Source organism: Adiantum capillus-veneris, chromosome 7, assembly GCF_014529385.1.
Source record: "Adiantum capillus-veneris isolate H3 chromosome 7, ASM1452938v2, whole genome shotgun sequence".
NCBI lineage: Eukaryota > Viridiplantae > Streptophyta > Polypodiopsida > Polypodiales > Pteridaceae > Adiantum > Adiantum capillus-veneris.
Window position 1 is genome coordinate 24,950,208 of NC_140937.1, and position 72,089 is coordinate 25,022,296.

At 43.2% G+C, this 72,089-nt stretch overlaps 2 protein-coding genes across 4 annotated transcripts; one reads left to right on the top strand and one right to left on the bottom strand.

Annotated features, from left to right (window-relative positions):
• Positions 1–16,615: 16,615 nt before the first annotated feature.
• Positions 16,616–60,011, bottom strand: LOC147453574 (plastid division protein PDV2-like). 3 transcript variants are annotated; one of them, XR_015188551.1, is made up of 3 exons: positions 59,711–60,011; positions 58,371–59,393; positions 16,616–17,192 (listed from the first exon to the last, which is right to left on the bottom strand). XR_015188551.1 is itself a non-coding variant. In XM_086515736.1 (2 exons), exons 1-2 carry the CDS (start codon positions 59,954–59,956, stop codon positions 58,638–58,640), a joined length of 1,002 nt encoding a protein of 333 aa, XP_086371862.1. In that variant the 5' UTR covers positions 59,957–60,011; the 3' UTR covers positions 58,029–58,637. The 3 variants fall into 3 exon arrangements, 1 of the variants encoding a protein (XP_086371862.1); XR_015188552.1 differs by lacking the exon at positions 16,616–17,192 and adding an exon at positions 17,312–17,833; XM_086515736.1 differs by lacking the exon at positions 16,616–17,192 and having other exon boundaries at positions 58,029–59,393.
• LOC147453575 (uncharacterized) lies at positions 20,842–21,324 on the top strand. Its single transcript, XM_086516935.1, has one exon. The coding sequence runs from the start codon at positions 20,842–20,844 to the stop codon at positions 21,322–21,324; it is 483 nt and encodes a 160-aa protein (XP_086373061.1).
• Positions 60,012–72,089: the final 12,078 nt, after the last annotated feature.

The window sequence follows — 72,089 nt, forward strand, 5'->3', positions numbered from 1 at the left end:
TCCGACTCTCAAGAATTTGAGACCAAGAGATGGTTGAAGGAAGGAACAAACCTTTCTAGAGATCACTTGTTCTTGTGGATCTTCAAGGAATAGGTTGAGGCTCCTCATTTGGTTGACATTGTTGCACATTGTCACTGTTTACACTCCTTGAGCCTTCATTGTCCTCAAGCTCCATGTACTCATCACGTGTTTCTTTTGTTTGTTTTCTTTCCAAGTAATCTTTGTACATATTTTATTCATTGAAAATTACATCCCTACTTTTGAGATTTTACCATCTTCAGGATTCCATAGGCGATACCCAAGCTTCTCCATACCCAATTAAGAAACACTTTTTGGACTTTGCATCTAGCTTTGACTTTAGGCTTCTGTCTATGTGCATGAAATCCTCGCACCCAAACACTTTGAGAAATGCATAATTCATCGGTTTACCTGTCCATGGCTCTTCTGAAACTTCCCCATCCAATGCCATTGAGGGTGATCAATTGATCAAGTACACAGATGTGCTTACTGCTTTTGCCCAAAGCTCAAGTGGTAGGCCTACATGTAGCTGCATGATTCAGGCTCGCTCCATGATTGTTATGTTCATCCTTTCAAATATGCCATTTTGCTGAGGTGTCCTTGGGGTTGTCCTTTGGCTCTGAATGCCATTGCTAGCAAAAAAGCTTTCAAAAGCCTGATTGCAATATTTGCCTCCATTGTCGGATCTGAGGCATTTAACCTTGGTACTTGCTTCATTCTCCACAAAGGCTTTCCACCTTTGAAACATGGAAAACACATTGGATTTATTTTTCATTACATAAGCCTATGTTTTCCTAGTCACATCGTCTATGAATGTTACATAGTACAATGAGCCACCAAGTGATGGTGTACTTTTAGGACCCCAAACATCAGAATGAACCAACTCAGGTGTTTTATGTTTTCTTTCATTTCTTGATTTTTGAAATTTTACCCTCTTTTGTTTACCGTAAACACAATCTTCACATCACTCTAAGTCCACTTCTGTCAAACCTGGTAGAAGCTTCTTTGATTGAAGGATTTGCATTCCTTTGGCACTCATATGCCTAAGCCGGTAGTGCCACATGTATTGTTGACTTCTGTAGTTGTTGCACAAGTTGAAGATTATGTACTGACAATACACAAGTAAAGTGTTCCAACCTTTTCTTCTTTGGCAATCACCAACTATCCCTTTGAGATCTTCCAACTTCTGTTTCCAAATGCAATGTTGTGACCTTCATCATCCAATTGTCATGTAGAGATCAATTTTTTGCAAAGAGAAGGAACATGCCTAACATCTTCAAGCTTCCATTCATTTCCATTATTAGTTTTGACACAGATTGTACCTTTGTAGAAAATTTCACAAGCTTCATCATCTCCCAAGTATACATACACAAAATTACCTTTGGTGTAATCTTGGAAATGCTACTTATGCGGTGTTGTATAGAATAATGCCCCAGAATCTACTAGCCACGAATTAGACACATTGTCTAATGAGAGAAATAGAGCGTCTTGCTCTACTTTACTTGCCACATTGGCCTCTGATGTTGGCTTGTTGTCTTGGGACTCCGACTCCTACCAGCAATCCTTCTTGACGTGGCCCTTCTTGCCGCAATTCCAACATTCAAGAACTAACTTTGTGTGTGACTTGCTCTACCTTGAGCGATCACCACCTTTTGGTTTTTGAACCTCTCCTTAGGCCTTCCTCTTGTTTCCACTGACAATGCAGCACTTGATGATTCACATGTGCTTCTCCTTTGCATTTCCTTGCTTAGGAAAACACCCACAACATCATCAAACTTAAGAGTTTTTTGTTTTAGAGACAGAGTTACTTACAGACATCACAAGACTGTCCCAACTATCCGATGAGACAATAGTATAAGGAGGGCTTGCTCTTTGTCGTCAAAATTGACATTCACCAATCAAAGTTGACTTATGTTTGTGTTAAAGTCATTTAGTATTTTGAAACTGAACCATTCTCTGCCATCTCTGGATTGAACAAGCGCTTCATGAGAAATACCTTATTGGATGCCGATGATTTCTCGTAGGCCGTGAAGTGACTTCATCAAGTCCTCCGTGGTCTTCATCTCCAAAACGTTGAACACCACCGTTGTTGACGCCAAGCTTAATCGGATTGTTCCTAATGCCTTTCTGCCAAGGACAATCCATGATTCATTTGCTATTGTTGCACGCTTCTTTGCAAGATTGCCTAGTGGCAAGAAAAGGTCCTATTGGTAGAGATAGTCTTCAATCTGCATCTTCTAGTGTTGGTAGTCCTTGCCGTTGAGCTTCTCAATCTTGAGATTCCCTTCCTCCGTCATTACTCCCACTCAATTCAAGGAATCCTTTCCTTGAGATACTTTAGCTATGAGAAAACCTTGCTATGATACCAGTTGTTAGGAAATAGGACGTAGCTAAGTAAATATTAGAGTAGTTTACTTAATAGAGAGAGATTATTTTCACACATGAGAGATTATAGAGTAGAGAGAGAGAGAGAGCATGATATACGTGGTTCACCAGTGTGGGCTCTATCCACAGAAAAGCAGCCACTCAATGGCTTTAGTACTTCAAACAAGAAGTAGGTTATAAAGGGATTAACCCTTAATAGAGCTCCCGCCTTGCTTCACTCTCACCATCTCACATCAACTTCACAATGCACCACAATGCATTTTGTGTGTAGAAGAGGCCTCCTTTTATAGGTCAAAAGGGCTACCCTCTCTCATAAGAGGCAACCGTGTGTAGCCGCCCTTGTGTAGACAAGTCCAAGTTGGACTCTCCAATGTGCCCATGTGTGGCCGCCCTTGAGAAGACAAGTCCGCCTCGGCCACCAGCCATTGAATTCGGCCATTGGTCATTGACTTTTGACCACCGACCAATAGGCCAACTGACCGACCATTTTTCGACCACTTTCCGACCACCATTCGACCATAATATTCCGACGAAAAGGAATCTCTAGCGTGAATTTTTGGTTTTTCGGTAAGTGATTTTTCTTCGTGCACGATGACTTCTCCTTAGAACAGGGGCCTTACAAATGTGTGTTTTTAATACAAAAAATTACAAGGGGCAAATCAGGCTCCATACTTAACAAGAAAAACCCTAGGTTAGCAGAACTTTTCCTCAAAAGAACAAAAACTAAATTGATTGTAACGACTGACTTGGTGCACAAAATACCAAACTTGAAGGGATCCATAGCGTAGGTATATAAAACCTTTCCACAAGCTCAAATGACCATTTCATTGGGGGCTAGGGGGCTGCATATATAATAAGCTCAAATTTGGCCCGATGTGGAAATCAGGTTCCGACTTCACAAAATGCTCTGCCATAGGTACCATAAACAATATACCTAGGTGTAATAAAGAGAAAACAAATTTTGAGGCCTATGGCACAAGAAATTTACTCAGAGGGCTACAAAGCGTCATCTTTTACCCAAGACCACAAATCTACTCTAAATGGGACAAAATTTGGCACAGGAGATCCCTACAATCTATGGAACATGTTTGTAGACCTAGAGACAAGAAAAAGACCACTACCAAGTGTCATGGGCAGCACTATCCAAGTTAGAGAACCATGTGGAGAGAACCACACCAAGGAATTAAAACAAGTTCAAAAAGGGGCTAAAAGTTACTTATTAGGCCTATACGCAAATTGTGTACTACTAGATGTCAATTTGGTCCAAAATTTGCAAGGGTATATAATAAGCGCGCTTATTATCTCCGGACCTAGATTGTACCCCATTTTGCACTCTCTCATCACAGACCCCCCCTTCCACATGTTGCATTACATCCCTAAAACCCCTTACATCACAAAATCACTTCCACATTGTTCCCACCATCAAAAACGCACTTGAGCTTCCAATTTTCAATATTTAGCCCAAGGGAACAATTGCAAACCCAAAACTTTTCAAAATCACATTCAGGGCAAGGGGACATGCTGGTCAACCACCCCATGAAGAGAAAATGCAAAAAAGTTGCAAAAATTATCTCCATAGTCAAAATGAGCCCATTCTTACAAAATCCTATCACCATCGGCTATAATATTTTATTACAAGCCCACACATCAATTTTGGGACAAATTGGACATCCTAAGAATTGGCACCAACACTTAGTTGTTTTCAGAAGCCTTCAAGCCAAAAAATGACTCTAACCTAGCATTCCATCCAAATTCTCCCAAAATCCAAAAATTACATGTCTTCGATGTATATAACCCATATGAAAAACCAAAGTTCAAAATTGAGTCCAAAATCATGTCCTAGATATTGAGTGCTTAGTATCTCAGATGCAAATTTTTAGCCAATTTGGTTTTTTAGTGATTGCATTTTGTTTTTATGCATTATAGTAGTAATTATTTGACTTCAAAGTTAAATTGATTTGCTACAGCTCATTTGGGGCTCATAAGAGATTCTCGACTCTGAAATGTACCTAATGATAGATTATGGTGTATTAACTCCAAATTCAATGCAAAACATACGAGCAACTCCAAAAAAGAAAACTCAAAAGCAAAAGCTTCTAGAACTACCCAAGTATCAACTCAAAGAGGATTCCATCCACAAAGCAAAGAAGACATATGCTAGGGAAACATTATTGGAAGACACCATGTGGGCATATTCCACGGTGCAGATTCCACATTGTCCAAAACACCCAAACAACAAGGGGAGAGCAACAATAAATTTGGTCGGAGTGGTACCTTCTTCAAGCGGATCTGAGGTAGAACCCACAATTCCTATAAATATGGTGACTCAAGCTCGAGTTCAAGAAGCTACCAAGAACAAACCTCTCAAAGACACACAAATTGCATGTTCAAACAAAATTTGAATGCATATCAGTGAGGACCGGAAGAAAATTGTGGAAAGCTAAATGAGAAAAAAATGAAAGCAAAAAGGCTAAAAGAGAAAACCACCTTAAAAGTTGAGTTGAAACAAACCAAAGAGTGGCTAAAACAAGAAAAGAAAATAGGGAACAAACAAAGAATGAAAAATCATCCAAAATTTCATCAGGCGGTTTAGTCTTGACAAAAAAAAGCAATGGAGCCTTTGGATCCTCAGTTGCAAGACAAGGAGGCAAGACTCGAGAACAATTAGACACTAGAATAGAAAGGGTTGACATATTTGTATCTTGAATTTGAAACACAAAGATAGGAAACGTGCAAACTGCTCATAGAGACTACTCAAGCTCTAATGGAGCCAAAGAAACCAAACATGCCTAAACCAAAAGTTTTAATCCACAAAAGGGACAGGGAAATTGAGCAAAAAAAACAAAAAAAAAAAAGCCAGGTCTCAAAAAAACAAGACTGAAACTACAACTTGAAAATGGATTTTTAGAGAAACTTATGGGTATTCTAGAGCAAATCATAGTATCCTCCTCTAGGATTGACTACGAGCATACCTCTGTAGTAGTGGATTTTGGAAAGAGCAACAACTTTGACGTCATTTTGGGGTGATCATTCATGTGTCAACTTAAAATGGTGCAATATTGGGGCTATGACCACCTCTACTTGCATCATAAGGGTATTACGAGGGTCAGCATCAAGGATCATAGTTATAGAGATGTTAATTGAACCCTTGTGGAAGACTTTGACTTGACTATGATCCATGGTAAGCAAATACCTACATGGTTGTAAACAAAACACATATTTAGATGTGCGGAGCATCCGAATGTGAAAGCCTGAGGAAAGAGGATTGCATCCTAGAGAGATCAGTAGGGGAAAAAGACTACATTCAAGAACCATTCCCAAAAGATTTATTTAAACCTTTTGGATGAGATCAAATATTGGATACTCTAAATGTGTGAGTAAATGAAATAATACCTACAAAGTTTTGTGATGAAGATGGTTAAATGTGTTGCAGGAAGCCAATGAAAATTGTGAGTATGAAAGAAGAAAAGGTGAGCCAAACAACCATGTCATGGATCACAATGCAAAAGCACAAACAAAGGATAAGAATTAACCATGATCCACGAGAATATGTCATCATTGACATACCTAAATAATCAACAAAAGTTGTTTCAAGGAAGCTGACTCCAGAAAATTTGTCGTTGGAAGCAGATAAAGAAGCAATGTTTCCAAGTTCCACATCAAATGTTCAACAGACTCAAGATCAAGAGAAGAACAATGATAAGATGAAAGATCAATTGTCTACTACGGTGATTAAATTTAGCTTATGTGGCATAACAGGACTCAAAATTATATGTTCAATTGTGATAAATCCTTATGCAACAAGGAATATAATGTCTTATGGCACGTGGATAATGATGGGAAAGCCGCCAATCAAAGAGCTAGAAGAAATAGTGTAGACCACTTCTAAAATTCTAATTTCTAGCTTTAAAGTGGTAGAAGCCATACTCAAGTTGAGTATTGGGGAGTTCAAGGACAACTTCTACATAATCAACTCCCATCATATCAAAGAGAGTCTAGTCCTAACCAGTAACTAGATGAACATTTTCTTTTGACAAAAACCAAAAGCTTCAACAACAACAACACCAAAAGCCCCAAAAGCACCTCAAGTACATGCAAAAGAGAAACAACAACCATAACAAAAAAAGATAAAGCTAAAGCAAACACTGAAGAAGATCAACCTCGCAAGTCAACTTTATTTTCAACAAGTCTCCATCAACCTTCCAAAACAACCTCTATATCAAAAGCCAAACCATAGACAATGCAATGGAAACCAAAGCAAAAAGTTTCCATCACAAAAAAAGGCTCCAAAGAAAGACAAAAAGAATCAACCAAGTGTTGGTATCCAAAGAGCACATGAAAGTCAAAGACCCAGTTTGCATACACCAATCACATGTTTACACTCAACAACCAATGGTAATAGGGTAATAGGGTGGGTAGCATCAAATGAGTCAACCACTGCTTAAGGCTAATTTCAAGGAAACACTAATTATGTTTAAGCCAAAAAGCCTAAAGTAAAACCATGGACCTACTCGCCCCAAGAAAGAAGTTCTATAGAGCAAAAACCGAGCTATCTACAAAGACAAACACCTCAAGCAAGAGAAAGGGCAACCAAAAAAGGCAAAATAGAAGACCTTCAAAGAAATAAGAAATGTGTCAAATATGGGTATCAAATTTATACTTCAACCGAGCTACCCAACAAAGACAAGTGGAGCACCGGATGATTCCAGTCAGGCTACTCAAAGCACAAGGATTCTATGAAGGTAGCACTCAAATATGGTTACCAAAAGTAGTAGCTCAAAATAGAACATCTAAAATCAATCAGGTAGCACAAGATTCCACCCAAAGACACGCAATCACAACCTAGATTCAACAAAATCCATTCACAATTAACGGTGATACAACCACCAGATGGATACCGTACCCCCTGCTACAAAAGCAAGGTTTTTACAATGGTAATAGTCAGATATGGATATCAAAGCCTAGTGTCCATCAAGTCATAGAGAAAAAGGGGCAGATGGAAATGACGGTCACACATGGAACAAAGACAAGGTGGCTTCCAAAAGCGCTATTGGAAACTCAAACGCAAAGCACCTACAAACAACAACAGCTGCTTCTCATGGCAGATAAAGCAAAGTTTTCATCAATCCTTACTGCAACCATAGAATCTGTTTCATAGTAGTATTGACATACGACCAATAAATCAAGAAAACCAACCTACTAGAAAAAATGGTGGCATCCAAAGATCAACACAATGAAAAGAGACCAAAATCTCAAGAACCTATGGACATGGGTTTCTGGCCTTGAAAAGGTACATCCAAGTCGCCATTAAAAATACATGGCATAAGAGTTAGAGTTGGGCAGCTAAGCCACTAAATGAGTGAGGCATTAGTCCCAAAGCTTCAAGTAATATTCTCTATGGTCTAAGAGTTTTAGCTATTCTAGGTACTGCTCAAGCTAGAAGAGTTTAGCATATTTATATTGTGTCGCTCATGCTAGTATAGGTGAGCATAAGAGTCAAAGGTCTTTGTATTTTAAGTTTGGTGAAGTGAACGAGGAATTCCAAAAGACACTCACGCATTGAGCACAGTGAGGTATGAGTGGAGAAGCTTTTACATTGAAACCCCTTCTTGGAAACATGGAAGCTATTACGGCACCCTTTGACGTCACATGTGCTACACTTGTTCCTTGAAGCACCCATCAACTCCATCTTTTTTGTTTGACAAATTTTTTATATGGATATAGAGTGTCCCATAATTGACTCTTGCACTGGACACTCTTCCTTTGTTTCTCCCAAGCACTCACCTTACATGAACATTTACTCAATGTCCAGCTGCTCAACTCCAATAAGAGCGTATACCAAAGGTACTTTTTTCCCACCGGGTTTTTTTCCTTTGGTCATCCAGGTTTTAGACCCTAATCTAAAAACATGCATCATCATCCTCTTGTATATATTTTAGCAATAAGGAAATTGCTACCCCACATCAATCAATCAAAGAATCAGAGCAACAACTGCAAGTCTTAACTTTCTTCTCAAGAAGAAACTCTTATCTTCAAGGACAACAACATAGGTCCATTAATCAATGGCAAGTCAGAGAATAGCATACAAATACAATGGACAATCAGTGACAAATTCAGCAAGAGAGGTATCAACAACAATCATAAGTAGCTCACACGGTGCTACAAAGTTGGTCAAATATTGTAGAGAACTCACATTGCAGCGGAGCCCGCATGCAAGATCCATCATAAAGTAAACACCATAAAGAGGCTCAATTTCACAAAGTAAAGCAACATCAATAGCTATTTTCATTGCCAAAAATGACAAGAAAAGGTGAATCTCCAACAAACTGCAAAATTGCCTCGACAATCAAAGTCCAACACACGCATCAACTAGAACACTTTAGATATGAATCACTCAAGGAAGGGGGAGCATCATCAACAATGACAAACCACTTTTAGAGCTAAAGGCCAACCTTAAAGACAAATCTGAAGACAACCCTAACGGCAAGATTGCACATGGTCGTGTCAATGGATGATATGAGCTAGGAAGAGGGGAATGTTAGCAAATTTACTAAACGGATGCCCACCTAGCCGGACACCACATTTTTAATGAATTTGTACTTTGTTATTTTCCAAGCTAATGTAGCTACATTGAGTGTAAATCTTGATCCTAGAGTAGCAGGTTGATTCCCTGAGTTCTAATTCTTTCATGATGATTGTAAAGGCCCATGTGAGCCATCCACTGGCCATTTAGAAAGCCCTAAACATTAGTGAGAAAAGGAGGCTTATCTTTGGAGGAGAAGAAAGAACTCTCCTGTATGTATGCTCCAGCGACTAAGCAGCTACAACTTGTAATCAACTTTTTTGATGATTGGATAATCCATTTTCAATTCCAAAACTTGCATTGTGTTCCTCTTTCCATGCTCTTTCAATTAAATATAAGCATTCTCACTTTTGTCGTGGTTCACGACTATCTGTCCTGTACAAACATTTTGACCATAGGAGAGTGTTATTATACCTTAGGGCGACCTGTTTGGATTGTTTTGTTGTAGTTTCTATGACTTAGGTCATGATGGGTTGCGATCCATGTACCTTTTCAAAATGCAACAAGACTTTGTAGACTTGTCCACCTAAGCCAATAAAAGCTTCCCTTAAAGTTTCCTGACGATTCGAGTCCATTTAGCCACTGGAATGGAGTGATGACCTAGAGCAAAGAGAAAGGACACAAGCATATTTTTTTATCATTGAGTGATGATTTTCTTGTTGAGTTGATATGTTTGCTTGTTAGGTTCACATCTTGAGGACTGAAAACCTCAAAGAGTCTTCATGCCCCATTCGAGTCACTTCCCTGAATATTGACATTATGTTATTTCCAGATAGCTATGCTACAGACATCCATCTTGCGGCGATCCACTAACACTGCACAAAGGGCAGCTCACCTCCAACAAGAAAGAAGCTTTTGAGAGAGAAAAAGGGCTCAAAGGAGACTTTGAAGAGTATTGGCAACCTAACCTCACAAGTTACGTTGTACAAAGAACCCACTATACATGTAACATTTAATGGCCTAATAACTTCTGTGTAGCGTAAATTAGCATGAACATAGTGGGCATTTCATTAGAATAGATTACTAATGAGAATTACAAGAGTACTTGGGTGGAGAGAGCAACAAAAAAACATAACACCTAGTTAGATAGCATCAACAATACTTTCAAAAGAGAGAGAAATTAAGCTATTGACAACAGTTGAGGACCGGATTTTCATGGAGCCGGTCCCCCCTCCAAAAGGCTTTGTATTATGGTTTCTCCCATCAAGAGAGACATTGTACAATACAATTCTTTGTGTTCCTTCAAGACTAGCTAGTGCAATGAAGATGGAAACTTCATGCACTAAGCAAAACACTTAACAAACACAACTTGAATTATCCCCGTTCTCAGACCCAAGACCTCACACACCTTCGAAGATGGTGAGAGCTAGCAGGGTATGAGAGTAGATTGAGAGGAAGAAGGAGTATCTTACGAGAAAGATGTACATCTCCTCACATAATCACTCATATTAGCATAGCTTAGCTTAGTAATTAGCTTGGTAGAGAAGATGAGCATGCATTGAAGCTTGGCTCTTGGTTGGATTTGCATCCACATGCCAAGAGAGTGTTGATGTAGGCTTCTATCTCACAAGCTTGGAGTAGGTGATGAGCTCTCCATTAAAGCTTGGGAGGAGATAGAGTATTCTTTCTTCACACATGAGCTTGTGTGTGATAATCCAAGAAAAAATCAGCCCCCTCTCTCTCTTGGGCGAGCCCTTCCTGCTAAATTGGTCTGGCTTTTGCCTCATTAGACCTCCCCAAGTCAAGCCAATGGGTGTTAAGCAGCATAAGTGATAGCCTTCTGACATGTGTCCCCCTTTCCTCTTTTGTGAGAGCTTTAGGTAATTAAATAATTAAACTAAACTCTCATTGGACCCCTTTGCCTCCGGGCCAATAGGAATCAGGCAAGCCATTGGGCTCATGAATGCTCATTGGACCCCTTGGGAGACTGCCCAATAGTCTTCTAGGAGACTTAATTCTCATTGGTTTCTTTTATTAAATGTTTTTAAATTAATTAAACTAGATTTACTCTAGCTTAATTCTCATTGGTCCACTTCAATGGTCTTCCAATAGGAATTGGGCACACCTTGTGGGCATCTGGCCTAGGGAGCTGACATGTGTCCCTAATTCCCTTTGTGTAAAGGGAGCCTGTGTGTGTGTGTGTGTGTGTGGCTTTCTCTCTCATCCCCTACTAAATGGGCTCGCCCCCTCCTTTGTAGGCTTTGAAGAAGACTTTTGTACACACACTAAGCATCCAATTTTCCCTAGGGTTGACCTTTGGACACAACCTTTGAATTTTGGAACCTTAGCATTTTGGAAGTCTTAATGGGCTGAACCTTAGGGTCTTTTTAGCCCATTGTTGCACATGGATCTTTTGCAGATGGCCCCCCCTTTTGATCCCTATTTTCCCTCCTTTGGATCCCTACTGTGGCCGGTCTGCTAGCTTAACCAATATTCTAGCTTTTTCTCCCCTGGTACCTCCCCACATTAAATTATCAGTTTAATATGAGAAAATCATTTAGGAGAATTAGATATTGATTATTATGAAAATACATAGAGGAAATTGTTCCTTTATCCTACTTGGAACAGATCTATGGGCTAGAAAAGCAAGAAAGGGAAAAAGAGAAGGAAACAAAAGGCACTAACAAGGATGAGGCGATGGGAACATTTGGGGAAACAAAAGCCCCTCACACCTCTCACAAATGGAGATGTAGAGCTTGTGATAGGTTTGCTAGTGTTTAATATGGTTGAATGCATAAGCTTTGTGAGGCTTGTTAGTTTGGGAAAACAAAGCAAAGACATCATTTCCTCATGATAGGCATGTAGGCAAAAATGTATTGAAGATCGTGCATTTTGATGTGTGAGGTCTCGGAAAGCTTGCATCTAGGGGTGGATGCAAGTTTTATGTTACCTTCATACAAGGAAGCTATGGCTGTACTTCATGGAGAAAAGCGATGTGTTTACACTAACTTTTAGAAAAGGTTATGCATGAAAAATAGATAGGAAAGTACATATAGTGCCTGAGGTTAGATTTATGAGAGTACTTCTCCAATGAGTTAGCAATTTTTTTAGAAAACATGAAATTGAGAGGAAAATTTCATACATGTAAACTCCATAGAAAAATGGTGTTGCTACACAAAAGAACAGGCACATTGTAAAGGTTGCAAGGGCATGTGAATGACAAGTATAAGCCTCATTGTTAATGGGCTTATGTAGTATCTATAGCTATTTACATTTTGAGTAGGACTCCCCACTACTGATGTACATAACAAGACACCCAAGGAGAAGTTTACCGGTAGTGTTCATTGGCTATTCCATTGATCAAAAGGGTTAGAAATGTTACAACCCTGTCACACGTAAAGTGAGGGTGTTGAGGGTTGTCATTTTTTATGAATCAAAGAGCCATTATGCTGATGTAAAAGATGATATTGGGGTTGATGTTAAGGAATGTGGCTACAAAAATTTTAAGGGGATGTTAAGGAATGTGGCTATAAAAATGCAAGTGCATGGTCAAAGTTTGAGTAGATCGTAAGGGTCACTAAGTTCGAGTCAAGCTAAGAATCCATGGAGCGGCACGTTACATAAGAGATTAAGACCTAAAAACTCATTAAATGTATCAAAGAAGGGGAAAGGAAAGGTAGATGATGTCCAAGGATGGAAAATTTGAGGGTAGCTCATAATGATCTGGTGATTGAAGTGGCTTGAAAAAAGTATTGATAACAGGTTTGGTATATGTGAAGACTCTAGGTTGAAACAAGGATGCAAGCAAAAAATAGAGCACCTAGAATTGGTTTTGGACTACAAAGATATAGGAGGGTTAGGAATTTTATCCAAAGATTGAGTTACAATTGTTATGGGCTCACCATTCTACATATATGCCAAATATTGTGTGGAATGTAAATTCTACATGGTCTAAATGTTTTTAGAATGTTGTTAGAGACCCCAAGTGGGATCAAGCTATGGATGAGGAGAAATATCTTTGATGTTAATGAGACATGGTCTAAATGTTTTCAGGATGTTGTTGGAGACCCCAATTGGGATCAAGTATGGATGAGGATATTGATATCTTTGATGGTAATGAGACATGGGATTTGGTTCCATTGCCAAACAAAAAGAATGTGATGGATGTAAATGGGTCTACAATGTGAAACGCGATGCAAATGGCTCATTGATCGTGTAAAAGCTACATTGGTAGCATTGGCTTATGCATAGGTGTATGTAATCAATTATGAAGAGACTTTCTACATTATGGCCAAGATGGCTACTATCTATATGATTATTATAGTGGCTATAGAAAAAGGTTGGGTATTACATCAGCCAAATGTGAAGAATGCATTCTTACATGGTGACTTGGGAGAAGAAGTGTATATGGAGTAGCCATACAGATATGAGGATGTGAGACATACCGAGTATGTATATAAAGCACTTTGGGGTTCAAGCAAACAGCTAGATCTTGGCATCAGAGAACTACAACATGATCGCTATTGGTTTTTGTGGCTAATACAGATCACTCCTTGTATGTGCTAGAGAATGGAGAAGGTATTGTGACCATATGCGTCTATGAGGATGAATTCATTTTTGGTGGAAATCATGAGGCTAAAGTTGAGCATGTAAAGAGCCTCTTAAAGCAAGAGTTTGACATGAACGATTTGGAAGCACTACATTGCTTTTTGGGCATTGAGATTATATGTACGGAAGAGGGAATATGGCTATCACAAAGGATATACGTATTGGATATGTTGGCAAAGTGTAGCATGGCTAATTGTAAGCCTATACCTATGCCCTTGGAAAAAAAATTAAAGGTGCGATCTAATGTGGGTGATGTTCTTAAAAATGCCACCAAGTATAGGAAGATTGTTAAGAACAGCTTGCGACTGAATTTGAGCTACATGGTTGTCTTGAGAGCCAATTTATTCTGCTTCCCAATATGATGAGGTGCACATTGTGCTATGTACATGCTACATTGGGTTATGGACTCTTTTATGGGGCTATCAAGGAGCTCTATGGCTAAACAGATGTAGATTGGGTTGGTAGTCAATCACATTGGTGATCTACTTGCAGGTTCATGTTTTCATTTGGGAGTGATGCTACCACATGGAGAAGAAAGAAGCATCCCGTGGCTACTTTGTCAAGTACAAAGGCTAGGTGTAGGGGTGTTGCGGTGGTGGCATGTGAGGTAGCATGGTTGGAGATGCTTCTTGGAGAGTCGGGCATGTTAAGTTATGCTTAGAGTATGAGAAATGGTGTTGAGCTTGAGGAGGCAATGTTAAGATATCAATATCAACTCATTGTACACCTGGATGACTTCTTTCCTAAACTTACCACTAGCACAAGGTAGCGGACACAAGGATTATTGCCAATGTTACTATAGTGGGAGTTCATCGACATAGTCTACTAACCAAGAGTGATAGAAATTTACTTAGCCAAATCAAACACTCTTGGTTTCACATTGATTATTTTCCATAGTCCTTATTCTATTGTATTTCCCACTCATGGTTTGTAGAACTTATCATTTTGAGAAATGAAGAAGAATTTTATCCTCCATTGCCATTGTGTGCTCTCCTGGTTGTGTGCAGAAGTGCTTGAAAAAGGTCAAGCTCTCTCTTTCTCTATTGCTTCACACCAGTATCCAAAAAAGTATGTTTAATTATAGCGACAAATATTCCCCTTGGGATAAAACCGCCCAAGATGTTAGTGCCACTCAAGTAGAAAAATATCCTATTCATAGCTAGCCAATGCTTAGACCTATGGCTATGCATATGGTTTACACCTGAGCCTACACGTTGAATATCTATCCTCATAGTGCATATATAGATAAGGCATCTAACAACTTTGTGAGAGAGAGTGACATCAAATCATTACTTAGCATCATGAACATTTTATACAAATCAAACCAATCCATTGAATATCTATCCTCATAGTGCATATATAGATAAGGCATCTATCCTCATAGTGCATATATAGATAAGGCATCTAACAACTTTGTGAGAGAGAGTGACATCAAATCATTACTTAGCATCATGAACATTTTATACAAATCAAACCAATCCATTGGATTAGCGATAAGCTAGTAGTCTTCAAGGGACAATATACGATGTCTCAATATACTTTGTCTAACACAAACCAATACTTACATCACTTTGCTTAAATTGTATTCCAAAATAGTGGTGCAAAATATCCAAGTCAAACTTCTAAAAAGAAGCATTCAAATTAGCCTTAAAATCCACAATGTGCTTCATGTACAACACTATGAGAGAATGTCATCATGAAAGCAATATAGGAAGTACACCATTCGTAGTCTTGACATCCAAAGTGCTTGTACTTGGACTATTCTAAAAATCATGTGTAGATTTAAACCATAAAGGGACACTGTCAACCTACACATTCTTTTTTCCTACCCTTTTTTAACATCCCAAGAGGCTACATTATCTACACTTTAGCATGCAAAAAAAACATTTGAATTCATATTTATGAGATGCCATGCACAAATCTATGAATGATAGACATAGGATAAATGGAGCAAAAGTATAATAACCTTTCTTTTAAGTAAGCATAACGTTTTCCCCAAGTTTTGTGATAGAGGATGCCATTCGGTATAGATTGCATCTTTTAAATCCACTTTGTACTAATGACCTTTTTTACAAGAGGAAAATCACACAAAGACCAATAATAGTATTGTATTCAATTTGTATAGTAGCCAATCATTATCAAAATTATGTGCATTAGCAAATAAAATACATTTCTTTTCATCAAGTAAACTCAAAATAACCAATGCAAAGCAATCTCAAGCATAAGAAACATGGTGAGAACCTAAACAATAGTATGACTAGAGACGAGTGCATTCAAGTCGAATACGGTTTGTACTAGCCACTCTTGACATATTTTTATCCTATTCATTTTCAATCATAACATACATTTGCATCAATAATACATTGATTTGTGAAATCATTAGAAACTTTCATAGGGCTAAATTCATGCCTCATAATGCCTTGCATGTGACTAACTACCACCTTTAAAAAGAGGCAACAATGTAACATACATGTTTTCATAGTGACCACCTATCTCTTTGAAACAAGAAAGCACGGGTCAACATCATCATCCACAAAAACTACATCTTGTCCAATCAAGGTATGGTTTGAATGTGGATGCTACAACTTGTAGTCCTGGACTTTCAATTGTAACCAGCCAAAAACACATTTCAAAGCATTAACACCCAATTTTACCCTGTTATTGCTAAGGGACTAAAGCATGAGCCAAACAATCAAAGGCACACAAATGAGCAACATAAGGTTTTGTGCCATGCCAAGATTCATACAAGGTGGTATATTGTGGAGCTTTAGTCTAGAACTTCTATTGAGTACATGTACAATGTAGGTGACTATCTCTAGCCAAAAATGTATAGGGAAAACTTGGTTTTCAATCATACATCATGCCAAATTCATAAGTGAACCATTTTTCCTCTTAGCAATACCATTTTGCTAAGGGGTATATGGCATTGTACATTTTTGTTTTATCCCATGGCTTGCCAAAAATGCATTAAAGTTTTTAGATGGGTGCCCACTATACTTTCATATACATTTTCCACCATAAACAAAATTTCTTTAAGCACATAAAGTTCCTGGAGTGGATAAACCCATGGCTTGTCAATGAGAAGCAAAAAGTACAAGTTGTTCCCAAAATGTGGAGTATTCACACAAGCGTCACTGTGGACAAGTTGCAATTTTCAAGTAGCCCACACAGGATTACCCTTTAGAAACTTAGAATGTTGCAAAACAACCATATCAAAGTTTCTACAAGTGTAGAAAATTGCAAATTTTAGATGATTAGAATGTGTGCCACAATTTTGCATTTTGAACAGCCTTTGAATCAAATGTAGATCATGAAGAATTCTTCTGCCATCCTCAAATTTCACCACAAGAATAAATGTGGTGAGCATAGATAAAGATAAAAGATTCTTTTAGATACATGGTGCATCCACAAGTGTGAAAGAGCTACCTGTTGCCAAAGTAAGCACAATTTTACCATGTTCCTTGATTGGATAGGAGGCACATTTGGCACACATGACATATCCCCATTAGAAACAGCCTCAAGAGAACATATCATGATGAGACGTAATGAACTTTATGGTTGTACTAGCAACATACCTTACACCTGAATTTATAGTCTTTGTTGTGCATGCATCATAAGTCCATAGAAGACAGATTGCATTGAACACCAATTTTATATCCTGCACAACATTAGCAAGATCTAAGTATTTGTAGTGGCCTTTCTCATGATCCTCTTAGCCTTAAGCTTCTGCAACTCTTGATGAGATGATTTCAACAACAATCAATCATGTCCATTGGCGCAAAAAACACCACCATAAATTAATTGAAAATGTGTCAAAGTTGTCGATTGAGTGCACATTACAGCTCACCACGCATAAGCCTATGTGGGATGTCCATTTTGCCAAATATGAGCCAATGGCGACCACTTCAAACTTTGCGAGGGGCGGGGACAAGTTCAAAGAGACGATGGATTCTTGATCACAAGAGAAGAACGCAACATGCATGTGAAATAGGAGATGAGTCACGAGGAGACAATGGTGTTTCCTCCATTGGTTCATGCATGCTAGCCCCACCATTCTCATGTGGAGAAGCACCATGTGATGCCATGACGTTGAGGTGGAGTAAGCCGCTTACATAAATAGGCAAAAGTAGAGCTAGAAAGAGAGATGGATTGCTTTGTAGGCCATCTCTACCTTGCCGCTTAAATAACCAGGCAAAAGTAGAGCTAGAAAGAGGGATGGATTGCTTTGTAGGCCATCTCTACCTTGCCGAGCTCGTCATGACTCGGGTCTTCCGGGCTCAAAATCAGCCAACCAAACACCTAGCATAATAATTGAACTCAATTAACGCTAATCTCTCTTTTATGTACATACTGAGAAGGCAAGTTAAATACATTCCCAATAAAATTCAAATGCACTCTCACCATCTCGCCATGTCCTCGAAGTGGCAGTCCCCAAGAAAACCATCATGCCATTCATGGTAACGGGGAGACCAAAGACACCAAGCAACCATGTGACAACTACTAGCATCAACTTCCGGTCCATACATAAAACAAAATGAAACAAAAGCTTACCATGAACTCCCACCACCGACTTGCATGTGTCCCCTTCTCTTGCTAGTAACGTACCATACCTACCGTGCAAAAAGGATATGACCTGTCGCAGGCTGTCGGACTCGACCATCGCGATCCCATGAGCTCTAGCTGTTTTTTGCACATTACCATGTCGAATGCACAAGCAAGAAGAAGCTCTGAAAGCAATCAATGTTATTCCCTAGATAGATCCTTCCTACACACATGACATGACACAAGCCATACACAAAGACAAACGTAGAGAGCGACATCCCGCTGACCTCCCAACCATAGAGCTAATACGGGCTCACCCCAGCCAGCAGGCTAGCCTCTACCACAAGGCTTGGTGTCCCATACCACCAAGCCCAAAGTGATACGGGTGTGCAAGTACAGCCGCCAAAGGCCGAGAGTCCAAGTGTGGTGTTCACACAAGGTAGCTCACTAATGAGCCTAGGGTCCTAATTACAGGATTCCTTAACCGCCTCAACTAAAGGGCCAGGTTCACACTTGGCCCAAAATAGCTGAGGCACCCATCCTGATTCAGGGGATGTAACAAACCTGGCAAGTGCTCTGGCTCAAGATTGTCTAAGCAGAGCATTGATCACTCTTCGTGTAAGGGGGCTTTTACTGGTTACTAAGCAAGATCAGTCTGCAAACCTTGGTTCAGTATTCAAAAAAGAGCTGAGTAAGCTAATACAGAGGCCAGCCTTCCCATATTCCCAGCGACCACTGTGCATGGTCCAACCAACCTCTTTAAGATGAATCCAAGACATGGATAGTCATCGATGTCAAAAGATAGCATGAAATCATACACCAATGAAAAGACCAAGCTACCAAAAAGCGCCAGCTCAGGAAGGTAAGAGCCCATAAAATGAGCCCGGCCCCCAACATCGAGAATGTGTCCTTAAGCTCTCCATGAGTTCCTGGACCCCACTTGTCTCAATGGGCTTAGCAATGCACAGGTGCTGCCGTGTCAAACTATCAAAATGCTCCATAGACGCACGGCAGAGGCTAGTCTAGAACCCCACCATGCCTAATCAGACGAGTTCACTCTCCATGCTGATGGCCCTGTTCATCTTGCACCCTGGGGGTCCATATCAAAGGCGATTGATCAATCTCGTTCCCGAGCCTGGTTGCCGGTGAGTAAATCCTTGATGTGAGGAAGACAAAACACAGTGCACACAGAAAATGAATGAAGAGACGCAGCATCCACCATGCATCTCTAAAAATTCATTTGTAGACAACTGCCAATAGCCATCATCCTGAGACATGCAATCAAGAAATGCTGAGCCCAAAAAATTTATTTCCAAGATACATTCCAGGGAAATATATCCCTGCCTAGCGACAAGAAGAACCTCTGCTCTGAACCTCCGACTCTAAGATACCCAAACCACCTTCAGAATAGGGTTAAACCAATATGTGACAAGCTATTTGCCATTGTGTTGTGCATGCCAACTAAGAAGATTTCACTGCAACTCGGAGAGAGCACCAATCTCTCTCTCTCTCTCTCTCTCTCTCTCTCTCTCTCTCTCTCTGTGTGTGGACAAGCTACTTCATGGCAAGGGTTCAGTTCAATTCAGTTCAGTTAGCTTGGGAAGTGATCTGGCACTTTTGTGAGTCTGTTCGCAGACCGTGCATGTCCAGACACTTAGAGTAGATGCATATCCTTTGGTTGCACACAGCATGACCATCAGATTTCCATCAGAACCCATCAGGAGCATTTTTACAGTGCATAGACCTATTTTCCCTATTTTTGACATTTTTCGCTTATTATTTTTAAGTGACTTTTGTTGGGAACTAGGTAGGGCAATTTAGCAAGTCCAGTACATAAGAAACCTAGCGTTAGCACTTTCTGGTAGAAGAGGCAACAGAAACACTTGTCCAACAGGCACCTTCTCAGCAAGACACCTAGCGTTTTTGCAACAGATGAACCCTAGCGTTTTCTGCATCAAATACTGCTAGCATTTTTCACCTACATCAGCCCCTGGCGTTTTGTATTGCAGATCAGCCCCGCATTAGCAGACGTAGTAGATCCATACCGTTTTTGCAACAGAGCCCAAATCAGCCCTAGCATTTTTGCATCAGCCTCATAAATCAGCGTTTTGCAAATTCACCGCGGTAGATCCAAGAAGAGCACCAGCGTTTTCAGTTTTCAGCACCTAGACAACCCAGAAGAAGAAGTCCCAAACCTCGCAGATCTCACCTTCCCGCAACAGATCCTCGCAGCACGGTCAGATCTATCGAAGTTTGCAGATTCAGCCCGGAAAACGCACATTTCAGCATCTGCATTTTCAGCCCGTCGTCGTTGCATCGTCGTCATTGACATAGTCACGATTCAGCAAATAAAGATTTGCAGATTTCAGCCATTAGCATTTTCAGATTTCAGCCCGTCTCGTCGTCGTCCTCATCGTGGTCGACATCGTCAGCAAGTCCAACATTGTAGAGATTTGTGCAATCAATAGTAGACCGCTCTCGTCATAGAGAGTGGGGCCTTCGGAGGAGGTTTTGACAACATTCTGGTGTCGTATTCTTCTCTCTCTATCTCTCAGTCTCAGTACCTTCATTCACAGTGTTTATCCACTTTGTTTGTGTCCATTGCACTCTGTCACTAAAGGAACGGAAGGCTCTCCCTTCCGTAAGTAAAAGGAACCCTTGAGCACAGTTCGGAGCACTCATCTTCAGCAAAGTTCAACATTCACTTCCGCTGCACCTCTCTCTCTCTCTAGCCTTGACCCACGAACTCCTCCTTCACAGCAAAGATGGTCAAGAAGGCCATCCACCGACTACAGCATAGCCGATCATCAGAGTATACAGGTCTACAGAGTGAGCACCTCATTTATGCAGCCACCACGATAGCCCCGTTGATCACACATGCATTCAACCGGGCTATAGGAGAGGGCCTCCCAGAGGAGTGGACCAGGCACACGATTGTGCCGATCCACAAGTCTGGAGACACCTTGGACCCAGGGCATTACAGGACTATCATGATTAGCCATAAAATGGCCAAACTATATGGGGCAATTCTTGAGGCGGAGCTTGGTTCTTACAGGGAGGCTGAGGGCCTGCAGGCTCCTGGCAAGGCAGGGTTCAAGCGAACCTTCTCCACTATCGACCACATCTTCGTTCTGCGCTGCCTCATTGAAGGGGCAAAGGTGCGGAAGAAGAGCCTTTACTACTGCTTTGTGGATTTCCGCAAAGCGTTTGACATAGTCCCACAGGAGAGCTCTTTCGACGACTTCTGAGTTTGGGGATACCTTTAGAGATGATGTGGGCCATCTATGCTCTCTATGAGAGAGTAACTGGGAGAGTTCGTTGTCCAAGCGGTATGTCAAAGTCTATTGCCAACACCATTGGTATTCAACAAGGATGCCCCGTCTCCCCAACTCTCTTCGGACTCTACATCCTACTAGCGGGAGGGGCAGGAGCAGACCTAGCAGGTACCACAGTCCACATTATGCTATATGCTGACGACATTGTACTGACTTCAGAGTCACCAGAGGGCCTACAAAGCCATCTAAGAGCTTTAGATGAGTTTTATACAGACAGGGGACTCACAATGAATCTTGGGAAAACCAAGATCATGATCTTCCACACCTCCAGAGCAATCCGATGGGCAACCACATTTACGGCAGCAAGAGGACCAATAGAGGTGGTCACCTCCTACATCTACCTAGGAGTCACATTCACTAGCAGACAGAGTCACGAGGACGTGGCAACTGTTAACCATGTCACGAGGACGTGGCAACTGCTAACCTTAGTTGTTGGTTTCTTTCCAATGATTTTTGTTTTATTTTTGAGACAATGTGAACGGTAGTTTCATCCGCACACGGGAAGTTGGTCGGCACTGGAACTCGTATAGTAAAAGGATGTCTAGGCTCAGTTCAAGATCATGTAGCCTGATGTAGATCCCCCCATCGCACTTAGCAAAGTTGGTGGATAATAGAAGTGAACTCAATAAAGGCACAATGCCAAGGTGGGGTCACCAAAGGAAAGTACCAGACAACTGGCTACATTGCATTTTTGGATGCAGTCCCAATGGGGATAGATGGTCAGATGACAGTGGGAGTTCAACGGAAGCATCCCCTAAAATTTAGGAAACTGCTATTTTAGACATAAAATCTGTTCGCATCATTACCTCCGAAATGACAAGGGGAACATTTTAGAACTCTGTAGCAAAGTCAATTGGGCAACCAGTCGGGAGATTTTTAAGCTGTTAGGTGCAGCGGAATGAATGTTGTATTTTCTCAAGATTAGTGATCTTTATTGCTCAAGGTTCCTTTTAGTTCTTAGGGAAGGAGAGAGCCTTCCGTCTTATGGAGAGTGCTATGATCACGAACAAAGTGAGTGGATATTGTGCGTGCAAGTGAATGAGACTGAGAGAAGGAGAGAGAAGAGATACGACACCCAAGAGGTTGTAAAACCCTCCTCCGAAGGCCCCACTCTAGTCGGCGAGAGTGGTCTACTTTGATTGCACAAAGGTGTACAATGCATATGCAATGGACTGATGCAATGGGACTATGCTGATGACGACGACGGTGATGACGACGACTTATGGCTGAAATCTGAGATCTTCTATTGGCTGAATTTCGTGGCTGTCTTGGTGGCTGAAAGTGACATGTTTCCTGCTGTTTTCATGGCTGAAAATGATCGAGTTGCCGGGGGGTCATGCTGATGACAAAACCCTAATGATCTGTACCTTTTTGACTGCGTTTAGGGCTGGTTTTGCACCTACTGAAAACGCTGCAAAGCTGAGTTATCCAAGGTGAGAAAAATGCTACAAATGCTGAGGTTCTGCTGGCTTCTCCTAGCGTTAGTGATTGCTGAAAAAAAACGCTGATCTTGCAAGGTCAAAAACGCCAGCATGGAAGGTGTGATGGCGATGCTGGGCTGTAAGGGGAGACGCCAAGGGGATGGAGATGGAACTTGATGCTGGGGATCTACTGTGGTAGAAAACGCCAAGGATGAGGGAAGGTTGGCGCTAGGGAGTCATGAGGGGGGGGTACTGCTAGAAGTTGCCTGTTGAGCGGGAAGCTCCTACTGCCTCTTCTGCCAATAACTGCTAACTTGGGTTTGCTTATATATTAACTTCGCAAAATTGCCCTACCTACTTTTGTTGGAAAGTCACTTAAAAATAATAAGCGAAAATAACCAAAAATAGGAAAATAGGCTAAATGCACTGGAAAATTCCCTTAACTGATGCTAATGGATTCTAATGGAAATTCCGATGATCATGCAGTGTGCAACCAGAGGATATGCATCTATGCTAAGTTACTGGGCATGCACGGTCTACGAATAGACTCACAAAAGTGCCAGATCACTGCTAATCTAAACTGACTTGACTGACGGGAACCCTACTATGGTGTAGCTTGTCCACGGACACATAGGGTTGGATGTGTCACGTGACATCCCCTCCTTTTCAAAGTGAAGTACTGGTACCGAACTGTATGGCGTCGAGGGAGATCGCCAACAGCATCGGGAATCCTGGAAGGGACTCTTCGCCGGACCACTCTGCTATGTGGGTCGAGCGGTACTTGAACTTCATAAAGGTCTGCAACGCTTGCTTCTTTGGGCCGCGCCGAAAGCGACACAAAGTCGTTTGAATCTCCTTTCTTGCATCAACTTCGTCTAGAGATCTGCTTCTTTCGTCTTCAAGAATCTCCATGGCTGAAAATTCTTGAAACCATCTCCAACACAAAACCATGAACATACCCATTCCATGTAAAGTGAAGGAAAAAAATCTTGTCTTCTCTAAAGACTGTGCATACAATGTAGATGAACAAATAGACGGAGTGACAACCCGTTTATCAAACACATGCAAACAATGAGGTCGAATCTTTTTTGTTTGATCGAAATCAATCAACTGTGGCAAATCACAATGGAAATGCCCATGCTTGGTGCTCATACTATCATGTGCTCTTTCGGGTATTGTGTCATGCCAAGGAAGAGACATGGAATGTGACTTCCTTACATACATACCTTTCAGCTTTTCATGAACAATCCGCATACATTCGTGCTCATCCATGAGAGAAACGTGCTCAACATACACTATGTCATGCCTAGGAAAAGGGATCACATAACGATGCTGACTAAAATACAGGAAACCTTCACGAATGAAACACTCGAACAATGCGTGCGTATCAATCATGCGAACACGTAATACTTCCTGTGAGGGCTCTTTGGACCAAGGCTCGAGAGCCAAGATCGCTTCTTCTTGAATCATCGAATCGTATTGTGGGGGTTCTTTGGACCTCGACTCGAAAGCCAAGATCGATCCTTCATGATTGATCGAATCTGCAACGAGGTTAGCTTCGCTAGAAAAAGCATCAACTAACACATCATCCTTGTGAACAATCACATCATCTTCATGCAATTCATCATGCTTGTGAGAAATCACATCTTGATCATGCAAATCATCATGCTCGTGAGAAATCACATCCTGATCATGTAAATCATCATGCTTGTCATTGTCATTGTCATTCAAATCATTATGCAAATCATTGGCATCCAAATCATCATGCTTATCATTGTCATTCAAATCATCATCAGAGTCTCCTTTTCCCGATCCTGTTGCATCTGTGCTTGCATTCGAGAAAAGAGTCGCAACATCTCTTGCCTTATTGCTTTGTTCTCGCGGTCAAATTCTGCTTGTCTTGCTTTGTTCTCTCGATCTTCTCTTGCTTTGGCTTCCAAGCGTGCTTGCTCGCTCTCACGCACTATGGCTGGCATTCTTTCTTGGTACTGGCACTCTATGGCTGCCATGTCTTCTTCATAGGCTTTTCTTTCTGCTTCTCGTTCGGCATCTCTTGCTTTGTCTTCTAACTTCTTGTCCATCATCCTCTTGTCGAGAGCCTCCATAGGAGTTAGTGCAATCCTTGTCGTGGATGGGGAAGGGGAAGGGTCGGAAAAACCTCCTGGTGGGGAAAATTCTTCTTTGCCTCTCTCATGCTCATCACCTCCAAGCGAAGTATCCATTCCGCTTCGAGTGATGATCATTCTGAAGTCGTGGGTTCTTGTGGGTTCTTGTGGGTCTTGGGTTCTTAAGTTCACGAGGAACTTGGGTTCTTGAGGGTCTGGAGGTTCTTGAGGTCTGATTCATGAGAATCTTGGGTTCTTGAGGATCTTGAGGTGCTTGAGGTGTTCTTTCGCTTGCAAATCGCGTTGGAGAAGGATCTTCTCTTCACCCGAGTTCTACTCCTTTCTGCGGGCGCACCCCTTGGCGGCCTTGCGCTCACACCAAGGTTGCTTTTTCCCACCTCAAGTCGATTGGCCGGCCGCTAAGTGCACGGTCCGCTCTCAATGAGTGAAAAGAGACACAGCGGGAGGCTAGACAAGCTCTTCTTTCTTGGGATTCCTGTCACTCTTCAACAAAACACGATTAGGAATCGCCACACCCAAGTAAACTTGGGATCGTGCAACCGCAACAAGCAAAAAAAATTCTTGTGGTTCTTGTGGTTCTTTCCTTGAGTAATGCAGAACACTTCCAAAGCTCTGATACCAATGTTAGGTGCAACGGAATGAATGTTGTATTTTCTCAAGATTAGTGATCTTTATTGCTCAAGGTTCCTTTTAGTTCTGAGGGAAGGAGAGAGCCCTCCGTCTTATGGAGAGTGCTATGATCACGAACAAAGTGAGTGGATATTGTGCGTGCAAGTGAATGAGATTGAGAGAAGGAGAGAGAAGAGATACATCATACGACACCCGAGAGGTTGTAAAACCCTCCTCCGAAGGCCCCACTCTCGTCGGCGAGAGTGGTCTACTTTGATTGCACAAAGGTGTACAATGCGTATGCAATGGACTGATGCAATGGGACTATGCTGATGACGACGACGGTGATGACAACGACTTATGGCTGAAATCTGAGATCTTCTACTGGCTGAATTTCGTGGCTGTCTTGGTGGCTGAAAGTGATTGGTTTCCTGCTGTTTTCATGGCTGAAAATGATCGAGTTTCCGGGGGGGTCATGCTGATGACAAAACGCTAATGATTTGTACCTTTTTGGTTGCGTTTAGGGCTGGTTTTGCACCTACTGAAAACGCTGCAAAGCTGAGTTATCCAAGCTGAGAAAAACGCTACAAATGCTGAGGTTCTGCTGGCTTCTCCTAGCGTTAGTGATTGCTGAAAAAAAACGCTGATCTTGCAGGGTCAAAAACGCCAACATGGAAGGTGTGATGGCGATGCTGGGCTGTATGGGGAGACGCCAAGGGGATGGAGATGGAACTTGATGCTGGGGATCTACTGTGGTAGAAAACGCCAAGGATGAGGGAAGGTTGGCGCTAGGGGGTCATGAGGGGGGGGTACTGCTGAGAAGTTGCCTGTTGAGCAGGAAGCTCCTGCTGCCTCTTCCGCCAATTACTGCTAACTTGGGTTTGCTTATATATTAACTTAACAAAATTGCCCTACCTACTTTTGTTGGAAAGTCACTTAAAAATAATAAGTGAAAATAACCAAAAATAGGAAAATAGGCTAAATGCACTGGAAAATTCCCCTATTGATGCTAATGGATTCTGATGGAAATTCCGATGATCATGCTATTTGCAACCGGAGGATATGCATCTATGCTAAGTGACTGGGCATGCACGGTCTACGAATAGACTCACAAAAGTGCCAGATCACTGCTAATCTAAACTGACTTGACTGACGGGAACCCTGCTATGGTGTAGCTTGTCCACAGACACATAAGGTTGGATGTGTCACGTGACATAAGCGGGAAACTGCTTGTAAATGTGCCAAGTGGCACCTTTTGGTGCACTTTCCTCATGCAAAAGGGCTAGCGTTCGATTTGTAGCTGGGAGACTCCTCATTTGCAAGCTGTACAGGTTAAGAGCTATTGACGGCAAGCTTTCCCTCTCATGTACAGTGTAGTGCAAGAAGTCATGTCTTGCACATCTTACACTGCTCTCTCTCTCCCCCTACGTGCAATAATGTGATACCCCTCAAGAGGGCTCTTCATTTTGACTCCTGTACAATTGTGTGGTCATATGCGTTTTTGTTCAGGCAAGAGGCTCTCTAAGCAGGAATAGGAGTAGCTAACTGCTGCTCCAGAAGCAGGCACCGGTGAGGGTGATAATCTCACCGTACAGGTGTGCTTTTAGCGCTGGTTATGCACTGAATTTGGACTGTTTTTCAGCCATACGGATGCCAGAACCATGGGGAGCAGTGCCCCACTGTTAGAGGATTGTAGGGGGCTGAAAACAGGGCAAAAACGAGAAAATACAGTGTGCTGAATTTACTGTTTTTGGGCAGAAAACAGAGGGTTTATGTCAGTAGAAGTGAGTTCCACCAAGGGAATTGGTTTCGGGCAAGTTTTGGGGATGTTATGCTGCCAAACTTTTGCCAAAACAGCTGGTATCTAGCTGGATACAGGTAAAGAATTCCGAGGACTCTTCTTTGTAATTTACCCTCCTAAAGAATAAAGAAGTACCGAAAGGGCCGCCAATTTTGGGGCCTACAAGTTGTCGGCGTCTGCTTGGAGCATTCTAGCTTCCAAGCCGTGTGTGTGCTTTAAGTGTTAATTCCCGTCGCGGGTTACCTTTGCAAGGTTCTCTCTGTGTGAAAATCTAAAAGTAAAGTAAAGAATTTTGGGTGAAAGCCAAAGTCTACCACCCTACGGGCCCGTTTCAGACAGGGGCTCTTCTCCATGGCACAAGCCGCCACTAACAAACTCACCAGTGGGCACGGATTGAGAGACCGCACATCTATATGATTTCTTGCCTGTTTCGAGGCAAGCACACAATGCCGCTAGACATCATCAGGGTAGAGCTTGGCACCTCCCCGCCCCCATGGTAGTGGAGGCACTCTTCCAGACTCTCTGGATGCTCCCGACCGACTTACACAGCGAGCATTTGAGTCAGCCATACAGATATCAGAGGCTGCACGCAACAGAGCATGGTACACACAGATTAGAGCATGGTTCGGAGCACACGGCCTTGACCTGGAGAGTTTGGCACCTTTCCAATATGACCCCGACTCCCCTCAGCTTTATCTCTCAAGTAGTGAGAGAAACATAGCGATTCGACAAAATCTCAGTGGCAGCTCTATATCAGACAGACTCCAATCACATCTCCCCTCTAGTGGAAGATGTCACACTACAAAGACCATGAAACCGGCCGGTAGGGCGGTAGACTTTGGCTTTCACTCGAAACTTTACTTTAAACTTTAGGACACACGAAAACTTGCAAATAAAACCTGTAACTAGAATTAACACTTCGAACACACACAGCTTGGAAGCTAGAGCGCTACCAAGCAGACATCGACAACATGTTGGTCCCAAACACTAGCGCCCCTTCCGGTATTTCTTTATTCTTATCAAAAAGGGAAGAAAACCTACGATTTCCTACAAGATGTTCTGCATAATCCGGGCTGAAAAAGACCTATTCTGGCCCGATTTCAGTAGCATAACTGCACTAGGAAACTTCACAAACAAAATTCCCATGCAATGGATGACTTTCCCGGCACATACAGGCACTTTCCCAAACCTGGCAAGAATCTGCAGCACGCTGAATTCTCTGTTTTCTGCCCCGAAAATACACCAGATTACATGTATAGCGGTCCCCTCGCTTCCCCAAACCTCCTCGAGGTATTAGGGACCGATTAGAGCCGAAACCCTAAACCTGCAAATTTACACGACAGGTTGTGATTTCCTGTTTTGGGCTCCGATTCGCGTGCCAATCGCATCCGTAGCAAGCCCTCGAGCTCCCGCACCTTTAGGGCTACTTGCCCCTTGAATCGCACGAGATTTCCCACGTGAAATCTCTCTAAATTCATGTAAGGTGCAACAGAAGTGAATGTTGAACTTTGCTCAAGATGAGTGCTCCGAACTGTGCTCAAGGTTCCTTTTACTTACGGAAGGGAGACCCTTCCGTTCCTTTAGTGAGAGAGTGCAATGGACAAAGACAAAGTGGTGAACACTGTGAATGAAGGTGCTAAGACTGAGAGATAGAGAGAGAAGAATACGACACCAGAATGTTGTCAAAACCCTCCTCCGAAGGCCCCACTCTCTATGGCGAGAGCGGTCTACTATTGATTGCACAAATCTCTACAATGCTTTGAACTTGCCAACGATGTCGACGACGATGAGGACGACGACGAGACGGGCTGAAGTCCGAAAATGCTAAGGGCTGAAATCTACAAATCTTTATCTACTGAATTCTGACTCTATGTCGATGACGATGCGACGACGCAGATGCTGAAATCTGCCTTTTCCGGGCTGCAACTGCAAACTACGTTGGATCTGACCGTGCGGCGAGGAACTGCTGCGGGAAGGTGAGATCTGTGAGGTTTGGGGGTTCTACTGCGGAGTCTTGATGTTGAAACTGAAAACGCTGATGCTTCTTGGGGTTCCGTCGCAGTGAATCTGCAAAACGCTAGGGTTGCTGCATGATCCAAAAACACTAGGGCTGAATCTGTCTTCTGTTGCAAAAACGCTAGGATTTTTGTTGTCTTGCTGCTGCCAGGGCTGATCTGCTGTGCAAAAACGCCAAGCTTGGGGATGGCTGAAAACACTAGGCTCAAAAAGCTAGGTCTGCTGATGGGGGAGGATCTTGCTGAGAAGGTGTCTGATGAACAGACGTTCCTGCTGCCTCTTCTGCTAGAGAATGCTAGCGCTAGGTTTCTTTATATACATGCTTAGGTAATTTTCCCTACCCAGTTCCAAACAAAAGTCACTTAAAAATAATAAGTGAAAAATGTCAAAAATAGGGCAAATAGGTCTATGCACTGTAAAAATGCTCCTCATGGGTTCTGATGGAAATCTGATGGTCATGTTGTGTGCAACCAGAGGATATGCATCTACTCTCAGTGCCTGGACATGCATGGTCTACGATCACTCACAAAAATGCAAGAACGCTTCCTAAGCTAGGCTGACTGAACTGAACTGAACCCATGTCATGAAGTAGCTTGTCCACGTACACATAGGGTCAGATGTGCACATGACAATTCACTTGTACCTGCAGGGGATTAGCAACTAGCTAATCCAAGGGAGAAGGCAAGCTTTCCATTAAAGCTGTGAAACCTGCACCCACTACTCACCCACACTCTGTAGTCACTTAATGAGTAAATTTAAGCTCCTCTCTCAAAAATGGACGCCCCCTCTTCTAGCTAGACTAGGAAACTGCATGAGAAGCCCCCAAGTGTCCGGCCATTTGAGACTTCAAATAAAGGGTCCTAAAAATTAAATAAAAATCAAGGGAAAGAAACCAACAACTAAGGTTAGTGGTTAACATATCCTCGTGACATACCCCCCTCTTGAAATCGCAAACGTCCTCGATTGCATGCCATATATACATGCCATTGATGATCTTGTGTTGTTAGCACCCTTTTATCATCGCTGCACCCTTTTATCATTGTTGTACCTGCAAGAAAGGTCATAACACATAGACACAAATGACTTAATGAGACCTTAATACTTTTTCATTTTCATCTATGATAGAAGTGAGCATAATACCTTTAACACTTGAGGAACGATGCATTTATCCATATTCTCAACATAACGGTCTGCTTCGAAAATTTGTCCTTTGTATGCAAAATGGGAGGAACCTTTTTGAAACCCTCAACAATCTCAAAAGGCGCCTTGCCTGTTGACGAATGCACCGTATTGTTGTACGCATACTCAAGCATAAGCAAATATTGTTCCTACTTGCCCTTATTATCTGACACATAACATTTCAGCAAATCCAAGACAGTAGAATTAGCTTCTTCTCACTGTCCATCAGTTTGTGTATGAAACGAAGACAAGAACTTAAGTGTAATGCCCATTTTCTCAAACAATCCCCTCCAAAACAAACTCGTCATGCGAGGATCACGATCACTAACAATCAACTATGGCATACCATGGTACCTAAAACACATTGTAGATGAACAATCGTGCCATCTGATCAGATTTTATCTTCTTCCTGACAGGAATGAAATGGGCCTATTTGCTAAACCTGCAGATAATGGTCCATATACCATCATTCCTTGTCAGCGTTCTTGGAAGATCAAAGATAAAATCCATAGTAATGCTTTCCCATGGCTTATCCCGAATCAACAGTGGCTGCAATAACCCTCGTGCCTTTTGCCTGTCAAACTTGAGCTTTTGGCAAATCACGCATGCTCGCACAAAGGCATCCACATGTCATGTGACACATCCCAACCCTATGTGTCCATGGACAAGCTACACCACAACAGGGTTCAATCAGATTAGATTAGCAGTGATCTGGCACTTTTGTGAGTCTATTCGTAGACCGTGCATGCCCAATCACTTAGCATAGATGCATATCCTCCGGTTGCACACAGCATGATCATCGGTATTCCCATCATAATCCATTCGCATCAGTTAGGGGAATTTTCCAGTGCATTTAGCCTATTTTCCTATTTATTGGGATTTTCACTTATTATTTTTAAGTGACTTTCCAACAAAAGTAGGTAGGGCAATTTTGCTAAGTTAATATATAAGCAAACCAAAGTTCACACTTTTTGGCAGAAGAGGCAACAGGAGCTTCCCGCTCAACAGGCAACTTCTCAGCAGTACCCCCTCAGCATCAAGATCCATCGCCGTCCATCTCCCATACCTGGCGTTTTCTTCACAGAAGCATTGTCTACAAGTTCCCACCCTTGGCGTTTTTACCCCTCTGCAGCAGCCCAAGCATTAGCGTTTTGGTCGCTAGCATCATCAGCATGTAGCCAGCGTTTTGACAAGGGAAATTCAGCAAGACAACAGCCAGTCCCAGCGTTTGTTTCCAGCAACACTAACGCTAGGAAAACAGCAAAACCTCAGCAGTTTGCAGCGTTTTCAGCAGGTGCTTTCAGCCCTAAAAACGCAGCCAAGAAAATACAGCAGATCAGCGTTTTGTGTCTTCAACAAGATCCCCGACAAAGCCTTCAAAATCAGCCCTTAAAACATGCAAGAAAACAGTCATTTTCAGCCTTGAAACAGTCCAAGAAATTCAGCATCAAGAAGATCCAGATTTCAGCCCAAGTCGCCGTCGTCATCACCATCATTGTCATCGGCATAGTCCCATTGCATCAGTCCACTGCACTTGCATTGTACGCATTCGTGCAATCAAGTAGACCACTCTCGCCGACGAGAGTGGGCCTTCGGAGGAGGGTTTTACAACCTCTCGGTGTCGTATCTCTTCTCTCTCCTTCTCTCAGTCTCATTCACTTGCACGCACAATATCCACTCACTTTGTTCGTGACCACAGCACTCTCCATAAGAACAGAAAGCTCTTTCTTTCCCTAAGAACTAAAAGGAACCTTGAGCAATAAAGATCACTAATTCTGAGAAAATACAACATTCATTCCGTTGCCCCTAACATTGGTATCACAGCTTTGGAAGTGTTCTGGGAAGAACCACAAGAACCACAAGAATTTTTTTTGCTTGTTGCGATCGCACGAACCCAAGGGTGTGAGCGCAAGGCCGCCAAGGGGTGCACCCGCAGAAAGGAGTAGAACTCGGGTGAAGAGAAGATCCTTCTTCAACGCGGTTTGCAAGCGAAAGAAAACCTCAAGAACCCTAGATTCTCACAAATCAAGGACCTCAAGAACCTCAAGACCCTCAAGAACCCAAGTTCCTCGCGAACTTCAGAACCCAAGATTATAGTGCATGGTCGTCACCCGAAGCGGAATGGATACTTCGCATACAGGTGATGAGCATGAGAGAGGCGGCGAAGATTTTTCCCCACCAGGAGACTTTTTCGACCCTCCTCCTTCGCCATCTACACCACGAGTTGGACTCACTCCTATGGAGATGATGGTCAAGTCGATGTTGGACATGATGACACAACAACAAGAAACGAATCGAGTTGCATTGGCACAACTCGCAAGCAAAGCAGAAGCACAAGAAGCCAAGGACCGCGAGCGCGATGAAAATCGCCTTGCTCAAGAGCGTGAGCGCATTGTTCTTGCCGCAAAACAAGAGGAAAATCGACTTGCTTTCGAACGCGAGGCTCAAAGGGAGATTTGTCACCATGAGTTTATTTCCCACATCAGTTAGTGAAAATAATGCTACACGAACACATTCCAGGCGTCCCCGGGTGCAGAATGCGGCACAGATGCAATGCAGACACAGACTCCTCGCAGGAAAGCATCTGCCCTCCCGCGAATGTTCCTGCTTTTCGTAAAAACCTTCATTGAACCCATCTTTGTTCTTGTGCTTGCGTTCTTACGCATATTTTCTTACTCAATTCGGATTTCCTCCTTAGCCTACGGAATACCCCCTTACTGATGCACCCGTCACCCATCATGTGACGCATCAAGGGCACTCGTAACCCGGCCCTTTCCACCGAACTTACGGAAACTCCTTCGCGATGTTTACCGTCACCCATCAAGTGACACATCAGAGTTGTCCATTCTTGATGGCACTTCTTATAGCTACAATCTTTTAACAGTTCTTAGTGTACACAATAAAATATCCTAAAAAGAAATTAATCATTAAAAGAAAAAGAATAGTTCAATTAGCAACATGGTTTCAGGAATTTTCAACCATGGAGATTCTTGAAGACGAAAGAAGCAGAACCCTAGACGAAGTTGAAGCAAGAAAGGAGATTCAGAAGACTTTGTGTCGCTTTCGGCGCGGCCCAAAGAAGCAAGCATTGCAGACCTTTATGAAGTTCAAGTATCGCTCGACCCACACAGCAGAGTGGGCCGGCGAAGAGTCCCTTCCAGGATTCCGGATGCTGTTGGCGATCTCGCTCGACGCCATACAGTTCGGTACCAGTACCTCACTTTGAAAAGGAGGGGATGTCACGTGTCACATCCCAACCATATGTGTCCGTAGACGAGCTACACCACAGCAGGGTTCAGTCAGTTTAGATTAGCAGTGATCTGGCACTTTTGTGAGTCTATTCGTAGACCGTGGATGCCCAGTCACTTAGCATAGATGCATATCCTCCGGTTGCACACAATATGATCATCTGAATTCCCATCATAATCCATTCGCATCAGTTAGGGGAATTTTCCAGTGCATTTAGCCTATTTTCCTATTTATTGGGATTTTTTATTATTTTTAAGTGACTTTCCAACAAAAGTAGGTAGGGCAGTTTTGCTAAGTTAATATATAAGCAAACCAAAGTTCACACTTTCTGGCAGAAGAGGCAGCAGGAGCTTCCCGCTCAACAGGCAACTTCTCAACAGTACCCCCTCAGCATCAAGATCCATCGCCGTCCATCTCCCATACCTGGCGTTTTCTTCACAGAGGCATCGTCTACAAGTTCCCACCCTTGGCGTTTTTACCCCTCTGCAGCAGCCCAAGCATTAGCGTTTTGGTTGCTAGCATCATCAGCATGTAGCCAGCGTTTTGACAAGGGAAATTCAGCAAGACAACAGCCAGTCCCAGCGTTTGTTTCCAGCAACACTAACGCTAGGAAAACAGCAAAACCTCAGCAGTTTGCAGCGTTTTCAGCAGGTGCTTTCAGCCCTAAAAATGCAGCCAAGAAAATACAGCAGATCAGCGTTTTGTGTCTTCAGCAAGATCCCCGACAAAGCCTTCAAAATCAGCCCTTAAAACATGCAAGAAAACAGTCATTTTCAGCCTTGAAACAGTCCAAGAAATTCAGCATCAAGAAGATCCCACATTTCAGCCCAAGTCGCCGTCATCATCACCGTCGTCGTCTCATCGGCATAGTCCCATTGCATCAGTCCACTGCATTTGCAATGTACGCATTTGTGCAATCAAGTAGACCACTCTCGCCGACGAGAGTGGGCCTTCGGAGGAGGGTTTTACAACCTCTCCGTGTCGTATCTCTTCTCTCTCCTTCTCTCGGTCTCATTCACTTGCACGCACAATATCCACTCACTTTGTTCGTGACCACAGTACTCTCCATAAGAACGGAAAGCTCTCTCTTTCCCTAAGAACTAAAAGGAACCTTGAGCAATAAAGATCACTAATTCTGAGAAAATACAGCATTCATTCCGCTGCACCTAACACCACATCTCTCCTCAAAGTAGGCCAATAAAAGAATATCTCTACCGCTTTAATTGTCGCATCAATACCACGATGCCCTGTATACTGTGGGACATGACTTTCTACCATGACCTTATGTCGCAATGGCCTAGTGACACATACTCTACCATGCATCATCATAAAATCATCCTTGAGGAGGTAGTGCCCAATACGTCGTCCATCTTGCAACTATTAAAAAATCCTTGCGAAGTCTTCATTTGTAGCATATTGTTCCTTCATGTCATCAAGCTCATGATGATAAGAAATTGACACAGCTAAAATTTGTGGCTTTCTTGATAACGCATCAGTCACAACATTCTTCTTGCCTTCCACATACATAATCTGGAAGTGGAACATAGAAAGAATGTTTGCCCATCACATATGCTTTTCGGGTAACTTTGATTGTGTCAAGAAGCATCGCAAGGTCTTATGATATGTCTGGACAACAAAATCGGCACCTAAGAGGTAGTGCTTCCAACTAGAATCACTTGCGCCACGTGGACATGCTTCTCCCATGGCCTAGCATCAGTCATAGTGTCACCAGCGTGTGACTACTATCTATCCTTTTTGTTGATTTCTTTCTTATTATCTATTTACTTTCACTTTTTGGAAACACCCCTCGGGAAATCTAACTGCCCTGCATTGCATAGCTAGTGTGGAACTGTCCAGAGAGAGTCCAGGCCTGAGGGCAAGAGAGCACTAAGGTTGGACAAGGACTATGGTTAGCCAAGTGGGGTCATTGACTAGCCAAAGTGGAATCCTTTGCTACAGAGGCTACATTTCAGTTTTGGATGTGGCCGCAGTGTACAAAGAGGGTCGGATGACCTAGAAAGATACAATGGCAGCATCTCCTAAAATTTAGGGAACTGCTATTTTGGGACTTGAAAATGTGTTGGCGTCATTACCTCCGGAATGACAAGGGGAACATTTTCTTACTCTGCCGTGAATTCAACTGGGCAACCGGTTGGGATATTTTTAGACGGCAACCCCGAAACGGGAAAATGCTTATAAATGTGCCAAGTGGCACCTTCTGGTGCACTTGCCTCATGCAACAAGAAGTGGCGCTGAATTTAGGAGGGGGAGAGCCTCATTTTCAGTTTTTGTCACAGGTTAAGAGCTATGGAGTGCTTGCTTTCCCTCTTATGTACAGTGCGGTGCCAGGAGTGATGCCCTGCACGCTACGCACTGCCCTCTCTCTCCCCTTTGGCAGTATGTTATGCCCCTCTGGTGGGCTCTTCATTTGACCAATGTACAGTTGTGTGGGTTCATGCGCGATTGCCGAGGCAAGAGCCTCTTGCACAGGTACTGGATTAGCTAGCGGCTAATCCCCCCGCAGGTACAGGTGAATTCGGAGAGGTTTCACGCCAGAAATCTCGTCCGATTCAAAGGGCAAGTAGCCCTACAGGTGCGGGAGCTCGAGGACTTGCTAAGGATGCGACCGTCACGCGAAACGGAGCCCGAAACAGTGAATTACAGCCTGCTGTGTATTTTTGCAGGTTTAGGGTTTTGGCCCTAAACGGACCCTAATACTCCCAGGAGGTTCGGGGACGCAAGGGGACCGCTGTACAGGTGATCTGGCGCATTTTCAGGGCTGAAAACAGAGAATTCAGCGTGCTGCAGATTCTCGCCAGGTTTTGCAAAGTGCCCGTATGCATCGGGAAAGTCGGCCAATGCGTGGGAATACTGACCGTGAAGGGTTCTAGTACAGTTATGCTGCCGAAATCGGGCTGGAACAGTGGAAATTCAGCCGAGTTTGTGCGGGGCAGCTTGTAGGGAACCACAGCGTTTATTCCCTCTTTTGAACAGTAAAGAAATACCATAAGGGGCGCCTAAGTTAGGGGCCAATCTGGTGTCCGTCTACTCATACAGGTGCAATCTAGCAGCCTGTATCCCTCTCCCCTTTGTTGTGTCTTGAAAGTACAGGTAAAATAGAGGACTAATAATGGGTGAAAGCTAAATCAAGGTTTGAAGTAAAGTCTACCGCCCTTTTTGGATTGAACAGGCCGGTTTCATGGTTCCATCGACGGGATTAAATCACTTTTTCCCATAGAAGTGAGCCTTGGTCAGTTTTGGTCTTGAGGACACAGGGGATCATAGACCAGACACAGGGAATTGCAATTATGGCTGACAGACTAGATGATGTGACTGAAGAGGTTTCCTCTTCACAGGGTCAACAGACACATGAAGTGGGTGAGTCCTCAAGACCACCACAGACTGATGACGATATATTCAGGACCTAGTTGGCTACTGCTGTGGCTATGTTCACACAAGTAATGCAGAATCCAAAGTTTTTAGCCTTTCTGCAACCTCCTCTTCCGTCTCAGCAAGTTGGGTCACTGGATCATATTCAAAAGCCTGTTAAGGCTCGAGCACAGGTGATTCATACTGCACAGTCAATGGAAACACCTGTACACTTGACGGAGAACATGCAGTCTCCACAACCTATGCCTAAGGTGCAAGAACAGGTGGCTGAGATTCCAGTCTTTCAGGCTGTACCAGTTCAACCCGCCACCTTTCAGCAGCCTATAGCTGGTTCTAATGGGCAGGGAAGCAACTTACAGGCTATGCAACAGGTCTTCCCACCACCTTCAGTGCACCCTGGCTATTTTGGAGGTGGATCGGTATTCCAGAGCATGGCTGGTCATGCACCTGGAAATCAGTTTTATAAGCCAGGAACAGTGTTTGGGGGTGCTCAAACGATGATGCCTAACCCCATGTACAGTGTCATGGGTATGCAACCAGGGTTTCAGAGCACTCAGGGCCAATTTGGGATGCCCCAGGCAAATTTTGGTATGGCTGGAATTACAAATCAGCAGCCAAATATGGCATTTCCAGGTCAAGTTAATAGCGGCCAAGGAACACAGATGAACCCTAATAGTGTTCCCATGTTTCAGTCACTTCCATATGACAATTTAACGCCGCTGGAGAGGCCAACTCCGTACAAAGAAGGTGGCAAAGGTGTGTCATTCACGACCTTTACAGGGTTTGATGACAGGAAGAAGGCTCTCTCATTCCTCCAGCAGTTTGACAAGGCCTATGCAGGGGGAAAGAAGGTGGCAAAGGTGTGTCATTCACGACCTTTACAGGGTTTGATGACAGGAAGAAGGCTCTCTCATTCCTCCAGCAGTTTGACAAGGCCTATGCAGGGGGAAACTTTACAGAGGCTTCAAAGGTCCGCAAGGCAGCCACTTTCTTGACAGGGAATGCGGGACAATGGTGGACAACTTTATTGCTTCAAGGGCAAGCTCCGTCCACATGGATTTACTTCAAGCAGATTTTTGCAGCAACATGGTTATCTGATGACTTTGAAGCAGATGTCATGACAGAATGGCACCAGCTAAATGCTGCCACTTGCAGAAATCTGGATGATTACAATCGGAAGTTTTGGAAAGCTCTACTTCCAATAACTTCCTATAGGTTTGTGCCATTGACAGAACAGATTGAAAAATACTGTTGTGGCCTACCCAAAGGATTGAGAAAATACTGCACGAAGACAAAAGTCACTACTTTGACGCAGCTCATCGAGGTAGCAAACACTGGCAATGGTTTGCTCAAGGGAGAAGATTGTGAATTTAACACTGGCGTCAAGGCAGGATCAGGCAAGAAAAATTCAGCCAAGAAGCACGTTCCCAATGAGGCTCCTAAAGGGACTCAGGAGTCAGCCAACGCAAGGAAAGACAAAGCTATGGCTGAATCAGAAAAAGGACCAGCAAAGAAATGGAAAAGACGTTTTCCTCGCAAGTCAGAAGAGCAAAAGAAGGTCCTGAGGACAGAGAACAAATGCTTTATATGTGAGCAGCCTGGCCACATTGCTTACAATTGTCCTACAAAGAAAAGGCCAGCTGATTCTGATGACAAGGAAGACAAGAAAGGAAAGAAGCCCATGGCTGGTCTAGTGCCAGATATGGTGGGCGACAAGCCAAATTCAGATGCAAGTAAGCTTTGCAGAGCATGGGGAAAGGTCAGGGATCAAACAGTGCTTATCTACTTTGATCCAGGTGCCAAAGCCAACTTCATTTCCCGAGAATTGGCTTCAAAGTTGGGAATCAGACCTAAAGAGATGGGGTATACAGCAGAGGCAGGTTTGGCATGTCCTGGCCATACAGAGGCTGTGACACCCATCATTGGAAAGTTGCGTCTACATATCCAGTCCTATGTAGATGCTGAAGAATTTTACATCATGCCACTGGACGGATGTGATGTGTTGTTAGGTATTCCTTGGTTGTTTCGTGTACAGGGAATCATGGATGCCTACAACAAAAAGATCACTGTACAGAGCAGGGGAAAGACTCACATTCTGGATGTAAAGCTTAAAGGGGAGTCTATTCCTACTGTATTAGCTTCTGCTATTACTTCTGTAATGAAAAAGCATCTTTCTGCGTACTTGGTTTTTGCACGTGAAGTGTCAGATTGTGATGAATCAAATTTATCTGTGCTAGATAAAGAAAGGTCAATGTTTTTACAACAGTATAGTGACTGTTTCTCCGATTCATTACCATCTCAATTACCGCCAGAGAGACCCGAGGACCATGCGATAGATTTGGTGCCAGGCAGTAGCCACCAAAACAAGCCTCCGTACAGGGTTAGTGCGGCTCAGCAGAAAGAGATAATGGGCCAAGTACAGGAGTTGTTAGAAAAGGGGCTGATTCAGCCCAGTTCATCTCCATTCTGTTCTCCAGTGTTGTTGGTGCAGAAAAAGGATGGCTCATGGCGTATGTGCATCGACTACCGTGCACTGAACAAGAATACCATCAAGAATAGGTTCCCTATACCTAGAATTGATGATATTATGGAAAAATTAGAAGGAGCAGCTATGTTTAGCAGGATAGATCTAAAGAGTGGGTACCATCAGATCCGCATTAGATTAGAGGATGTGCACAAGACTGCTTTTAGAACGACGTTTGGCCTTTACGAATTTTTAGTGATGCCCTTTGGTCTCACAAATGCTCCTGCTACGTTCAATAGGATGATGGACAGAATTTTCCGTCCACACCAACAGTTTGTTGGTACATTCTTTGATGACATGATAGTCTACTCAAAGAATGAAGAGGAGCATAGGCATCACTTGGCCATTGTGTTCAAAGAGCTACGCAGTCATAGGTTGCTCATCAATGCAAAGAAAAGTGAGTTTTTTCTGGAAGAGATTCACTTTCTGGGACACATTGTCTCAAAGGATGGTGTCAGAATGGATCCTGCAAAAGTTGAAGCGATCAAGTCATGGCCAAATTTGAAGACGGTGCATGATGTCCGAAGCTTTTTGGGACTATGCTCCTATTACAGAAGGTTTATCCGAAATTTCGCTGAGATTGCTTCACCTTTACATGCTCTTCAAAAGAAGCTTTTTGGGACTATGCTCCTATTACAGAAGGTTTATCCGAAATTTCGCTGAGATTGCTTCACCTTTACATGCTCTTCAAAAGAAGGCAGTCACCTTTAGATGGACACAAAAAGAGATTTCAGCTTTTAATCTCTTAAAGGAAAAGATGACTTCAGATCCAGTCATTGTGTTGCCAGATCTTAGGAAGTCCTTTGTGGTCCAGTGTGACGCCTGTGGTAGTAGCATTGGTGCAGTGCTAATGCAAGATGGCAGGGTAGTAGCCTATGAGAGCAGAATTTTGCAAGGGCCAGAGATGACCATGCAGGTCTATGAGAAAGAGTTACTGGCTGTGATTCATGCGCTCTTAAGTTGGAAACACTACCTGCTAGGTGCAGACTTTGTTGTCCAAACGGACCATCAAACCTTGCGATACTTCTTGACACAAACAAAGTTATCTGAAAAGCATATGCGATGGGCAAATATCTTGTCCATGTTCCATTTTCAGATTGTGCATGTGGAAGGCAAGAAGAACGTTGTGGCTGATGCCTTGTCAAGGAAGCCACAAATTTTAGCTGTGTCGATTCCTTATCATCATGAACTTGATGATATGAGAGAACAGTATGCAAATGATGAATATTTTGCAAGGGTCTTCGAGCAGCTAATGGATGGACAACGTCATGAACACTATCTTCTCAAAGATGGGTTCATGATGATGCATGGCAGATTGTGTCACAAAGCCATTGCGACGCAAAGTTATGGAAGAGAGTCATGTCCCACCGTATGCAGGGCATCATGGTATCGATGCTATAGTTAAAGCGGTTGAGACATTCTTCTATTGGCCTACATTGAGAAGGGATGTGGATGCCTTTGTGCGAGAATGCCTAATATGCCAAAAGGTCAAGTTTGACAGGCAAAAGGCACCAGGGTTATTGCAACCACTACCTATTCCAGATAAACCATGGGAAAGTATTGCTATGGATTTTATCTTTGATCTTCCGAGAACGCAGACAGGAAACGATGGTATTTGGACCATTATTTGCAGATTCAGCAAACAGGCTCATTTTATTCTTGTCAGGAAGAAGATAAAGCCAGATCAGATGGCACGCTTGTTTATGAGCAATATTTTCAAGTATCATGGCATGCCACAGTCGATTGTTAGCGACCGTGATCCACGCATGACAAGTTTGTTCTGGAGAGGTTTGTTGGAGAATATGGGCACCACGCTCAAATTCTCTTCGTCATTTCATCCTCAAACAGATGGGCAGTCAAAAGAGGCAAATTCTACTGTCCTAGATCTGCTGAAGTGTTATGTGTCAAAGCATAAAGGAAAGTGGGAGCAGTATTTGCCATTGGTGGAGTATGCATACAATAGTACAGTGCATTCATCAACTGGCAAGGCACCCTTTGAGATAGTTGAAGGTGGCAAGAAAGTTCCTCCCATACTGCATACAAAGGACAAGATATTCGAAGCAGATAAGTATGTTCAGGACATGGATGAAATGTACAAGAAGGTCAAAGTGGCCTTAGAAAGGACTCACGCAAAGCAAAAGAAAGCAGCTGATCGTCACCGTCGTGAAGTGGTATATTCACTTGGTGATTGGGTGCTTTTACGCTTTGAAAAGGCAAGGTTAAAGAAGATGAAGAGCAAGGAAAGACTGTTTCCAAAGCTCAGCATGCGTTACTATGGGCCTTTTCAAGTGTGCGACATAATCAGTGATGTTGCATATAGGCTGAAATTGCCTGACAGTTGGAAGATTCACAATGCGTTTCATGTGAGTCTTCTCAGACCCTATGTGGGTGATGTGCCAGAAGATATGTCAGCTGAAGATCAGCCGGAAGTCGAGGAACTTGACGAGATCTTGGTCCCTGAACAGATTTTGGCACACAAAGAAAGGAAAGTGAAAGGCAAGGTTGCTAGGCGTTACTTCGTAAAGTTCAGAAACTATCCACCAATGGATGCTAAGTGGATGGAAGAAGGTGAACTTGCAGAGTCACCAACTGTGTTATCACTTTACCTGGAAGCCTTCGATTTGCAACCTACCTTGACCCCTTGAGTTTCAAAGCTAAATGGATTGTCAGTGTGACAATGGCTTCTGAAACAAATGATGTACATGGTATTTAAAGTGAGCTCAAATCAAATACCTGTTACATGAATGTTAGAGCTGTACAGATTGTCAGTTTGGCAATTGCTCTTATGGAATGTCCAAAAGTTTGGTTAGTGCTATAGAAGTGAGTATTTCTTGTCAGTTTGTCAAGGATACAGTGATTGCTTCTATTGAAGAGTACATGTGTAACTGCATTCTTAAACTGTCGGTTTGGGTATGCTCGAAAGTGTTACGGGATCCAACGTGTACTAAAAGACAGTGGCAAAATGTGTAGCTACCATTTTGTCATTGGAAAGTTGTGGACTCAAAGCAATGGCAGAGTGCGAAGCTACCACTATGTCATTGGGACAAGGTTCACACGCAGGCAATACATGAGTCGACGAGGTGTTGAATACACGAGGGTTGACAATGAGCACGTATGTGTCGTATATGTGTCGACAAGTGTTGAATACATCAGTGTTGACAGTAAGTATGTACGACATAGATGCAAACGAGGACGTTTGAGATTTCAAGAGGGGGGTATGTCACCAGCGTGTGACTACTATCTATCCTTTTTGTTGATTTCTTTCTTATTATCTATTTACTTTCACTTTTTGGAAACACCCCTCGGGAAATCTAACTGCCCTGCATTGCATAGCTAGTGTGGAACTGTCCAGAGAGAGTCCAGGCCTGAGGGCAAGAGAGCACTAAGGTTGGACAAGGACTATGGTTAGCCAAGTGGGGTCATTGACTAGCCAAAGTGGAATCCTTTGCTACAAAGGCTACATTTCAGTTCTGGATGTGGCCGCAGTGTACAAAGAGGGTCGGATGACCTAGAAAGATACAATGGCAGCATCTCCTAAAATTTAGGGAACTGCTATTTTGGGACTTGAAAATGTGTTGGCGTCATTACCTCCGGAATGACAAGGGGAACATCTTCTTACTCTGCCGTGAAGTCAACTGGGCAACCGGTTGGGATATTTTTAGACGGCAACCCCGAAACGGGAAAATGCTTATAAATGTGCCAAGTGGCACCTTCTGGTGCACTTGCCTCATGCAACAAGAAGTGGCGATGAATTTAGGAGGGGGAGAGCCTCATTTTCAGTTTTTGTCACAGGTTAAGAGCTATGGAGTGCTTGCTTTCCCTCTTATGTACAGTGCGGTGCCAGGAGTGATGCCCTGCACGCTACGCACTGCCCTCTCTCTCCCCTTTGGCAGTATGTTATGCCCCTCTAGTGGGCTCTTCATTTGACCAATGTACAGTTGTGTGGGTTCATGCGCGATTGCCGAGGCAAGAGCCTCTTGCACAGGTACTGGATTAGCTAGCGGCTAATCCCCCCGCAGGTACAGGTGAATTCGGAGAGGTTTCACGCCAGAAATCTCGTCCGATTCAAAGGGCAAGTAGCCCTACAGGTGCGGGAGCTCGAGGACTTGCTAAGGATGCGACCGGCACGCGAAACGGAGCCCGAAACAGTGAATTACAGCCTGCTGTGTATTTTTGCAGGTTTAGGGTTTTAGCCCTAAACGGACCCTAATACCCCCAGGAGGTTCGGGGACGCAAGGGGACCGCTGTACAGGTGATCTGGCGCATTTTCAGGGCTGAAAACAGAGAATTCAGCGTGCTGCAGATTCTCGCCAGGTTTTGCAAAGTGCCCGTATGCGTCGGGAAAGTCGGCCAATGCGTGGGAATACTGACCGTGAAGGATTCTAGTACAGTTATGCTGCCGAAATCGGGCTGGAACCGTGGAAATTCAGCTGAGTTTGTGCGGGGTAGCTTGTAGGGAACCACAGCGTTTATTCCCTCTTTTGAACAATAAAGAAATACCGAAAGGGGCGCCTAAGTTAGGGGCCAATCTGGTGTCCGTCTACTCATACAGGTGCAATCTAGCAGCATGTATCCCTCTCCCCTTTGTTGTGTCTTGAAAGTACAGGTAAAATAGACGACTGATAATGGGTGAAAGTGTCACAAAGTGATGACGTGGCAGACAGCAGAAACCCTAATTTCTGCCAAAAACCCTAAAATTCCTGCAAACCCTAATTTTTGCCAAAAACCCTAAATTCCGGAAATCGCGGAGGCGGATTATTAAAAAAAAAAAAAAAAAAATTGGAAAATGATGAGCGACGCGAATTTTGCTTTTGCTTTTTTTTTTTATAAAAAAAAAGAGAAGAGAAAAGACTCTCTAAGAGAGAGAGAGAACTGATGCTTTTGATTTTAAAAGCTTTTGGGGCGCTGCTTTTGGGCATCCCTTGTAACCTTTAAATTAGTGGTGAGGGCCTCACTTCTCAGAGCATCTGGACGCAGAGTCTGAGAGTGAAACCCTAACCGCTCTCTTGTACTTTGATGATTGATTAATACAAAAAGAAATACCGAAAGGGGCGCCAATCTTTGGGGCCAATATCTCTAGGCACGGAACTCCGCCGGGCCAGTGCAAATCTATTGTGATCTGTGAATTGTTTTGAAGTGGTTATTTGGTGTTGTCGCGGTTGATTCTTGACTTGGAGTGTCCAAGTTTGTTACAGTGGTATCAAAGCACGGCCGATTTCTCTTCTACGGGAAATCCGATCCCCGAAATTTTTTTCCGCGGCACCTATGGCTTCAGGCAATGATCAGTCGACTCCCTCTGCATCTGGAGATGCGGGCTGGGATCACAACAAAGATTCAGACAAAGAGTATGGCCCGCCTTGGCCTACTTAGGCGGAGCGGCGAGAGATAGAGCGTCGCCAGTTGATCGGCGATGCAACAAAGATGATGCTCAATATTGCCAAGGACCCGAAGATGGCAAAATATATGAACCAAACCTCTTTGGAAGAGGTACAGATGAAGTGGAAGAGAACCACAACACCACTCCCGAAACCCGCTCTCAAGAAACCTTCTGCCTCCAAGAAAATATACGGAGCAGGAACTGGAGAACGTGGTTGATGCACGGATTGCTCAGCTTTTCGACGTGCAAAAGAAAGACAAAAAGCACAGCAAAAAGCAGAAGAAAGGCACTGACTTCCCGGGATATTTGGGTCGTCGGTTGACATTTGACAAGGCAAAGAAACGGAAGAAGCTTGTTCGATTTGAAGGATTACCCAGTTCTTCTTCTTCTTCTTCTGACAGTTCTTCTAGCTCCTCGGATTAGAGCGAAGAAGACAGAAAAAGCAAAAAGCGAAGCAAGACACAAAGCTTCGGAAAGGGCAAGAAAAAGGCAAAGAAGGCTACATCTCGCCCAGAGACTGACCATTCTACTGAGGACTCGTCTACAGACAGCTCAGATTCCGATGACGGAAAGTTTTATGTGAACAAGAAGAATTTTTTTTACAAGGCCAACCAGTATGACTTTCTCGAAGATAAAAGCAAGAAAGTCCGAGAGTTTAAAGAAGGTGGCCACTCGATCAAGTTTGATACTTTTCAGGAGACTCAGATGCTTCGAAGGCTTTGTCTTTTATTCAGCAGTTTGACATCGCTTTCGCGGGAGGACGCTATTCAGAGCACTCCAAGATTCGGAGAGCTGCCTCTTACTTTAAGGGGAATGCTCGTACTTGGTAGTCCACGCTTCTATTAAGCAAGACTGTGCCAGTTACATGGCTGAAATTCAAGAGGCTTTTTATTTCTTCTTGGTTGACTCAAGAGTTTGAGCGAGATATACGAGCTGCTTGGAACCATCTCCGGATGACCAAGAGCGATACAGTGAATTCTTATTGTGAAAGATTCTGGAGCTCTTTTCTACCCGCCTCTTCATTCAAGAAGATCTCATTCAGAGAACAGATTGAGCAGTTTACCTTGGGTCTACCTACAGAGATCCGAGATCACTGCTTGGAACAGAAGTCAGCTTCTATTCAAGAGTTGATGAGTCATGCGAAGCGGGGCTTTGCCATTCACTCTGGCAGTCTGACCTACCCCACAGATGAGGCCATGACACAACGAGCCGAACAGACTTCTGGGAATGAAAGTAGAATGAAAAAGAGCAACCCAGAGAAAAAAAAAAGGATGCACGACCCAAGCTTACTCCTGAGGAGAGAGCTCGCTTCATCAGAGAGGGGAAGTGCTTTGGATGCGGGGAACATGGACATATTTCCGCGAAGTGCCCTGATAAGGCACAGAAAGAACAGAATGATAAAGACGACGACAGGTCTGAGAGTTCGAGAGCAGCTGAGGAATGTGGCAGAAAAGGCAGATAGAAAAGTAGAACTGGTACCACATGGCGTGGGACCTGCACCGAATCTAATGAATGAAAGTACAAACTTTGCCGCTTTCGGGGCAAAGTGAAGGATCAGGAAGCTCTTTTGAAGGAGCCAAGGCCAAGTTCTTTTCACTTGGAATTGGCGGCTCGATTTGGAACTACGCCCGACAGACTGACGCCACAGGCGGAGGTAGTTCAACTGGCACCCGGATGGGATGTTGCCATTACACCAAGCATTGGCAAACTTCGTTTGCAATGACAGGGGTGTTCAGGGCACGCGAGTGACGTTCTACTCGGGATCCCTTGGTACCACAAGAACTACGCCGTGGTTGACTACCGGGCCGAGAAAGCGACTTTGATAAATGAAGGGCTTAGAGATTGTACTTGATGAACTTCAGTTTTCTTACTCATTCTTTTGGGAGAACTGAACGATGGATAAAGATTGAATATGTTTTGACCTGAAGAAAAGAACGCCAATATTTTTTTTTCTCCACGCTCATGCCGATTGCTTTTGAGAGGGCCTGAAGATCATACCATTGATCTGATATCTGGAAGCACGCCACCGAATCGGCCACCTTATCGTGTGAGCCGAGTACAGAATGAAAAGATTATGAACTCAGTGAAAGACCTCTTGGAAAAGAGTCTTGTCCAGCCTAGTACTTCACCGTATTGCTCTCCAGTGTTGTTGGTTTTGAAGAAAGACGGATCTTGGAGAATGTGCATCGATTATAGCACTCTCAACGAAATCACCATCAAGAACAGATTTCCGATTCCTAGGATCGATGATATACTCGACATGTTACAGGGATCCTCGTGCTTTAGCAGGATTGACTTGAAGAGTGGATATCATCAGATCAGGATAGCGCCAGGAGATGTCTACAAGACAGCTTTTCGGACGACTTTTGGGTTATTTGAGTTTTTGGTGATGCCTTTTGGCTTAACCAATGCTCCTGCGACATTTAACCGGATGATGGATAGGATTTTTCGAGAGTACAGGCTATTTGTTGGCACTTTCTTTGACGACATCATTGTTTTCTCCAAGAATGAGGCAGAACACAGAGATCATCTGCTTCAAGTCTTTCAGGCATTACGAGATCACACATTAGTGATTAATGCTAAGAAAAGTGAATTTTTCCTACCAGAGATACATTTTTTGGGACACATTGTGTCAACAGCAGGAGTGCAAATGAACCCGGCCAAGATAGAGACTATCCGTGATTGGCCCGATTTGAGGAATGTCCATGAAGTTAGAAGCTTCTTGGGACTGTGTTCGTACTACAGGCGGTTCATACGAAAGTTTGCAGAGGTTGCTTCCCCTTTGCATACCTTGACACAAAAAGGAGTACCTTTTTCGTGGGGACCCACAGAGGTGACTGCCTTTCGGATATTGAAAGAGAAATTGACTACAGGACCAGATTTGACTTTGTCGGACTTGCAGAAGTCATTTGAAGTATTTTGTGATGCTTGTGGTCGTAGTCTGGGTGCGGTCTTGATGCAAGAAGGCCATGTCATAGCTTACGAGAGCCGTTTGTTCTCTAGGCCGGAGATGACAGCACAGATCTATGGGAAAGAGCTTTTGGCGGTTATCCACGCTCTTACTCAGTGGCAGCATTACCTACTCGAAGCGGATTTTACTGTCTTTACAGACCATCAGAGTTTGCGCTACTTCTTGTCACAGAAGCAGCTTTCGGAAAAACAGATGCGATGGGCGAACATCTTGTCACAGTTCCACTTCCAGATTGTCCATGTGCAGGGACAGAAGAATGTGGTGGCAGATGCTTTGTCTCGGAAACCGTTGGTTCTGGCTATTTCCGCGATACATCATAGGAGCTTCGAGGATATGGTCGATCAGTGTGCCACAGATACAGATTTTGCATATATTTTCACACGGATACGGGATGGGGAGACAGTAGCTGGATACTCCCTTCGGGAAGGCTACTTGATGAAAAAGACTATGTTGTGCGTTACACAGCCGTTGAGGGAAAAGGTTATGATTGATTGCCACTGTCCACCTTTTACGGGTCACCGCGGCATTGCTACCACCATGAAAGGGGTAGAGAGAGATTTCTTTTGGCAGAGACTGAAGAAGGATGTGGAAGAGTTTGTGCGCAGTTGCTTGGTATGCCAGAAGGTCAAGTTTGACAGGCATAAGGCACAGGGATTGTTACAGCCTTTATCCATACCCACCCGCCCCTGGGAAAATATTGAAATGGATTTCATTTTTTTTTATCTCCCGAGAATACAGAATGATCACGATGATTTTCCGATTACATGGCACGCCTGAGACGATTGTCTCCGACAGAGACCCCAGATTTATGAGTTTGTTGTGGAAGGCAATTTGGGAGAACATTGGCACGCGGTTACAGTTCTCGTCATCGTTCCACTTGCAGACTGACGGGCAATCTGAGATTGCCAATTCAGTGATTTTAGATTTATTGAAGTCTTGTATCTCGCATCAGAAGACTCAATGGGAAAAAAACTTACCTTTGCTGGAATTTGCCTACAATAACACGATACACTCTTCGACGGGGAAGATGCCATGTGAGATTGTTGAAACTGCTGCGAAGGTTCCATCCTTCCTCAGCGCGAAAGATTAGAAATTTGAAGCGGATGAATATTCGCGAGACTTGGATACGGCTTTTGCCAAGGTTCGCGAGACTTTGCAGGAGTCTCAAGAACGAAAGAAAAAGGCAGCGGATCGCCATCGTCGCGACTGGAAACTGAAGGAGGATGATTGGGTGCTCTTACTTTTGAGAAGGCACGCCTAAGAAAGAAAAAGGGAAAGGAGAGGCTTTTTCCAAAGCTTAGTATGCGATACTACGGACCTTTCTAGATCACTGACAAAATAAATGATGTCTCCTTCCGATTGAAACTGCCAGATACTTGGAGGATTCACAATGCATTGCATGTGAGTCTCTTGAACCCTGTTAAGGGTGATGTGCCTGATGATGGGGAGCCTGATGAGCAACCCAAAGTGGAAGAAAACGAGGAGATCCTTGTTCCTGAACAGATTTTGGCACATAATGATACGAAGAAAGGTAAAGTCCGAAGGCAGTTCTTGGTTAAGTTCAAGAACTTTCCTGCATTTGATGCGAAGTGGATGGAGGAGGAGGACCTAGCAGATACTCCTCGGATTGTGAAACTTTACCTCGATGTTTTGGTTTAGCCTAGTCTACTCCAAACGGAACCCAGAAACTCAGCTTGGCCGAAGATCTGGTGCAGTGGGATGCACAAGAGGGGAGTTACTCCGCTCCTTTGTCAACAGATGCCTCGATTTTGATACTAAAGTCACTGATGTCTCTTTGAGCTTCAGGGATACTGAGAGCTGACAGTATTCTGCTGGATGACTTTATGAAATGGAATTCCTGATTATGATACTGATTTGTTCTTGACTTCTTGTGAGTGCAGGAACTGATAGACGAAATGACTGCAGCATTTTGGTCTACTTGATCTCGAATAGACATGGTTGCAATAGGGGTTAGTCAATCGGACATCGATGAGGTCCCGATTGGACCTAGATGTGATTGCTAGCTACATTGCCGATAAATCATGGTCTAAGATCCGAATGAATGTTGAATGTCATGTGATGTCCTGTGATGTCTGGTGATGTCCTGTGATGTCGTGTGATGTGACTGTCGATTTTGTACATGTGCTAGATGTGCGTTCCTAGTACGTAGGTACTAACAGTCAGTGTCTGCTAAGACGGTTTATGGCTTTTGTTGGTTTTGCAGGCGTAATCGCGGTCGATTACAATGCTTTCAAGAGGGGGGTATGTCACAAAGTGATGACGTGGCGGACAGCAGAAACCCTAATTTCTGCCAGAAACCCTAAAATTCCTGCAAACCCTAATTTTTGCCAAAAACCCTAAATTCCGAAAATCGCGGAGGCGGAATTATTTTTTTAAAAAAAATATTTTATTTTTTTTGGAAAATGATGAGCGACGCAAATTTTGCTTTTGCTTTTTCTTTTTATAAAAAAAAAGAGGAAAGACTCTCTAAGAGAGAGAAAAAACTGATGCTTTTGATTTTAAAAGCTTTTGGGGCTCTGCTTTTGGGCATCCCTAGTAACCTTTAAATTAGTGGTGAGGGCCTCACTTCTCAGAGCATCTGGACGCAGAGTCTGAGAGTGAAACCCTAACCGCTCTCTTGCACTTTGATGATTGATTAATACAAAAAGAAATACCGAAAGGGGCGCCAGTCTTTGGGGCCAATATCTCTAGGCACGGAACTCCGCCGGGCCAGTGCAAATCTATTGTGATCTGTGAATTGTTTTGAAGTGGTTATTTGGTGCTGTCGCGGTTGATTCTTGACTTGGAGTGTCCAAGTTTGTTACAGAAAGCTAAATCAAGGTTTGAAGTAAAGTCTACCGCCCTTTTTGGATTGAACAGGCCGGTTTCACATAGCCTAGCTTAGGACTGAGCCTGGCACTTTGTGAGCCTCTAGCAGGACATGCATGTCCAAGCCGGTCATAGTTGCATACCCTCTCTTGCACAGAGCAGTTATCCCATCATAATCATTTTTTAGAGATTTAAACCCTTTTGGCCAAAGTACACATTTTTCACTTATTTATTAATAAGTGACTTTTGTTGAAAAAGTAGGTCGGAGAAATTGCTAAGAAACTATAAAAGAAACCCATTGGGCACTCAGTAAAGGCAGAGGAGGCAGCAAAAGATGGTGCACCAAGTGTTGCACCCGACAGGCGATCTCTCTCAGCAGTACGCCAGCAGCACTAGCATTCTTGGAGCAGATTTCAGTCATCAGCATTTTTGCAACAATACCATCCCTTCAACCTCGTCGCATCCCTGATTCCATTCCCAACAGCAGATCCTCGCATCCATCGCGACAAATTTCAATTTTCATCCTTGGCGTTTTTTAGCCTTAACGTCGTCGTCGTCGCAGGTCCCAGACTTGACGACGACCCATCATCGTCATCGTCATAGTCCCATCGTCGTCATCGCCACGACACAGTACTGCATTTTCAGCCCTTACATCAGTGCCAGTTCTCAGCCTTACAGATCAGGCAGTGTTTTCAGTTTTCAGCCCTTAGAACAGTAGTCGTCGTCGACATCATCGTCATCGTCGGTACAGTACCCGATCGCAGCAAATTCCTAGCGATCTCAATTTTCAGCCCTAGCGTTTTCAAATTTCAGCCCTAGCCTCGCGTCATCATCGTCACGACGACATCGTCGTGTCCGTGACGATCGTCGTCGTCAACATTGTCGTCAGCATCGTCGTCGTCGTCAACATCATCGTCTTCGACATAGACCATCAGTACCCGTCGTCGACATCATCGTCTTTGACATGACGAGGTCACAAACCTCCCCGTCTTCGACATAGACCAACAGTACCCGTCGTCGACATAAGACGATCAGCACCTCGTCGTCAACATCATCGTCTTTGACATAGAACCTCAGTACCTCAGTATCCCTTTAGTACCTCAATACCCAATACCCAGCATCAGTATCTATTAGCATCAACATCTCAGCACACTGTCATTTGTAGCTGTGTCGACTCTTTTCTCTCTCGTCTCTCTCTTTCTTTCAATTCAATTCAATTCTTTCAAGTGAAGTAAAGTGTCCCTTGTGTTTGTGTGCGGAGTACTAGATCGAGCAATCCTTATTCTCTTTCGTTGCACCTTACATTGGTATCAGAGCTCTGTGTGTGCTTCAACTTCGCAGACTCAAGGGAAGAACCATCAAGAAACCCCAAGAACCCAAGTTGAACCAAAGAACCCAAAAAACCTTTCCCAGTTTTTTTTCTTGAAGAATCTTTGAGTCCCGACCATGGACTTACCAGATCCCATCTTCATTGCCATGTCTTTGAAGGAGGATCGACATCGGATACACCATAACCCAGATCTTGAGTACCAAGATCTACTAGCCTCTTATGCGGATATGGAAGGAGTTGGAGACAGGATCCCTAACCTCTTCTACATTTGCATTCGCATGTAGCGTGCATCCACTTCCGTTGACAAGAAAACCCTTGGATTTTTCTTTGAGCACCCTTACTTTCAGCTTCACCCGCAATGTTTTCACAACAAGACATTCGGGTGGTAGTGCTTGCTTGCAAGCAAAGTCAGGACGGAGGCTCGTATTCTGCGACAGTAATAAGGCTACCTAGTAACTCGTATGGTCGGTGTTTACATCGCAGCAGTACCGAGACAATGCATATGCCACCAAGTTCTTATGTCCCTATACATGGACTATCTGGAAATGAAACTGTGATAATATGTTAGCCCACCTCATCGGCTTTTTCGAAAGCTACTTCTGTGACAAGAAGAAGCGTAAACTCTGATGATTCGTAAAGACTATAAAATCAGCTCCAAGTAACTAGTATCGCCACTGCGTAAGAGCATGGATAACTGCCAACAGCTCTCTCTCATAAATCTGTGCTACCATCTCTGGACGTGAAAACATCCTGCTCTCGTAAGCAATGACATGGCTTCTTGCATCAAAACTGCTCCCATACTAAACCACAAGCGTCACAATAAACTTCGAATGGCTTTTGCAAGTCTGGCAAGGCAAATACTTGTCTGGTAGTCAATTTCTCTTTGAGAGTATGAAAAGCGGTAATCTCAATCGATCCCCACGTAAAAGGGACTCCTTTCTGGGTCAGTAAATACAAAGGAGAAGCTATCTCTGCAAATTTTCGAATGAACCACCGATAATAAGAGCACGAGCCCAAATAGCTTCGAACTTCATGAACGTTCTTTAAGTCAAGCTAATCGCCAATAGTCTCAATTTTGACCAAGTCCATCTATACTCCTTCTGCTGAGACGATGTGCCCCAACAAACGTACCTCGGACAAGAAAAATTCACTCTTTTTCGCTTTGATAACCCTTCCGCAATGCTTGAAAGTCCTGTAGCAAATGATATATGTGCTCTACTTCGTTCTTGGAGAAAACAATGTCGTCAAAAAAAGTGCCCACAAAAGATCGATAATCTTTGAAAATCCTGTCCATCATTCGGTTGAAAGTTGCTGGAGCATTTGTAAGTTCAAAAGGCATAACCAAATATTCGTACAAACCACAGGTTGTCCGGAAAGCTGTCTTGTAAACATCCCCAGGAGCAATTCGGATCTAATGATATCCACTCTTCATATCAATTCTGCTAAAACAAGAGGATCCCTGTAGTCTGTCAAGTATATCATCGATCCTTGGAATAGGGAATCTGTTCTTGATGATGATTTTATTGAGAGCTCTATAGTAAATGCACATCCTCTAACCTCCGTCTTTCTTTAATACTAGCAATATTGGAGAGCAGAAAGGTGAAGTGCTAGGGTGGATGAGACCCTTTTCTAGAAGTTCTTTTACTTGGTTCATTATTTCTGCATTTTGGGCTTGGCTAACTCAATAAGGTGGCCGGTTCATTGGTGTACTTCTAGGAATTAAATCAATGGTATGGTTCTCAAGACGAGGTGGAGGTAACTCACTTGATAGGCCTTCAGAGAAACAATCAGCATGTGTGCGCATAAATTCTTGTCGTTCCTTTTCCAATTCATACATATTTGATCGTTGTTCATCATTCAATTCTTTCAAGAAGATCAAGTAAACAAAAAGACTAGATTTCATTAATTTGAAAATGGCCGAAGCCGATACAAGTGGGACTGACTCGGCCTTCAATTTTACATCAAGTACAATTTCTCTGCTATTCCCATTCTTCAAAGTCGCTTTCCTAGCCCTATAGTCGACCACTACACTGTTCTTGTGGAACCAAGGGATTCCTAGGAGGACGTTGTGCCCTTTCAAAGGCATGATGTAAAAGTCCTCATGCCCTAAATACCCCTAACAAGTTTGCCAATGACAAGTGTAATGGCAACATCCCGTTCCGGTGCCGCTAGAATAGCTTCTACCTGAGGTGTCATTCTGTCGTGCGTGATCCCAGGTCGAGCCGCCAATTCGGGTGAAATGAAGTTGGCCTTGGCTCCTTCGTCAAAGAAGATGAGGGCTTCTTGATCTCGTACTTTGCCCCATGCACGGCAAAGTTTTGTGCTTTCATCCATCTGATCTGGATCGGTCCCCATACAATCTGGTACCGATCCTACTTTTATCTTTCTTTTCTCCCCCATTCTTCGACTATTCCGGAACTCTCTGGCCTCTCTTCTGATGGTGCTCTATGTGCCTTTTTGGGGCAACGTGTGGCAATATGCCCTTGTTCACCACAATCGAAACACTTGCCTTCTTTGAGATACTCGAATTTATGATCCTCTATTGATCTGTGGGGTAAGTCAGGTTACCCGAATGCATAAAAAAAGTTAAAACCCTTGATTAGCATGTCCCATTAGTTGCTAGATGGACTCAGATTTCTGAAGTAAACAATAATCTCGAATCTCTTTAGGAAGTCCATAGTAAAAACCGCTCAATTTGCTGCTAAAAACTAATCTTTTTGAAAAAAGAGACAGGTAGAAAAGCAAGCATCCCAAAACCTTTCGCAGAATGAATCCAAAGTGGCTCCCTTAGTCATCCAAAGGTGATTTAAGCTGTAATCACACGCTCGTACCCCTGAGAGAGCCAAGAGGAAATAAAAAGTCACTTGAATTTAAGCCACTTGGTCGGTGCTTCTTTTTGTAAGAGAAGAGTGGACCACCATGTCGGTGCATTTCCTTTCAGATAAGATATTGCCCTTCTAATCTTTGAGTGCTCTGAGTGGCGCCCTCTAGAAAGAGCTACGTCAAATTGCTGAATGAAGGCAAGGGCTCTGTGGGCATCTCTAAACCCTGAAAAAATATCAATGCTTGTCCACCTTCCTTGGATTCTTTGGTCTTCTGATTCTTGTCTTCGGAAAAGTCATATTGATTTGCTCTGTAGAAATGCTTCATCTTCGAATAAAACATCTGGTCCTCGGAATCCGAACTCTCAAAAGAGAATGAATCCTCGTCGAATCTGTCAAAAAAAGGTCGAGATCTATGGTAGGGTCTGCTTTTCGTGGCCTTCTTGTTGTTCTTTCCAAGTCTCTTATTCTTTCTTCGTTTCTTGCCCTTTCAGTCCTCATCAATTGAATCAAAAGAGAAAGAGCTATCCGAATTGTCACAAGAAGATGAGGACGAGCTCGACAATCCTTCAAAGCGTACATGCTTCTCTTTTCTTACATTCGCAAAAGAAGATTGACGGCCCAAATTGCCAGGGTAGTCTGTTCTCTTGTTGAGTTTCTTTGGTTGCTTCTTCGCCCCCAAAAGTAAGTTGACTCGTCTTTCGACAACGTTATCAAGTTCACCTTCAGTAAACATCCGTGGGACAGGAGGTTTCTTGAGGGTTGACTTTAATGGGGAATCGATGGCTTTCTGTCATTGGGAATGCACTTTATTGATAGGGTGCCGCGTCAAAAATTTGGCATATTGGGGATCTTTCGAAAACTGGAGCATCTGCTTTGCACAATCATCAACCTGTTGTTGACGCTACATCTCCATTAATTGACACTCCATAGGCCGAGGTGGACAACGAAAGCTCTGATACCATTGTAACACACTTGGGCACCCCAAGTGAGAATCTCGCACGACACATGAGAGAATCACTTAAAAAATACTTCACACTTTAATCATAGTTCAATTGATTCAACAACGCTCGGCGTAGTTCCGTGCCCAGAGAGATTAGCCACAAAGACTGGCGCCCCTTTCGGTATTTATTTTTATATCAATGGTTGAGCAAAGTACAATGCACGCGGGTCCTCTCTGCTCGAAAGCTCGTCATCAATCTGAGCCGAGCCAAAGAGTGACCCTGGGGTCTTATTTAAAGGCCCTGAGGGCTCTCAAAAGTAGTTACATGAAAATCTTCAAACTCAAAAGCAATTGGCCCCAAAAGCTGCCAGGGCTAATTGTAGAATTTCCGTATTGTCCGTACACTCCCATAAAACGTGGAGTGCGATTTGCGACGCATCTAGCAACTACCACGTCAGTGGACTCTACGCGATTTTCTATGTTTATTTCTCTAGTGTCCCTAGGGTCCCATTGGACAGGACCCTATAAGTTGGAACAACTTATAACTTTGGGTCTGATCAATTTGGCATGCCACGCCATCATTTTGTGACAACCTGTCAACGGCAACAGACTCGTAGAGACACAGGCAGCAAACACGGACCCACGAGGGTGCTAGCGGGAGGTACAGGATTGACAACAAGGGCAGACCACCAGGGTCCAGCGCACGAAAGAGAGGAGGGAAGCCCTAGCGCATCTCTCTCTCTCTCTCTCTCTCTCTCTCTCTCTCTCTCTCTCTCTCTCTCTCTCTCTCTCTAGCTTGGTACCCTTCTGTATTACGTAATCAAATTACAGGCTCCAAGGCATTACATCAGCTCAAAGGCACACAAATTATAATGGATCTAATAGTGAGAAACCCCGTGAGAAATTCAACAACCACAAACCTAAAGGAAAAAACTACAAGGGATGCAGAGTTACAAAAGATGGGAAATACTACAAAAGTTAGTATGGGAAGAAAGTAGCAGAGAGCTGAAGAGAAACAGGCCACCAATACTTTGTCTCGCGAGGTCAAAAACTCCACCAAAGAATCTCCAATATCCAACTCCACTCCTCTACAAAAGATGGGTGCTACTACAAAAGTTAGTATGGGAAGAAAGTAGCAGAGAGCTGAAGAGAAACAGGCCACCAATACTTCGTCTCGCAAGGTCAAAAACTCCACCAAAGAATCTCCAATATCCAACTCCCTCCTCCAAGGTTGTGTGCAAGGCACATCCCATCAGAAGAAACATCACCATTGCGAAAAGACCTTTGACAAAAATCTAGGAGAGAGAGAGCCTCTAGCCATCCCTTGCATTGATCAGCAGGGTTATGGCCCTCTTCAACTGCAGAACAAGTTGAAGTCGAGGTTGAAACCTCCCAGCCAGTCCACCCCAAAACAACTCCAAACCCAGCTGAAACCTGCCTCCAACAAACATTAAACAGTAAAAACATACAAAAACAGGCAAACATGCAACCATAGACAAACATACCCCCCCCCCCCCCCCACACACACACACACACACACAAGCAACCACACAAACATACACAGACACGGGCAGCCACAAGCATCCATACAAAGCCAAAAAGTCCCAAAAGTACACCATGCAACAACCAAGAAAACGAAAACCAGCAGAAAACATAAAGCAGCACAGGGCACAGAGACGAGCAGCAAAGTTTGAAAAGGGGGAAGGTGGTGGTGGTGGTGGTGGTGGTGGTTGTGTGTGTTTTACTAAAAAAAAAATGTGTGTGTGTTGGGGGTGGGGGGGTCAGTGACATCAGCAAAAGCATGGAACCATGTCAACGAGCAGCATCACAGGGGACCCGCAAGGGCAGTAAGGAGCCAGACGATAGGCGTGGAGAAGCAGCACGGCTTCAGGGGAGATAGCATCGCATAACCCCCTGCCACCCCCACCCCCCCAAACCACATATATCTGCAAATTTTCTAAATCGATGACAGCAAACAACTTTCACTATTTATCACTTATCCGGCTCAATCTCGTATAAAAAAACCACAGTTAACTGCAAGTTGCATTCCATAATTCCAACCCTATGCATATTTGTACGCTTTCCAACCATGAAGACGACGTGCTTGTTGGATACAAACATTTCCAGCGCCCCGCTGAGGATTGAAAAGCACAACAGTCAAGAAACAAGGTCAAAACCTTGGATTCAAAAAAGGTAAGAAACACTGAGCTACATTAGCATTGGAGAGCTCTGGGTCTTTACAAACCATGAACCTAATCAGAATTGAGAGCTTAACATGCAGGCCTGTTCAATAAACCAGAAAACTTGTAGCACATAAAACTGCTTGAAAAGATTGGCACAATGACAACTTCCATACAGCTGAGGGTTTTTACCACTCAGCAGAGTGCTGCCGCTCTTTGTACTGCAGCTTAGAGATTCAGCTGTTGAAACCATCACTTCACAGGGAGTCGTGAGAACAAGGCCCAAGAGGCGCATGCAAACAACCTTCTGAAGGAAGCTTAAACCGTCATAAATCTGCATAGAAAGCTTCTTCGTATTGGATTGCCTAATTAGGAAACGTGCTGTCCTCCACCTGGTAATCTTCTCCACTTGTAAACTACGAGCTCCCAAAATGAGTCGCCATCAACTTCACGGCCAAATTAGCCATACCCATAGGATGCATCTGGTTGCTTCACAACCTCCTTAAACGGGGCCTCAATTCGCTCCTTCACAAAACATTTCTGAATACCATCTTGGACAAGCAAAACTTTCCCCGGAGGACAGGATTCATCCTGTATGATGAGGCCACTTGACTTTGAAGAGGGGGACAGCTTGATATGTTGACGTCGAGGGCTTCGAATGCGTATATCTGAATTAGAAGGTCTATCTGCAGACCATTTCCTCAACTGGGACTCCAGTTGAGAGAGGGTGAATATCACACTGGCAATCACCAAGGCACTTTTTGCAGAAATCCTGACAACTTCACCCACTCTTGTGGCTAGCCTGGCAAGGCCAAAGACAAAACCTGAGAAAGGAGTCTCATTGCTCATAGGTTTCTCACTGGCTGGTTGCAAAGACTTTGATACTTCTGGCACTTGTTTCGGCCCACTCCCTTCTTCGTCTTCCGGCCTGCTTGCTAAAGAAGCTCTTCTTGATAAGCTTGGTCGCCGCTTCGAAAGACCACCAAAACTACCTCCCTCTCCGAGTACATGCACATCTCTAACACTGGATTGATACGGTGGGAGCATAAGATCCTCTTCTGTTTGCACTGGCTCCCCTACAAATGCATGGGCTTCTTGTACAATTTCCCATTCTGATCCATTGTAGTCTCTAAGCCTTTTTATAAGAAGCTTACGCTTGTCTTCAAGCTCAACTAACAGATCTTCTCTCTCAAACTTCTGTCTTTTCTGAAGGGCCTGGAGTGAAGACAAAAATTTGTTGCCTTCAAAAAATGCTGCACAATCTCTTCTACCCAAACAGTAGATAAAAGAATGCAGGCAAAAACTGTAAGGCATGGGCCAAGCACCAATGAAAGCTTCTCTTGGCAAAGCTACGACAATAACCCTACAGCCCCACTGATTTAGCTTAATGTACATGTTCAAGCACGGGCTCACTGGTTGTAATGAGCCATCAAGTGTGCATGCCTGTGTTCATGTATGTAAGTCCATATGGTGGAGAACAAGAAGTACGTGCATGTCAAGAGCAACGCACGCACACACATACAAATGTTAACCTGCAGAGAGTCGAGATGGTCCTGGAGGTCGAGCAACGCATGGCGAATAGCTTTGAGCTTCTGAACATCAGGAAATGAGCGCTCTTCGTCTTCTGCGTCGTCATCGTCATCGAAGTTGTCGTGATTGAGAGAGCGCCTGTGTGAGGGCAAGGTATCGGCGAGGGAGGCTCTGCGAATAGCGCCATCGATCTTGGCCTGCAGCTCTGACGCCCTCGCCAGCACATTGACGATCTCGGAGGGTTCCATTGCTCAACTTGTCCTACTCAAAATCGCCTCCCGAGTCCTCTCTTTCTATCTGCACAATGCAACTTTAAAATTCTAACATCTAGCTAGCTTGGGGCCCTTTAAGGTATTGGGAAATGGTAGCTTTTGAGACATGATGAGATACCTACTTGTAAAGTAGAATGATTTCATATTTCTCATGAAGATTAGAAAGGCAAACTACCTCTTTGAGAATGCTTATACTAAGTAGGGGCTTCAATCTTTTTAAAGGAAAAGAGCAAGAGAAGTTGTTTAAAGGAAAGAAGCCGTAGATTCTCTTGCACAGTTGTTTAAAGGAAAGAAGCTGTTGCCTCGCAAAAGTGCAAACGTCGTCAGACGTTGCAGTTCCTTACATGCGACGTGGTGGGCTTGATTGCAACGCAAAAAGAGGAGCGTATCTCGATCGCAGCATGTGGAGGAGAGAGAAACGGGAGTGTATAGCAATGCAGTAAGTGGAGCAAGAAAGCATATGCGAAGGCAAAATTGTCTTTTTTTTTCTTATACGATTGGCCCTAAGGTGCAAGGTGACTTAGGCACTGAAGTGGTTTACGAGAGCAATTTCAAAGTAAATCTTGGCTAGGTAGGGGGTTCGAATCCAAATTACACTTTTGTAGGGGTAATGAATCTCTCACTTGAGAGGAGAGAGAGAGAGAGAGAGAGAGAGGGAATCTCAAAGAGCATCTCAAGAAGTAATGAATAAACGAAGGGAGAGCCAGGAGGGAAATAGAAAAAAGAGCCAGTAATTAGAAGGGGGTGATTCCTTTCAATCATCCCCCAAGATGGTATATGCATGTAATCCCAAGCTCCTTATGAATGGTCAAAAAAGAGAAATCATACAACAATGACAAAGCTCATGGGAAAGCTACAAATCTAAAGTAAGCTCACCGACTAACCGCATTGGCAAAACACATGCTCCATAAAAGGGACAAGGTTCGCGCTCTCAAACCAATCGAAGAGGGAATGATGAGAATGCTTCTCATCATCATTGAGCGTATGTAATAGCTTACTTGCCCACACTAGCACGACCGCCCATACAATTTGTCGCATGCATTGTCACCCTTGAACCTCGATCATGCACGTCGTCGCACCACGGCAATAGGAACTCAATGCTCGCTCATGCCTGTAGTAGCAGCATCGACTAAGTAACATTACTCCCCCCCTTAACAAGTGTTTTTGTCTTCAAAAAAATATATATAGCAAAATCTCTTGGTAATAGCACTATGTTGTTCCCAAGTAGATGCATCCTCGTCTCTATCCTTCCACTAAACCTCTTTATTAATTGTGTGCTTGGAATGACTTTACAAAATCCTTAAAGAAAACAAATTCGCCTTCTTCAAAGGTGGTAGGTCTACGCTTTTGCTAGCACATCTTAGTACAATCCTATGCACTCAAGATGGAGGGTTATTTCTAGGTGAGCAAATTTTTTCAAGGAGTTTTTTACTCCAAGCGAGCTTTTTTGGCTAAAATTACTGAAATTAAACAAATTTGGATTATTCTAATTATGAAAATTTGTGATAAGATCATCTTCAAGGGGTTTAGGCTACCCATAACAATCTAGTTTCCATATTAATGTTGCCATATTAGTTGTCACATTCGCAATAAAGCACCAAAGCCATCATGGTCACATCTACGCCCATAGCAATCCTCTTATCATGTGGCTTTTTGAGCATGGGTGAAACGATCTTATGTGTTGTGGATAACATTGTCTCCATGTTGTAAAAGTTCATGTTAGACATAATGTGTTGAGAGAGAGAGAGAGAGAGAGAGACAGACAGAGAGAGAGTTCTAGCAATTAAGTGTGAGAGGCAAAGTGAGAATGAGGTGCAAGTGTAAGTTGATGAGCTTTGATATCTTCAAGTATTCCTCTCAGATTTTTTATAGCTCTCTAGTCATATAACCGGTTTAGCCACTCTCGACACAAACCACAATGGAATACACACCATGTAGAATTTTCAAAATGGAATGCGCAATTTTATTCTTATATATATTTGCACAAATTACGAAAAAGACATTTTGCATGTAGAATACATTTAATAGTCGTCACATTGTCAAATCATTGATTAGTAGAGAGCGAATGTTTTAAAATACAAAATGTGGGTAGTTTTAACAAAATAAAAGCGCACCTTTACAACAGCATATAAGCTACCTATACGACATGCAATAGGTTCTTAACAATCCATGAAAAAATAGCATGGTAGATAGATGTAAATCTTAAAAAGTACACAAAACTAGTTTTGAAAATATGCAGTAGATGCATGGGACAACATGTTTAGTACTACTCCATGCAAGGGTAGGTTTGAAAGCGAGTAAGAGCATTGTGAACCTTCTCATCACAAAGGATTGTCTTGTGATGTGCTCGTTTTGGCTCAAGCCTAGAATATGAAGAAACACAAAGTACAGGTGCTTGCAAGCAAGATACATCACTGATTATTGTGCTTTGTTTCCTCTTGCAATGCACTGACTCTTGATCCCTTGTCAAAGGAACTTGTGCTTGATACATGGGAGATCTTGCAATGGATGTGATCACCATCCTGACGACCTTTGTTGGAGTATTATTTGTACAAGCTTTGTGAGTCTCTAAACGTAATGAGTAAGATATATTTTTTGTGCTTTGTAGAATTGCATTTTCCATGTCTATTGTGCATGTTTCATAGAGAACTATCTTCCTTCAAAACCCTTCACCTGTCAACCAACTCCTGTATTTTGACTCTGACAGGTTTTTCCGTGGGGTTCCCATTCCCTCTTCTCCCCCCTCAAACTTGGTCATTGCATTGCCCTATTGTGTTATTTGTATCTCCCACTAGATCATCCATATATCATAATTGGGATGTCCTGACGCTCTTGGACATGCCCATTGCGCCACCGTTGTCATGTCAATCATGCCTCAATGGCATCCACCGCTTCTTTTGATGGTGATGTTCTCCACTTTTCGCACATTGTTTGTGTTCTTGTTGAGCATGTCTAACAATATGCTAAGAGTGAAGCTACAAACCTTGTTTCTAATGCCACTCACATGAGCGTCACTTTCATTCATCACATTTTATTTTTCTCCATTGTGCACCTCTCAAATTGCATTCCAATTTTCTTGAGCCTCATCCACCATGAAGCAATGGACATCCGTTGGCTCAAAACTAGACTTGATCATTATTTTGTTCACAAAAGAGACATTATGCATCCATGTCTTCCTCTTTTTTTATTCGCATGTGGCAATCGTGAGTAGCTCCTACATGCAAGGATAGAGGGGCATGGTTCACAATGTCGTAAAGAATTTCAAATGACAGAGAACGCGGACAAAAGCCAACCTTGGATCGTAGACATGGCAAGCCATAGTCACCCAATCAATGCACCACCTAGTATTATCAAATTAAATCCATGCTCGTCGAAGATCATGGGTTTTCATTCGTCTCATTCTATTCACAAGGTTTATAGAGGACGTTGCACCAATTGTTGACATCTTGAAAACAAAGTATCATAGTCTCTTTACCTTGCCCTAGATAACGCCCCCCATGAAAAAAAAATCATATGTGCATTATTTTTTGAGCTTTAACAATGCATCCAATCCATAACTTTCCTTGGATCTTTAGTGTGAGCAACCAACACTGACCTCTAAACCTATGTTATAAAAAAAACGATTAGGTCTTATAATTGGAAAAGGTACAAAAAATGAAACTAAAAGAAACTTACATCCATCTTTGACTAATGGTCCCATCTCTTTCGCACTTCTTGCAAATTCTTCTTTCCCTAAAAAGTCGCTTGCACCCCCTTCTTTTACTAAAGAGCATTACAATTTCCTTCGCTACACACATTTGCACTTGTTTAGGATTGGTGGTATGATGAGCTCCTCATGGTGACCACAATGGATCATCAAAATACTTATGGTTGTACCTTTGGGCATCACATAGTGCACAAAAGTTTTAAAAAATCCAATGCATAGTGGTACTTGTTTGCAATAAAAGCACTCTAGCTTTCCTTCATTATCTTCACATGGTTGTCCAATGGGTGGTGTTTTGAGCTCATGCTTCCAATGAAATGTGTATAGTTTGCACAACCAAAACCTTTTAACTTAAGACACAACTCATTCACACACTTTCAACTTCAAGTATGTAAGCTCTTCCTCATGCGTCCAATGAAATGTGTATAGTTCGCACAACCAAAACCTTTTGAGACGCAACTCATTCACACACTTTAAACTTCAAGTAGATAAGCTCTTCCTGATACTCCATGAAATACAATGTTAGACATGATTGTCTTCATCCAAAGGCGAAGATCATATTTGTACTCAATTGCATCCATGCTTTTGCAATTTCCTAATGTTGGTGAAATTCATGAGTAACATTTTCATTATAATGTTTTGGACTCTCATTGACTTGTATCACTTCCTTTCTGTTGCACTCAAATATTTTACAGAAGATATTCTTCTTGTCTTGGCTTAACAAATACTGCACTACACTTTTTCACTTGTCTGAAGAGGGAGAAGATGACATGCCAGACTTCAATTTTGAGTGAGGGGTTTGATTATCGAGAGTGGTTGTAGAGTTTGAAGTAACATTTGAATTGTGATCACATATAAAGCACCACATGTAGCTAAAAAAAGAGACGGTTCTAACAAAAAAAAATTGACCATTTTAATTGGTCATCATTGGTACTTGAACGGCATCCGTTTGATTGAATTGAACGTGTGATCTTCAAACTTATTGTGTTTTAGTTTATCAATAAAGAATGAATTATCCATAACTACCTTCCACTATAGATAATGTTTTTATAGAAAACTCTATAAGGCACAACATGTAAGTGCTATAAGAATAAGACATCTATCTTTGGAAAGAAATAAACAAAAGGAGAATTAAGTTTAAATAGATTATATTGGGAAGATTCGTTTGCATTAATTTTTTTTAAAATTGTGAAACCATATTTGAATTAAAAAAAAGTAACTAATTATTTATTAAAATATTAATTTGATTCAAAAAATATATAAATGTAGATTACCACATGAGAGGCAGAGAGGGAGAGTACAAAGGGAGGGAGAGGAGAGGAAGGGGAGAGAGCTAGGGAAGAAGGAGGGAGACAGAGAGAAAGGGAGAGGACTTAGAAGGAGAGAGAGAGAGAGAGAGAGAGAGAGAGAGAGAGAGTTGAGAGAGAAAGAAGAGGAAGAGGGGGGAAAGGGGGAGAACATCAAAGAGAAGGGAGAGAACTCATGATGAGAGAGGGGAAGGTAAAGAAAGAGAGAGCGAGGGAAGAGAGAGAAAGATAACCAAGGGGGTGAAGGGAGGGAGAGAGAGGGGGGGGGGGGGACGTGAGAGAAAAGGAGAGAGAAAAATCAATAAGGGGGAAAGGGAGTGAGGGGATAGAGAGAGTGGAAGGGAAATAAGAGGGAGAAGGGAGAGAGTGGGGGGGGGGGGGGGGGGGGGGGGGGGAGAGAAAGAGAACAAATGAGATGAAGGAAGAGAGAGGTTGTCAGGACAATGGTAGGACAAGTAGAAGGCCAAGGGCCTATATAGGGCATGGCTGGGTGGTGATGAGCATGTTCAGTTCCCTTGCCCTTTCACTAGTATCAGAGCTTAGAGGAGGAAAGCAATTATGGAGGAGGATCTCGGAGATGGTGCTCTCACATGGCGAGGCATGGCTCCTCTTTTTCCTCTCATTCTTGCTTTCTTTCTCGATCTCTTTTGCAAGGCATCCCTCTCGATCTCTCTCACAGCCATGGCGAATTTGTGCATGGAATTGCATGCGATGGCATGGCTCTTCTCCGATGAGGTGGGCATGGAAGCCGAAGAAGCAAGCACCGTGTGCTGCTGTCCCAAGTCGGGGAGGAAAAATCGCAGCCCTCAGGACCGTGGGTAGCAACCCTAAGTCGGGGAACCTGCGGATTTTTGGCATGACAAAAACCAAGCAAGTTTGGGCTTGACAGGAGCGCCTCGGCATGCTAACTAGGTCGCGTTGTTGTAGCGCATCCTGAGACGGTTCATACCGAGAGCGCTCTTCAATTTCTCCAGCGCGCAGGCAGCGACGCTTTGCACAAGGTATTTTGTCACCTTTTTTTTCATACTTGGCCATATTTTGGCCCTTTAAATTATTTAAGGGCACGAGCCCACCTCGGGCTCGTTCAAGGCAAGCTACCACTCATTCAAGGCAAGCTACCAAGGAATATCTGCAGGTCCAAGGATTCGGCAAAGTGCAGGTTGCAGGTCACTCATGCAAGTCGGAGCTTACATAAATTCTTCCAAATAATTTCTGAAAATTTGCCATTTATGACATAGCAAAGCCATATTTTTGGTAGCGATATGAACGTCTTCACAGGGTTTTCCTCGTTGTGCTATCTCAAGGCGGAGGAAATCAAGATTCCTTGGCTTCATGCATTGGATGCATACTCGTTTCCAAGCAATTGCAGCTTGCCAAGGAGCATGCAATTTAGGTACATGAAGCATCGTGGAAAAAAACATTGACATCCACAACTAGGAGTTGAATGCAATGTTGACCACCATATGAATTTTCACAATGCCAACTTGTCAAGCAAAGGTTGCTTTGAACAAGCAGTATTGGACAATCGTTGACATTTGATAACTAGGCTGTAGATAGTATCTTTTCACTGTTGGGCAATGTTATGATTCTCAATCAGTAGCAAAATTTGGCAAGGCCGTTTCCCTATGTATGTCACCAAGAGTATCTGTTAGCTATGAGCACTCAGGTTACATTCTTGTCTCATCCATTTGATGAACTTATGTGAAGCAAGGCTTCTATTTATGCATCTTGCATTGTGACTCCCCACGTTTGGCCTATGCTATGAGCATACAAACTTGGGCGGACTTGACAATATACTTGCAGGTTATTTCATCACGTACCAGACGGATGTATAGGATATACGAGGGCGTCTGTACAGATATGGGTATGAGCCGTTTTGGAGCGAGATTTTCTTCCGACATCTCCAGGCAACTAGTTACAGCAGGATGACGAGGCTAGACCAAATTCACTTCTGTTTATTTTTCCATGTTTACACATTTCATTTGGAAAATATTGTCGATTGTGTCAAGTAAAGTGCTTTGACAATTTTGCATGAAGCAAGGCTTCTCACGCGTGCCACGCTACTGCCTATTGTGATTTGGTATCAAGGGCATTGGCACACCAGTTTGGGGAACTGTTACGATTAGAAATTTGTTCCCCTTTTCTGTGTGGTGACATCACGTTATGATGCATCACTACCAATGCAGACTGTGCAAGGCACTTACGGTTTCAGTTCTCACGCTTGAGGCCATCATAGTAGCCAAGGGCTTACAATTTTGCATGCAAGGCATGTTGGTCAAGAGGACTCAACTCCACTGCCTCATAAATTACGCTTCCGCTATAACACCAGACACTCTATCAACGAGGAAACTTCTGGATTCTTTCGACATGCTTTTTGGTTGCTGTCAACACACAACAACACTACAAGGAATCCAAATCTAAGACTTAAGACTTCATTCACAGGCAACGAGCCATTGTTAAGTTATTTTCATACAGTCACGATCCCCTACACGATGTGAGGCAAGATGTGACTTGTGTTACCTCTCTCGATGCGAGTGTTATCCAATCAGATTGTTGCAGGCTTATAGGATACTGCACGCTACGCATAAGATGCACACAAGCATGGGCACAATACATACAAGGAAGTAACTTAAGGAAAGTTCCTCAACCCAACATACTCTCTATCTCTTTCTCTTATTTCTCTTCAAGAATAATGCACCCTTTCTAAGAAGCGTTTGCTACGTGTTTCGCTGGTGAGTCCTCCTAAGCCAAGGTGCTCTAACTCTCAACTAGAAATTGGGAAAAATGCCATCTACATTAGTATTCATCGGTTTGACGATTGAACACTAATTGCCATGAGGGCTATGAGCCACACACGCTGGCTAAGATCCATTGTTCAATCTAGGGTAAGACCCAATTGTTGGTATTCCTTGGATGATTGTTCTCAAGATCGAACAACTATACCCAGTGGAGTGCACATTGACGTTAATTGACAAGCAAGAGTCTTTTCATTGATGTTTAGTGTGTCATTTTGCACTACATGTTTTCAGTGCGACGCTCAAGTTGAGTTTTTGATAACCTTAAACTCCTATCAGCTGATATCTACCACGGAGTATAGATGCAGCAATAGGTTGAGACAGCATGGATGTCCATAAGAGCTAGGCATTTCACTTGTGTGGATCTTCGGCTCCCTCTATAGCATTACGGATTGTCTATGGACATACTGTTTTGGGGTAAGACCCGGCGCGTGATTGCTACATCTCCCCATAGGCATTGAGGATCATATTTATCCCAGTTCTACTTTCAAGGAAAGAAGCCAGTAATCTACCATGGGGTAGCAGAAAAATTCAACTTTTCAAGTTGATTCTCATCATTGTGTACAAGGTTAACTAGGTTGGTTACCGTTACCTGCTAGTTGAGCAGTTTCTACAAAAGGTCTTACCAAGGGGTTTGACTACGTAGATTCTACCCAACGGGTTTGGATTGCGAAGGCAACACCCAGGGTTTCTAGTGCAAAGTTGCTTGTTTTTTTTTTCACAGGTGGGAGATGTACTCCGGTGCATTTGAATACGGGTAACTGAACTTTCAGTTCAATCCCCAGGGCCATGCCGAGGGCATGTCAAAACAAGTATTTTGGGTCGTAGTGTCCAATGTACATTATGCTGTTATGAATCCACTTGTAGGATTCGATTGGGCACATGTTGTCACATGGGATACAACATGGTCTAGGGACTCAAGGAGTTTGGTTTAGCCAGTGTGGAGCAAGGATAATGAGGGTCCCTCTCACTCCCATCATAGAGTGTTTGCAATTACCTCCACGCACAAGTACATCTTGTACTTGACAAATGTTCTTTTTTAGACATTCTTACATGAGACATATTCCACATGTGGAGGATATGAGGCTCTGGGATTGACATTGGCGCCCACTATTTCAAATATGTGTCACGACAAAGTCCCTAAGTGCTGGTCACATCTATTTTCTTGACCATTTTTAGCACGACGTATCAGGAGCAATTTCGTGGCCAAAAATTGTCGGATACTTAGAAGGACTTGTTAAGGTACAAGTACTGCTAAACAACATTACAGATGGTTGTTTATACATATATCAAATGAACAAGTTTCAGTGTTTGTACCTAGAAGTGATCACTGTTTCACCTTTTATTATGGTTTAGACGTTTTAGCAAGGCTTGCAAAAGATTGCAACTAAAAGTATTTAGTTTCTTTTTAGAACAATTTACATTCCTTTTTAATGTGTGCAAGGCGCATCACATTTGCCATAAGTATTGACAAGGATCACATGGATATACAGGTTCGATCTGTTTTTTGCTAAATGCATGCACACTAGGTGTTATGGGCCCTAGTGTTTAGCAAAGGCTGATTTGGAACGGCATGCATATTCTCAAGTTGTTGCTTATGAAGCATTTTGCACTCTATGTGCAATATTTCTATGAGATCACTTTTGGGTCTACTAATCCCCAATAGAGGTCATGGCTCGGTTTGGGTGTTTGTGGATTTCTCAAGTTAACCACGATGGTTATTCCGGACATTGTTGATTACTCAACAATGTTACACGATATTGTGATTCCCATTTACCAGTCATTTGGGACGACTGTCTGTAAACCGTGAGGGATAGCCAGATTACAAAGTGTAATCTGGTGCTGAAGGATATGCAAAGTGCGTACGTTAGCACCAAGTGATCCAATCAGTAAGCATTTATTGCTCTACTTAGAGTTTGCTTACTATAAGTTAAAGCATGTTTGCGACTAGGTGTAGTCTCTTCATGTATAACTCAGGGTCTCAACCTTGAACACTCGTTAGGGTGGGGTTGTTTACTGATGATGAAAATTGGGTACAAGTTAAGGACTTAAACTTGGCTGATGAGTTATGTCAGCAAGTTACTTTCATGGAAAGTGACAAGAGGTATTTTTTTGGTACACCTTTGTTGTGATAAACTCGTTTACCATGCTCATGAGCGTTCTAAATGGAGTCTACACACTATGTTTGGATAGGAACCGGTACCATCAGATGGTTAAAAATGGACAACAATGTAGCAAATCAAGATGTTACTCTTGGTTTCATTGAACCTCCTACTGAACTGGGTTCCGCTCAAATGAACCGTTGGATCAATGAGGGATGTTACGGTGGAAAACATTACTGTTCTTATGAAGATACCATCACTTGTGTTTTCGTGGACGAAAACGTTTCTCCAAGGGGGAGTAATGTCAAGACAATGGTAGGACCAGTCACGGCCATGGGCCAGGGCCACGGGCCAGGACGGACATGCAGTCAAGGGGGTCCCTATATTTAGAAGGCCAAGGGCCTATATAGGGCATGGCTGGGTGGTGATGAGCATGTTCGGTTTCCTTGCCCTTTCAGAGGTGGAAATGTGAGATAAGGGAGAAAGGGGGAGAATGATAGAGAAGAAGGGAGAGAGGGGAGTTGAATGCAAGAGTAGGGAGAAAGGGGGAAGAGTATTCACAAGAGAAAGGGAGAGAAGGGTTGGAGAGAGAGATTAGAGGGTGAGAGAACTTGTGGGAGGGGGAACGTGAGAGAAGGAAGGGAGGGGGAGGGAGTTCATGACGAGAAAGGGAGAGAGCAGGAGAGGGGTTGTTGAGAGAGGATTTGGAGGATGCGACAGAGAGAACTCACGGGGGGAGAGAGAAAAAGAAAGAAGAAAAAAGGGATAGAGGGGAAAAGGGAAAAGGGAAAAGGGGGAGAGAGAGAGAGAGGGGGAGAGAGAGAGAGAGAGAGAGAGAGAGAGAGAGAGAGAGAGAGAGAGAGAGAGAGAGTGTGCAAGAGAGAGAAATTATGGGGAGATAGAGGGGAGGGAGATGCAAGAGAAGGGAGAAAGGGGGGGACTTTGACACGTTTTAGCAACCGCGTGGATGTCCACCTGGCGAAAATTCACATGGCATGTTAATGTGGCCAATATTTAGTTTGTTTTGTTTTGTTTAGAAAAAAAACAAAAACTAGTCACGTGGCATAAGAAAATTGTTTGGTTTTTCCTTTTTTTCTTTTTAGCATACATATGACCTTTTTTTAATTTAAAAATCCTCGCAGGCATGTGACAGTTTTGGCAAGTGGACGTGTTATGTGGCATCTCAATTTTTTTTTAATTTTGTCATTTAGTTCTCTCCTCCTTTTTGGCCTGCCCCAAAGGGGTAAGGCCTTAGTGATGCCTCCCCTTTTTGCTAATGAAAATAAGAGGTTATTTTTTTAATTTATTAAATTTTTATTGGAGCATGAAGCTAGAGGTCATTTATGTCATTATGTGGATGAGATTCATGAATAAGATATGCATAAAAAGATGCACCCTGCAATATCTTGAAGATATGGGGTGTCGTCAAAATGAGTAATAGTAGTGGCGAGCTGCCACACAACAAGGAGGCTCTCTAGGGCATCTACATGATTGCAAGGAGAAAGACGACGTCAATGCTGATTGGGCAACAACACTGGCCTCGTCATAGTGCAGAGCATGGAAACCATTGCAACGTCTCACTGCAGATCAACTACGCCATCACCTGTACCTCAACCGCCATGTGCTCGCTGAGTTCCACACTAAAAAGCCACGATTGTGTTGTGTACAGTCTCTCAAGCTCACAGACCTGCTACCTTGTTGCGCAAGTCCATGTCTGCAAACGAAAAGCTCTTTTGCACCTTGTCAACAGTACACTGCACACGAAACTTCATTATATTTACATTTGAATGAATGATGATCATCTCCAATCTTTGAGGCGGAGAGAGCTCTTCCTTGGTTTTATGACAGAAGAGAGAAAGAAGCTCACATTGATCGACTTTCTCACAGCACGCTCTGCAAGTATCTAAATCAACACCTCTTCTCTCTCTCTCTCTCTCTCTCTCTCTCTCTCTCACACACACACACACACACACACACACACACACACACATTTATTTTCTTTTCTTCTGTGTTTCACATTTTTCTCTTATCGTTGATCCTGGATCCATCCCTTGAGCTTGGACTCTTGCCTCAAGACAGACCATTGTAGGCCGTGGCTTCCTTCGTCATAGACTACCTATCTCTGTAGCAAGGTGTCCCATGCATCTACTCTGTTTCTCCCTTGTTTCTTGAAGTTCATCTGGTACGCTCTTTGCCTCCCTT

Coding starts and splice junctions, on each gene's coding strand:
- LOC147453575 (XM_086516935.1), top strand. CDS start 20,842: ATGGTCAAGAAGGCCATCCACCGACTACAGCATAGCCGATCATCAGAG.
- LOC147453574 (XM_086515736.1), bottom strand. CDS start 59,956: ATGGAACCCTCCGAGATCGTCAATGTGCTGGCGAGGGCGTCAGAGCTG. Junction 59,394..59,710: donor ACCATCTCGACTCTCTGCAG/GTTAACATTTGT, acceptor TCTTCACTCCAG/GCCCTTCAGAAAAGACAGAA.